Raw genomic sequence first — 72089 nt, 5'->3', positions numbered from 1 at the left:
AACAACAATAATATGACAACATACAATGCAAAGTATAAAATACACGTGCTCACAAAAGTGCATCATATTCTTCTAATAACATTAAGTAAAATTAAGAATCTTCTTCACGATGAAACAAAATATAAGAAAATCTTAAAGCTCATGTGTATTAAAAGTCTTTCAAGTTGAATTACTCACATCATTCACCTTTCCCCCATCCATTTTAATATGTTAACCATTCATAAAAATAAAATGCAGGGATAAATGCGTGAGAGTGATGGATTGTAGGAAGAATTAATGATAAAAACTTTGTATTACACAATAATTATGTTGAGATAACGATGACATATATAGTAATGTGTATATCTTCTACCATTAACCCATAACTTGAAATTCAAAATCACTCATTTCACGTACTTATGATAAGCAGCATGTTCAAGCATTACACCATGTGCTCCTTCTTTGAGTGCCGAATTCACATAGAGGAATTAATCAAATAAGGAAGCAATAGGGGTATTCTGAACCCTGTCATAGACTATCACCAAATTTTAATTCAGAGAAACATAGACCATTTTATCCTTTCTTTAACTATTCAACACAATCTATACCTCCATTTATTACAAATCTCAAGTCAGACATTAAAGAAAAATTAGTTTGATTAAAAGAGAATAAAATTTTCTTGATAGACTAAGAGTAAACTAAACCAAATTTGGTTTAGAAGAATTGAAATGGTGAAAGACTAGTAACAACATAAACACTCAAAAGAACTGAAAATCAATCAAGTCACCAATTTTGTTATTTTCTTAGTTTTGACTCTCATTTAATGTTTCTATAAGTTTACTCCATATACCGATTTTTTTACCCTTTCAAAATAAATGAGAAATGAAGTGTCATATTCAATTTATATTTGACAAAATTATATATTCATTTTGTATTTTCTTGGTCAGTGGTCCTGAACACAAACTGCAAACAATACATGAGAAAAACCCAAACTTGCCAGACACATGAAAGGATATATTGTAAATGTTTATAAAAAAAAATTAAAAATTATTCTGTAATTTCCTCAAAATGGAAATTCATCATATATGTCATATTATAGACTTTATAATACTCATTCCGACATCATATAAATAAAACAAACAACAAAAAGAGTTATAAATCGGTAATCAACACTTTAAAAAAAAGCAGTAATCAATGATGCAAGTGACAAAATCAATAATCAAATGTAGAATTAGTCAATTAAGACTATTACCTCTCGGACAAGCCACACTACCTAGGGAGTGCTTTCAATGTATCCAAGATCTGCACAATAAAATTCAACAATTCAGTCACTTTTAACCAGCAAAGTTCACATTGCAATTTCAAATCTCATAGCCAAAGAGACCATGGATATCAAACAAGAGACTATCAATTTCAGTTTCAAGGTTTCCTATCAAATAATATGAAACACATACGCTTAGATTCATTATACAATTGTAATAATAAATAGTCTGAAAGCAGATCTTTATAATCCAATGAAAAATATTCCTTCAAAACTACATACCAGTTGTGGCATTGAGTATCATAAGTTATAAAAAATTCTTTAAATACAAAAAATGAGACATAATGTATATTTGAATACTTATTAATCAACTCCTGAACCAAATTTAGAACAAGGTAAATGCACAATAACTTATAGAAACATCTTATATTAGATATGACCAGTGAACCTCTTGCTTTTGCTTTCTTCACCTCAAATTTCCTAAAATATCTAGGTATAACCGTTGACCAATTATTGGATCATCTTCATACTAATAGAACAGTATAATTCTACTTTTGGTCAACAACATAACCTTTATACTAATAAAGTTCACGTTTATTAACGAGAAGCATACAAACAATTTCAAATGAAAAATAAACATAATTGTGACCTCTTACTATTTTTACCCACAAAGAGAATTGTACTAATACACGTTGATATGGAAGATAGGAGACCCTATTAACTCTCTTTAACCCTAATTATTTGTCTTAATAAGTGATTAAAAAAAACAAAAAAGGTTATGATTAAGTGAAAATATTGCACAAATCTTATAAGCCACGTTATATACTTTTGATAGGTTGTATCACAAGTTGGAATTTTCACATTTGAATTTCAAAGGAATAATACTCTAAACTCAATACTTTATGATAAGATTCACAACATTATGAGTAATTATTTGTAATATTAGTAATGAGACTTTGCAAAGCTTCAAGTAAAATAAAGGCAGATACTAGATCTTAGACTAAAAAATATGGATGAAAAAAAGGAAAGATTGAAGATCAAAATTTCGAAAGGAAAGGGGAGAACTTACTTTCCCAGAGATGTCTCTTGCTGGGCCTTTAATTTTGATAAGGAATGGTCGTTTTTTAGTCTTAATCCAGGAACTGGCATTGCTCCGAGCGAGATCTGAAGCCCAGCTGGGAATATCGGTAGAAAAGAGCTCAGGCAAGTCAGCAAGCCTACAAACAAAACAAAAGGCGCTCAGGTTCGCAGTGAGCAAGTTCTTTACCACAAAAAGTCAGAGAAGAAACTCCACCACAACCGCAACTATAATGATCAAACAGGCAACGAAAGATGACTTGGAACTAAAAAAATTTAAAAAACCTAAGAAGAATAAAAATGACTCTCACTACAAATTAGTTGTGAAAGAGGCACCTACTCTCTCTATACTTCTGTCCTTTGCTATCTTGTTCTTCCCATCTTTCTTTTCCCTTTGTGCATCTTTAAGGAATGATTTTTAGTTGGATTTTCTTTAGAGAAAAATGCAGGGTTGGAAGGGGAAATGAGTTTGACCTAATTAGGGAAATAGAAGGAATAGTTTTGATTTTAGGTTTGGGTTTCAGAGAGAGGGAATGGGCGTGGGAGCATACACAGACTATTCACGAGAGAAGAGAGATGAAGAGTTAGAGAAGAGGGACAAATGTCAAACCCTAACTCAGTGATGAATATAGACGGTAATGATAAAGTGGTAATATGGTACTTTTTTGTTTTTATTTTTTTTATTATTTAACTTAGTCTAAATAATATGGCGGCAATTTTGGAGCTAAAATATTGGCCAATAATTGGAACTAGAAAATAAATCTTGCAACTAATCCCGTTGTAATATTTGCAACCATTAAAACTTTGAAACCATATTCTTGTCTCAAATATATTTCACAAATGTAATCATTACCTTTGCAACCATATACAATGCTTTAAAACTAAATTGGTTGTAATATTGCAACCAATTTTAATCCGGTTTCAAATTTTGGTTGGTAATTACTGTTTTTCTTGTAGTGTCATACTTGAAAATCAAATAAAAAGTTAGTAGGAGAGATTTTCAAACGTGGTAGTGATGATATGCAGTTGAGGATCATGGTATGAAATAGTTGGTTGGAGTAACTTCGGTATAAATTTCAAAAAGTGCATCAGAGAGACCTATACATAATAACAACATAAAATCAGACTCAAACTCTGAAATTTACAATGTTAGTTGAACTTGTTTTTACGTTAATCCTATTGTTGCAAGAATTCTCCTTTGTTATTATTTTCATTTTTTTTGTAAGTTCTATTATAACTTCTTTAGTTCATTTACAATTCTCAGATTATTTCTAATCAATTCAAATTCTTTTGGTGATTGTTATTTCAATTAATTTTTTCCCCGTAGAATTAATTGCGAATTTGAAGCTTTTATGTCCTTTCAGCTTTAACATAATTGATTTGGTCTAAGAAGTCAGATTTAACAACTTTTGGGATTTTCTCGCAAAATCTCTAGCATGTTCGCATTACAATAAACAAAAATGTGAAATAATATTTTTGGCATACTCAGTGGGACCACAATGATAGTGTCTAATAAATTTTTGAAACAAACTATTGCTGCTAGTATTGGAGGGCATCTGAATAAAAGGTTCATAAATGGGAAATGCTTGAAGAATTTAATCTTAAAATATGATCTTTCCATATCGGTCTTCACCATCCAGATGAAACGTCTTTATCTTTTACCCACACGGTGCAAGGTCAACCTACAAGTTAACTTATGAATGCTAGTGTAAATCGAAAAACTTGGGAAAGTTATGATTTCCCTTACAGATCTTTTCTCCTCATTTGTTAAAGCATGTGGCGCAACCCATGTCTCTTTGTTGGGAGGGTTCAAATTCTACTTGGTTTTAAAAAGAAAGCCTTTTAGATAGGGCTATTATGATAGCTCATACTTGCTCCCAACTAAAACCATTTGTCCTTGAAGCTTTTGATACTGTCTACCTTGCCTGGTAGGAGGGAAGGTCTCCGAAGCCTAGAACATTGACTCTTTAAACTCCAATAGAAGAAATCTTCCCCCTTTCTCCTCATGGGCTTTCATAATTGATGAACAACTTCCCCATTCAAGACAAGATCTAAGCCAGAGCATAGTTTATTTAACACCAGTAGCTCTAGTTAGGCGTTCTGCGAGAACTAGCATAAGCATAGGTGAAACTCTTCCAAAATGGCTATAATGGGAGAAACCTCATGTCATACGTTAAAAATTGGACATGAACTCCTATAAGATCTTCATCGCCTTTTCGGACTCCGTTATTAACATGTTTCCAAGGGTTAGGCAGATGCATTTCCAAGTTGTTAAAGAAGGGGATTTCGACCAACAGATCTACTAGTTGAGAAGCCACCAAGCTGGAACCTTGATTGTATGCCTTAAGGTTCTGTTCTTCTCAACCACTACTTTCTTGCCCTTGCTGGTTTCTTTTTTGGTTTGTTTTTCTGGAGCTATAACCTCAGTATCACTAGAGGGGGCTAAAGCAAGGTCTGCAGAGGTTGAGGGTTTCAAGAATTTTTGCGCTTCAAGACTTCCATACAACAAAAGAAAAGATAGGGAGAGAAATAATACTTCCAAATTAATCAGAAAATCGGAAGGTCATAATGCAGGAAAAAATGTAGAGGTTGCAAAAAAGAAACTTGTTGGATTAGAGTCGATTTATATAGGAATTTTTTAGAATGAAGGTGAAAGGTCGCCATCATTAAAGCAAACGGCGACGACGCTCCTAAAAAATCACCAACACTTTTCCGCCTGCTTCCATTTAGGGTAAAACACCTAAGACACGCATCAATTGATTTGTGGAGTTAGCTAAATGGCAACTAATAATAATTACAAAATTGACTACACGTCTACTTAGGGATGCCATCACTATTATGTTGTGCAACACGACGTATCACCAACATTTAACGAGCTCAAGCCCGAACCGAGCTTTGGCTTGCTCAACGAGCTCGAGCCAAGCTTCGAGCTTGTTTCGAGCCCAAAATTCTATTTGGACTTGCATTAAGAAAATTATCTAACCATTAATTGTTTGTGAGTAAATTGTTAATTATATTTGTGAAGTTTGCTCGCAAATAACTCTTTAATTGTGTACATAAACAAACTCATAAGCAAAGTTTGTGAATAAATAAACAAGATACTTACAAATAGTTCGTCTATTACTTATTTATTATATTTGTGAACGAGCTCATCTAATGAAATAATATTAAGTTTAGATATTTGTGAACTAACACAAAACTATATAGTTTTCTACAAAACTAAAATTTGTTCATAAATATTCTAATCAAGCCTGCTCGAGAGCTTTCGAACCGAGCTTTGACCTGCTCAATCTCGGCTCGTTTACGAACCGAGCCAGTAAATCGTACTCATGAGCGGTTCATTTGCAAATCGAGCCGAGTCGAGCCGAATTTTTATCGAGCCGACCACCAAACTGCTCATGAACGGCTCAGCTCATTTACAGTCGTACCTGAGATCCCTCATTGTGTGTGGATTCTCACACTTCGGAATAACAACAGTTACAGTTCAATATATACATGAAAGTATAATTGGAAAAAAAAGATATTGACCAATGGGATTCGTTGTTCTTTGAGAATCCTACACAATTGTATTTGGAAAAAGAATATTCTGAGACCCTTCCAGTCATAATTCAAGCATTGCCACGTGGAAACTACATCCTCTTCACATAAAATAAAAAAGAATAAAACAAAATACCACAAGAAAAATACTGTCAGTTGTTCACTTGTCTTGCATTTGCAACAATCTCTCAGAGTTCCGTAAGTATGACACTAATGTCGATTTTCACCCATAACATATCGTTAAACCTACAAAAACCACCGCCTCCGTTGTTCAATCGCCGGCCACCGAAGCTCATTAGTTCTTTTAATGCTCCTTCCAGGAACCGTGTTTTCCTATCTCCTCGCCACACAGCATATATTACGCCTTCTCAGCTCTTTAGAACACCACTTCTCAGGTAATGTTTACTCGACTTTTCTTCGGTGATTTTGTTCTGAGAGAAGTTGGGAGGTAGTTCCATTTCGCTGCTTGAACATTAGACGGCTTTAATTATAGAGGCATCGCGGAAATTAATAGTTATTTGATTTGAATTAGGGCGAATATGTGTGAAATGAGGCATTAATCTGCAATTTATAAGCAGGATCAGAAGCTATCAGCGTGGAGATGCTGAAAGTTATGAAGAAGCAGATGGTAATTTGGATAGACAAAGCAGGCCTGCCAAAGACATTTTTAGGAATCAGCGGGACAATAGCACTGCTTCGGGAAATTTGTTTCTAATAATATTAGCGATTGCAGTGGGCGTAGCTGCCGTTTATACGATATCTTTTGGTCTAAAACAGAATAGTCTTGGCTCATTATTTGGCGTTCAATGTCTAACTGAAAATGCACAATCCTCAGTGGGATTCAGTTTCAAATTTTTTGGATACAGAATCATACTTCCTGATTACGCACCTGGGTCTGTTGCTTCTCTCTTCTCTCTTTTGCAGTCTTATAAAACTAAATATTGTTAATGAAATACAAAGAGTTCATGCAAGCTAATATAATGTTATGTTCACTAGTTGATTCAGTAGACAAAAGCTAGATGGCCTTGTTTCTACGTGAGTTTTCATGTTATGTTCATATGCCACATTGCAGGTGGATTTATTTTTGGTTGCTTATGGCTGCTGCTTGTGGACTGTTCATCAGTGAAGAGGCTTTGAATGTTTGGGTCTGTCCTTTTCACTGGTACTTCAGTTTTGCTAACCCATGAATTTGTTTGCCATATTATTTTATTCCAGATTTCTGGTGTTGGTTTTTTTGTCCCTTTTTTTCATTTTTTTATTTAGTCCTTTTAATGAATTTCTTGTGTATGATTTAGGTAGGCATAACTTTATCACGAATGCTGTCTCTGGATGGGACGTGGCAATCTTTTGCTGGATCTTTCTCCAAAAATGCTCCATACATCATATCCACAATTCTATGGGTATACTGGTTAGTGGCAACTCCACATTGTTCTTTAGTACTTCCCCATCTTTTTTCCATGATCTGCAGTTTTTGTATTTGGTATTATTGTCTACATTTCTACATGCAAATAAACATTTCAAAAGCTTATGAAGCTTCCACCATGAAGGTCATTACTTATGAGACTCTATTGGAGTACTCTGAGCCTGAGCTAATACAAGGTTAAAATACTATAATGATTCTTAGCAATCAACTTGATTGGAGATTTCAAGATTTGATATGCAAGCTGATCATATATAGAAAACCATATCTATAGCTGTTGATATAAGTTTTTTACTTTCTCCATTTTTCTTTGGCACTACTGCACTGAATTTTGAATACTCATGGTAATGATTTCCTTGTGAATCTTATGACATACAATGAATTTCAGGGGAGTTTGTATCAGTGATATGATACCATTCTACCTGGGCAAGCTTTTCAGGGAAAGTGGGGCATCTGATGACATTTGTTCAAAGGTATTCTATGATAAATTACCATAGTTGTCAAAGGCGCGCCTGAGGCAACGGTCAGGGGTTAGCGCCTCTTTGTGTGTGAGGCGGGCGATGTCAGCCAGACGCGCGCCTTGAGTGGGGCGCGCCTAGGCGCAATTGTAGGGTTGTTAAGGATTTTTTCGGCTTCTAATCACAGCCGTAGGAAATCTTTATGATGAAGGGCTCAGATTAAATATTAGAAAAAGAAAAAAAAAAAAGGAAAGGAAAGGAAAGAGATGAGCTGCGATTCTAAAGGACAGAAAATGCAAAACACGTATCAGCTTCTCCTCCATTCTGTGAGCTGCGATTCTTCTAATCAGCCATCTCTGATAGTTAATTAGAATTTATCTCATGCAGTTTATGATTAAGAATGTTGTTATTTGACCATTGTGTCATTTTTTAGAAATGTTATTTTATATGTTATTTTGTTTTGGTGCCCCATGTGTCGCTCAGGCGCGTGCCTGAGCCTTGCGCCTAGGCTCCAGGATCCTCTTGCGCCTTTCACAACTATGTAAATTACTTCTAGATGGGGTTTCTTGGTTAAAGCATGTGTAATGCGTGCTAAGCTTAGTGAACTGATTTACATTTACAACTAGTCTTTCCTTCTGTTGATTCATAATATTATTTGTTTATAAATTAATCTTGATGATGAATATAGTTAGGTATTGGTGAAGAGAAGGTGTTAAGCATTACAAGGGTTGTGCAAAACTATGGCAATCTTGCAGGTGTTGGTAAGTATAAGAGCAGAGTCGCATTTTTTAATGCTGAATTATGTTCGTTCATGTAAAATTATGGAACTAATTTTTGAATATCGCCTATTTTGACAAATGTTGATTTCGAACTTTTGATATGATGGCCTTTAAATGGTATTTAAGTTGGTTGTCAGATTATTATTGTGGGGAAGGTCATAATAACTCAAATTTTTGCTAGTCATGTTTTTCAAGATATAATTAATGCTGAAATTCTTAAGATGCTGTTGAATTCTAGAGTATGGATTACTTCAATAATGGTGATGTGATGTCCCAACATACAGTTTTCAAACTTTAATTGTAGCAAAGGTGTGTGCCCTCACATTATATGCTTCATGTAATTAACCTCATGATATATTAATTGGTTGTTTCTTTCCTAAATTAAAGCAAGCTGTTAAATCTAGAGCTCTTCTATGGAATTTTTTTCTTCTCCCCTTTTTTAACATCGCCACATCTTTTTGATAATTTACTATCAAGTATCAAGACATGCATTGGTTGATCCTTATTGCTTATAAGCACTGTTGTTAGAATCTTACGATTCACTATTCCAATCGTACTATTCGATTCAATTCTATTTCAAGCCGAATCTATAGGGTGAATCTAAATTATAACATAATCTTACGATTTACGATTCGAATCATACGATTCGATTCAGCTCTATTTCGAGTCGGATCTTCATCATTGTTCATCAAAAACTTCAACAACTAAATTTTTCTATCAATTTATTTCGTATGTGTCATGGAACCGTTTTAACCAATATCTCAAGCTGATAGTTAAAGGTCCACTTCATATTAATATCTGACACACCCCTACACGCCAATGCCCAATGGTCTAGAGGTGTGCACAACACAGGCCCATATTACCATGTCCTGCAATTAAATCAACAAATGAGGATGTCAGGAATCGAACCCTGGACCACTTGGTCAAACTGGCTCTGATACCATGTCATGGAACCGTGTTAACCAACAGCTAAAGCTGATAGTTAAAGCTCCACTTCATATTAATATCTGACAGCATGCAATGTTAGGTCAGTTTTTTGAATTTGATTTCCTTATACTTTTGCACATTGTGATCTACAGTGGAAAGACTTTCTCTTGGAGTAAGAAATCCTACTGCTTTCGTGGCAGGGACACTGGTCAGTATTCATCATTGTCTGGGAAATTAGTTTTTCTTTTCTTATTCTCTGTGTCACTAACAATATTCTGTATAAGTGAGTAGCTTGCTGGTTTTAGCTCAGTTTAGAGGTTTTGTTTGTTTGTTTTATCTATGGTGGTTTCTGTTCTTTTCATATGGTTGAGCTTATTTTGTTGGCATTTGGTGGACCTATGAACAGACATACTGGTAGACAAGCATTGAAAGTGACCAATGAATTTCAATTTTTTTCCTAGCAGACAGTGAACAGTGTCTTCTATGATGTTTATTGATTCCCAAATGGCATTGGTTTAGTTGCTACACGTATCAGGGTTATAAGTTTTAAAAGTTAAATCCTCGGCACCTGGACCACTCACTAAAAGAAAAAAAATGGAATAGAAGAAAATGAAATGTACAAATGAATGAATATTGTATGAATCATGATGATTGAAGTGCAAAATAATTATCTATTCTGTGTTGGGAATGGTTACTGTTGATTAATTTATCTTATGCACATTTGTGCTTTGTTGCTTAAAGAATTGAATTTGTTGCCATTGTGATATGTTATCTGAACAGGGTATATCCCCCGAGTATTTCTTCGCTGGAGTTTGCTGTGGTGGCTTGATCACCCTTCCGCTACAGGTCTTCCTAGTTCGATTGCAATGCTATTTTTCTCTTTTCTTCGTTCATGAAAAATCATATCTGCATCTGCATGCTCCTCTTATTATATGGTCTTTCATTGCCTAAATTTGCATCTAAAAGGATTTCCAAACAATACCAATTACTCTCTTTGAAACTTTTTGGTTTTCTTCCAGTCATGCACGCAGAAGATATATCATATGTATTACATTTATCCAATGATACTAGTGGCAATGAAATTGGTACCATGCTTTTTCCGGTACTATTTACTGTAAAAATGACTGTAGAACTAGACGAAAACAATACAAAACAACAGAATCAATATGTTCAGTTCATTGTGATCATTCACGAACAGACTCAAGTTCATAGTGTCTTGTTATCCACCTGGGGTTACATATAAACACTTGCATTTATGAATAAGAAACTAAAGCTTAAATAATTAGAATAACAATCGTAATAGTAAATATGCACCATAGAAATGTTTACATGGACCCCGATGACCAAGTAAATTTGGTTATTTAGTGTTAGATCTAAAGCTGATTAAAATCCTAGGGTAGAGATTCAAAGCATTCTAAGACTTAGATTTAATCAGCCTAGATCTAACGATGAATGACCAAATTCAATTTGATCATTAGGGTCCATGTTGAACATTTCTGTAGAAGCTTTTCATAATTAGCGAAGATGACTAAAACAATAGAAATACTGAAATAGCTAAACTACAAAAAGATATCTAACTACGAGTGACAATTGTGAATAAAAAGCTGCTGGACGGCAACTTTTGGCTACATTCAAATTATACATCCAGTGAAAATTTGTTGTTTTTGCAGTTGAGGCTATAATTGCAAATTCTCAGAAGTTCAGACTAAAATATGTAATTTTCCAAATAGATTTGACTGTAAACTGACTTGTAATTTTTTTGAATATGTTTAACCACAGCTGGGAATTGGATTTCTATTGAGGGAACGTCCTGTGGTCGCCCTTGCCACTGTCGCTACTGTAGTGGTAAAGAAAATATTATTGAATTAGGTTACCATTTTCTTCAAGTACCAGTATCTAATTTGTAAAGTTTTACAGGGAATTTGGACGGTGTTTCCTTACGCTTTGGCTGCCTTTACAGCATTATTCCTATACGTGCGACGACGCCATTCTACCTAGTTTCACCTTTTTAGTTGAAGTAAAATTTTGAAAGAAACTCTCAATATACATGTGCAGCAGCAAAACCAGTTATATGCATTTACTGGATGGTTTTGCAGTGGCATGAAAACCATTCACAGGTTTTTATTTATTATTTATTACTATAATTTCTTCTTGCTTTCTTTTTGTATAGTTGATATAAAAATACTCAAAATATTATTTTCTTTCTTGAAAAATAGCCGAATAGATACAGTAAAGGTATGTGTATAAATACTTTTTCTACTCTCTAAGATAGCTTTATGCTAAATATATTGAAGCCATAGGAAGTGATTTACACGTCACGGGCTGCAAGATACGCAAGCTGAATGTCGTAGGCTTCTTTCAGCTCTGCCAACACCTCTGCTATATTAGGCCTCAATGCGGCATCTCTATCTACTGATCGCACAGCAACTGTGGCTGTCTTTCTCATGCTTTCTGCATCGAAGGTTCCCTTTATGCTGTCATCAACTATCTCGTATGCACCTGCCTGCAAGTAGGGCTTGGCCTGCAACAACAATTCATATGAACAAAAATCATTCAAATGAACAAAATATTGATAAGCAACGTTGCAGAAGGTGTAAAAGAAAGAACTTTGAATTACCCATAAAACCAAATTGAAAGAGTCTGGAGTTCCTAAGTGGCGCAATGGTTCTCGCCCGCAAATGAGCTCCAGAACAACAACACCGAAACTATAGACATCACTTTTCTCAGTAAGCTGTTGAGTAGAATAGTACCTGAAGATGACATAAATTTTTTGATGAGTTGTGATTTATTCATCAAGAATTAGTAAAAGTTTACATGACAATGAAGACTCACTCAGGGTCAAGATAGCCTGCAGTGCCTTTCACAACTGTAGTTACATGACTTGCATCTGCCTGCATTACCTGCTTAGAAAGGCCAAAGTCGCAAACCTTGGCGTTCATGTCCTTGTCTAGCATGATATTGCTGCATTTCACGTCACGATGTATTATTCGTGGTTCACTCCCATTGTGCAAATAGTCCAATCCTTCAACGAAAACGGGATGGGAACTTTATTATACTTAGATCTCTTAGTAATAATTAATGGCTTCTTATGATAGGAACTTATGAAGCTACAGGTTAAGAACAAGTGTTCCATCCACAAGCATGAACTACAATTATGCAGACACCTTTTTTAGAAAAATTTGAACTGATAGCATCTAAAGTTTGCACCTTTTGATACTGGAAGTCAGAATTTTCTTTCAATTCTGAAATATTTCGTTCTTTACTGTGATGAAAATAATATATACACATACCTTTAGCAGCATCAACAGCGATTTTCAGCCTACGAATCCAACTTAAAGAAACTTTCTGTCTCTTTGAACCTACAAGAATATAAAATGGGAAATAAATTCCAGGCACAGAAAAGTAATGCTTCAAAAATATTTAGTGATATACAGAAAAGGTAGTAGATTTCTATTGATTGATGACAGACCATAAAGATGATCAGCCAATGATCCACCGGGTAAATACTCATACACTAGTATTTGCTTCTTTGATTCAGAACAGAATCCTTCCAGGCCGACCAGATTCTGGTGACGAATTCGTGACAACAGATACACCTAATGATTCAAAGGAAGGAATATTTATCAGGCAATATTTTAAGAACATAGGTCTAATTGAATGAAAGAAGGGTTCAAATGATAAACCTCATTAACAAAAGATTCAGCCCCAAGTTGAGTCTTATCGAACCGCACTTTGACAGCCACTTGTTTGCCATCAGAAAGCTTTCCAAGATGAACAGATCCGAAACTACCACGACCGATAACCTCCTTAAAGTTGTTTGTAGCTGCTTTGATTTCTTTATAGGTAAATATTCTTGCTGCATTCCAGTTTCGCATCTCCGATACAGTCTCTGAGAAATATAATACGTGTGTAAATAAGTAAGAGAAGTAAAGAACTTCCATGGGCTTACGATGCAACTTCTCTTACTTTCTGACAACAGGATTTCAGCAGTTTGTTTCTTTAAGTAGAAGAATACTGAAAGAGAAATGATAAGAAGAGCAAGTATGGTTCCTGCAGCTGCACCAAGTATAATTGCAATATGATTGGATTGTTTAGGCTTTTGCCTGGTAAACATCGTAACTTGCGGAGTCTCAATCGAAGGGTTAGATGAATCATCGTTGCACGACAATGTGGAGAATGAAAGACATGGATTCCCAGATGTCCTGTCGTAAGATTATTCATCAGGATTCTGAAAATAGAAAACTAATTCACAAAACTATCATTTCCATATGTACCTGACTTCTAAACTTTCCCTATTCAAAGACCCTGGCAGGGTGCCTTCCAGCTTATTGTTTTCAAGGTTCCTGAAGAGCGGAAGGAAAAAAATCTCGTCGAGTTTAATTAAGACGGTATTATAACACAATTAAAAGCATAGCAGCTGAATGCAGTTCTGATATTTATAAGCTTACTTACAGAAGATGTAGCTCCTCTAACTCTCCTATTCCATCAGGAACTGTTCCTTCTAAGCTATTATTTTGCAGGTCCCTTTGTGTTGAAATTCAAATGAAACGCTGTCAATGAAAGCCGAAAAGGCGTACAGAAAGAATGCAACAGATATTTCAACTTACAAACTCTGCAAGCTAACTAAGTTGTCCAATTCAACTCCGAAAGACGTTAACCGATTGAAACTCAGGTTCCTGAAAAAACAGATTTACAACAAATGACTTGCTTTTTCAAGCAACAGAACTTGGAATTCTTTTAGTACTTCAGTTATGCATTACAGCTTCTCAAGATGTTGCAGACTTCCTAAGTTCTGTATCTCTCCAGCGAGCGACGTGTTATGCAAATCCCTGAAACCACATGGAGTCAAACGGGGCAAGAAATAGAGTCTAAATGAGGGAAAGAAAAGAGTAGCAGATAAGAATTTACAGCATTTTGAGGTCTAACAAATCGCCGAATGTTGGACTAATTGACCTCAAATTAACATCCGAAAGCTCCCTAACGAAACATAAAAACTTATTAGTAGATATAAATAGCTAAAGAATAGACCAAAGATGTAACATCAACATACAATGATGTGACTAAGTTTCCTTCACATCCAATATGATCCCACGGAAACGGAGAACACGGATCATCTTCCCATTCCAGATCTAACCCAGTAGAATGTTGAATAACCTCAAGCGCAGATACTGCACGAAAAGCGACAACAACTCTAAGCGGATCAAAGCAGTTTTATCAAACAAAATGAAGAACAAAAAGAGGAAGTATCACCTGTAGTTGATGAAGCTTCCAAAGGAATTTCAACAATCTGATACACTTCAATAGCATTAATTTGTGGATAGAAACTCTGAGTTTTGAGAGTAATGTTCAAGGTTTTGATGTCGTTTCGAATCAAGTGAAGAACACTAGCTTGTGACATTGTTACAGTATAATTAGATTGAACAAGATTTCCATTGATTAAAACATCAAAAGAAGGAGAGACAGGAAGAATCCCAGCAAAGTAAAGGAGAATGAAGTAGTCTGATTGGGTAGGAAGAGCAAGGTTGTAAGTTAAGACATCTTTTCTTGCTAAAACTCTGGCTGTCTGAAGAACATCAAGAGGAGGATTCTCAATAAGAGTAGATAAGTTGAAGTTATTATGTAGCATACTGAATCCAGTTGACACATGAAATGGTGTATAATTTTGATCTGCATCCCATATTCTATCAAATGGATCCGAAGGATACCTGTTTCAAAATTGTTGTGATTACGGACAAATTTTGCGACGGAATCCCATAAAAAAATGAAATTGAGCTAGAATTCCGACAAAAAAATAAGAGCAAAATTAACTTCCCAATTATGTGAGTCTACATGTGTTCGAAATCCAGTTTACTAATATAGCTCAGTCACTCTTTCTCCATTTTTAATGAGGAATTCAATTCATTTTTGCCCCATAGCTATCATTTAAGATAGCTCCTTGTTCAACCTTCCATCGTGGCCTGACCCTCTTGGGACCGGGTCGTTACAATAGTAATGGTATGGTCTAATACCATGTAGCCGCGGGTCCAAGGAACATGACTTGGATAAAAACGACAATATCTAAATGGTATTATTGGACTAGGTTGTTACAATATCTAAGTCAACTCTCTATGTACGATGCGATGGTTGGGGACAAACCAAGAGGAAGCTGGTCTTGAAAGGGTGGCGCTGGGATGGAAAATTTAAGCAAGGAAAGATGTTAGAGGGTGGCGATGAGGACAACAATAAACTGAATAACCCGTCAGAAATATAGAGAAAGAGAATAGAATGACGGGAAAGAGAATAGAATGACGGGGCTATATTAGCAAAGTAGGTTTCAACACATGTAGACGCACATAATTGGCAATGACAAGTTAGTAAGCTAAATCCAAAAACTAAAATTGTGTGTCAGTATAATCATGTCGTGTCTAATTTGTCCGGCTCTAGTTACAAAGTGGCTCAATATCAATTTCATCCTTTTTCTTTTTAAGGAATTTCGACGAAAATTACAACGGACAAAATTATTACCGACAGATTTTCAGAATCCCATAAAAAAAGTAAAATTGAGCTAGTATTGTCACAAAACAAACATTGAAAACATGTTCTTACCTCAATGAACCATTGGTATAACCACTATTGATCCTGTAAGCTTTTCTCAAAGACTTAACAGGAAAATCTCCAATCTCATCCTGATAAGCTCCCCGAGGAATCGGACGAACTTCCAGCGACGAAATAACAGGATATCCTCCATCAGGAATAGCATGTAAACACAAAGAAAGTGTATCTTTATTAACAGGCCATACAAATTCTTCAATCCATGGATCATTACTACTCAGATTTACAGTAGCAACAATGGCTGTTCCAATAGAAACAGAGAAAACAGGCGGTTTTCGGAGATTATCATAATTCTTGTACACAAATTGAGCTCTAAGGAGAGTTAAAGACGACGAATTGCTCAATGGAAGCTTATAGCAGTTTCTACTTTGTTTATCTGGGAAAAACCTGATAGGAATTGCAGAAATGGTGCTTGTGTTGCCTGTTTTGATGTATTCATTATCTGAAACCCATGAAATGGTGGATGAATCTGTGTAATCTGATGCTCCGCCGCAAGATAAGCTCAAGAAACCTGTAATTTTAGAGAAACTTGTTTGCATCAAAAAGAGAAAAGGGGGAAAAGATAAGAAAGTCCTTGGCATCTATGTTGCACGGAAACTGAAATGGAAATGGAAACAGAAACTGAAATGGAAATGGAAACAGAAACTGAAACGGAAAAGTACATGAAATGTGGAAACGCCGATGAAGAAGAGTTTTCGTGCAATATAGCTTGGGATTAAGGCTTACCATTTTGGTTGTTGCAGAAACCTTGAATCCATAGTGTAGAGAAGATGAAATATGCAAAGCATAAGCATTTGAGGGCCATGGAGAAAGACCAAATGGAGTTCAACTATTCATCACTCAAAAGAGGCTTATGCATACAGAGAAAATAAGTTTTTTTGCCTAAGAGAGAAATATAAATACAGAGTAGCTTCCTAGTTTTAAATGGTTAAAAAAAAATTATTTTATAAATTTTAAAAGTATTTTAGCATCGTTGCCAAAATTCGAGTAGGGAGGATTAAAAAAGTAGCAACATTTTTTGAAATTTTCAAGCACTCATCATCAATCCAATACATCCTAAACTTGAGAATTGCGAATACAATTGATATCTCAAGAACACTCAATTAAGCACTTTCTGTTGGAATTATTAATTATATCATTTAAATATTATATTACGTCTCGTAGATACTCTCATTCTTAAACTCTTCACCTTCTCTCATTTTTAAATTCCTTTGTCAAACAGAAAACTTCCGATTGACTTCTGCTAGGTTGCTTTCTCGCTTTCAAAGCCCTAAGGTTTGGTCTGTTTATGGATTCCTTTCCTGATATTAAGGCGTTCTCTCTGTAAAACAAATCAATCCAAAAGTAGTAGAATAAGGTTTCTACATTCCTTTTTTGCAGAGTCCTAAAACGACAAGTAATTTAGATCGGGGGAAGTAATTTATCTGATTACTCGATTTGAGGTTCGTTAAATACCTTTTTAGGTGGATAATCTTTTAATTAAAGTTTTTGTGCACATTAAAACTTGAACTCGATATCTCTAGTTTAAATGGCCTGAATTTTTTGTAAACTTTAATTGATGGGTTTAATATATTTATATATTTTTTTTTGGTGAACAAAAGTTTAGGTAAGGGTAGGTCTATCCACTCCCAAGGTCAGGGCAAACCACAGACTTCGATGAGGGTTTACAGTGGAATTTACAGATCACCTACCAATGAGGGCTAAATTTTAACGGAGGGTTTAATATATTTATATTTAAATGATTAAGAGTTTACCATATTTATATATAATAAATAAATTTGATTGGAGGTAAATAGTCAAAATCTTGATAATTAAGAGATATCATAATACCTTGTTAAAAACATAAAGTATTTCATATATGAACCAATTTAATACTTTGATTTGATGACATGTATATGAAAATGGGTAGAAAAGAAGAGTGATTATTAAGGTTAATGATTATTAATAAAATGCTTTGTAAAGTGATGGTTGTTCAATATAATGATGCCCCTATAGGCAGGCTATAGTGCTGTTTCTCCTAATGATACGACTGGTCGTTTAATTTGACGCAAGAAAGGGTAAGATCAAAGCTACAATACTTGTTTTCTAGTTGGAATAGATACAATTATAACATCTTTCATGTAATTTTGACTTTGCTTTTAACTTCATACCTATACTATATCATGTTTCTTTCTCCCCAAGCAAAGGCAACTTTTTTTTCCCTTCAATTCTTGAATATCAACACCATTGTAGTGTATTATTACCTTTTTATCAGTATTTAAGGAAAAGTTCGTTTGGATCGTTTAGACTCCATTCAGACGTTCAAAACCGAGAATTCATTCTGATTAGTCTCTTTAGGTATTTTTGGACTGCTTGGGTGTCGCTTAGGTAGCGCCTAGATTGCTTGGACAACATCGGGCGATGATTAAAACAAAAAACGTATTATTGTTCGTTTTTAGTTTATTTTGCTTTATTATAATTCAATTTTGAACATTATCGCATGGTTGTTGGTGAATTGTGTTTATTATTTTTGGATAATTTTGTTTGATTGTATTCTTTCTTGTTTTCATGATAGTTTAAGATGAAATGATTACAACAGATATAATCTGAAGAGAAGAACTAGTTCTCGAGTTACCTCTTGTAACGCAAAATCCGTTGAGATTAATTGCAGTGGAAGAACGAACCAAAATTGCATGTTATTAGTCATGAATCAACTACACCGAGACACTCCGAGAGGAGATCCAATGATCCATGCACTAAGAGCAATGGACAGAAGGGAGAGAATAGAAATGCCGAGACCATAACTTTTGGGAGAGGAAAGAGAGAGCCACTTTCTTTCCTTTTGCATATTCTCACATTATGAGATTAGTATGTGGTGATTAGAGTTATAACTATCTATTTATAGATGGTAATTATGCTTTAACCCTAATTATCCATATAATCCTGATCCAGCTCGTATCCATCGCGAGCGGACTATTTGGCTTAAGCCAATATTTCCAACATCTCCCACTCGAACGTGACGAGATATATTCCTCACTCGTTCTCTCATTCTTATTCATGCTCACAAATAGTTTGTGCAACCGACAAACAAACGATAGCTCTAGTATTATACAATCGTTTGAGATATATAGCGCCTCTATAGACATGTATCAAACCCAATGATATACACTCATTATAGGTATATAGTCATTTTGGTTGAAAACATAGACTATAACAAGTTGTATGCTTTATTCTAGATTCCATATCATATATCCACTGGAATTCCTTGGATCTCTACAATTTTCTATTACTACAATTATGCACACATGCATAATTACCCGAGTGATGAATCATAGAATCTTGAAGATGTGAACATAAGGAAATATTTTTCTATCACTATATTCCTTCCATTGTAATCCAACTCAATTGTTTGATCGATATCCTACAAGCAGAATTATATCATGGCCTTTCAAAATATCCTTCCAAGCGAGTTGGATTACGATGGAAGGAATCTAGTCTGATCGGTATCCTACGAGCGGAATTATATTATGGCCTTTCAAAATATCCTTCCAAGGTAGTCATATTAGATCACTCTTTCAGAAAAAGTTAAAGGTTGTAAGGATAAATATGCAAAACTATAGTTTTATAATGCAAGTCCCACACCAGGAAAAATTGAGATCATAACTTTTCCATCTCATGGTCGCTAAGCACACCAGGTATGTAGTCATGTGCTATGGTGTTCTATCGTTTTCTTTTGAAAGAAGTGCATGTCTCATTAATAACATATGAAAACATCGGTTTAGATGTGTCTAAACGCCAACCTAGTCCACTACATTTTAAAGACTACTTCCGACTATAAAGAAGAAGGCTTTAAGTTACTTTTAACTTTGTCATTTTGATTACATGTAATCGTTATATACGAACGATATGTAGCATGTATATTTATCATCTTACTCTTTAACGAATCACTTTTATAGTTCATGTAAAAAATCTCGATTTGTTCAAGAATAGACTCATCCTTCCTTGTATCATTACTTGACAAATTAAGGGTAAACACTCGTGTGAGTGAGCTATTTCTTTATCTGACATACTCAATAGTATTACATCAACAATTAATGAATAATATTCCCACTCGTGTATTATACACATTCAAACTTTATTGAATGGGCATGCTCTCAAACTATATGAAAAACGAAGTATGTTTAGATACAACACAAAAATTGGGATCTATCATGTTTCGCATAAATAGCTCTTATGACATGTTTGGTAAGTGTATCTATTACCACGTCATGACTTGATACATATTTCATATTAACTTCTTTACGTACAATTAATCCATAATGGCCTTAAGAGACCCTAACCATCATTTTCATAATCTAATACAATATGATTGACCTAGGTTGGAATGATATCTACTCACTATCCCAATGGTGTGACAAATATCAGGTCTTGTACATAATGTAGCCTACTTCAGACTAACTATATATGGTACTACCATATGAAACATTTTTTATATGTTTAATCTCTTGTTTTGTTAAAGGACACTTCAATGCTAAAGGTCTCATCCTTAGCAATTGGGGTGTCTTATAGGTTTGTAATTCCGCATATATTGAATCGTTCAGGAATCTTGTTGATAAATGTCTCTTAAAACAAGGTCAATAATTTCTTTGAGCGATCTCTTGAAGTCGTAACTCTAAGAATATATATCGATTTTCCCATGCCTTTCGTTTCAAAACTTAGGTTAAGCCAAGCTTTGACTTGGTTTACGTATCCAATTGTCATTTCAAGCTATGAGGATACCATCAACATATAATGGAAAGATAAAAAAATTTACTTTTAGAGCACAATGGTTCGCTTCAATTGTGTTGAAGTCATTCAAGATCAACTCATTACGAAATCGAATATACTATTTCCTAGAAGCCTATTCAAGGGCATACATTGATTTACTCAATTTGCAAATCTTTTGTTCGCAGCCCTTTTAATGAAACCTACAGTTTGACCTATGTAGATTTCTTCATCCAATTACCCGTTTGAGAAAGATAGCCTTTACATTTATTTGGTAGAGTTGTAAGCCCAAATTTTCCATAATAGCTAGACTTAGACTCATTTTCGTAAGCCTCACAACATGTGAGAATGATCCCTCAAACTCTATCTCTTCTTATTGTGTATAGCCCTTAACGATCAGACGAGCATTGTATCATTCCATATACATATCAATCAAAGAAGTCCCTAAGATAAGATAAAATCCAGCTCCAATCCATTCTCTCATTTTTCATATTCTCACATTACGAGATTGGTGTGTGTGATGGATAGGGTTATAACTATCTATTTGTATATGGTAGTTGAACCTTAACCCTAATTGTTCATATTATTCTGATTCGACTTGTATCCATCATGGTCGGACTATTTGACCAAACTAATATTTTCAATATATGGCTTCAAGAACCTTGTTTTAAGTCGTTTAAGCTAGATCTCGAGTTCGAGTAGAGCGTACGTAGAAAGCTTCAATTGTGAGATGATTCATCTAAAGGGTGTCTGACAAAACCTCGAACCTCGAACCTTGTTTCATAATTATACTTATTATTTATGGACAATATTGTTTACCTTTTTTTAGTTGTGTCAATAATATTATTATTGAAATGTTATTGTCTGCACACTAATAAATACATACGTTATAAATATGCATTTTATTTTTATATTATTATGTTTTGATAGTATGATACATGTTTTAATTGAATTTATATAATAATTTGTTTATCAATAAATAAATAAATGTAAAATACATGTGGGATTAATTCCCAACTAATTTCTGATTAATCCTGAAAGGCCTTGTCCGTTCGAGTAGCACCTTTCGTTTTTTATAATGTTGCTTTTTATATTTTGAATTACCTATACCCCGTTTCAGTATCCTAATATCTACATAATCCTAATCTCATTCTCATCTCACATAATTCACGAGTATTAAATACCTGCGAACTTGTACCGTTGAAATCTGCACATTTGACTTGTGGAAAATAAAGCTTTTTCTTGAATAATCTTATCTCTATTTTTATGTTTTGTGTCTTTAGTTTGTGCTTCCCTCAGTACAAATTAAACCTTATATATTATGCTATTTTTAATTGAACTTTATATATTATACTAAGTTCAAACTAAACCTATATTTATGTGTCCTTCTCCCAAAGGAAAGGGAATTCTTGAATATCAATATATCAATATGAGATATAGCCTCATTTGAGGGGTTAATTAGAATAGAACATGAATGTCACACAATTTAAATTTCTGACATTAAAATTAGGGATGAGGTTACATCGAGAAGCAATTTACCTCTAACATCTAAAATTGTACAATTTTATCCCTAATATTACCAGCCAAGAGCAATTTTACTCATAATGTTGACAAATTTGATCAATTTCACGCATCATTATAAAACACAGATATTTTGTTCCTTATTCTACACCAATTGCATATTCGTTGTTTTTAAAAAATGATTTCATGTTTTTTTTTGTGATTTAATAATAGAATTAGAAATTAAATTTTTTAAAATTTGACGAACTATTTGAATTTTTTTTCCAACTCGTACAAAATGCAGTATATTTTTTAATTTTTATTTTATTTTTTCACATCTAATTATATATTTGTGATTTATTACTAATTAGTGATAAAAATGACGCACATATGAAGTGCAGAAGAGAAAATTCATGACCGATAAGATAATTTAATAAATTATTTCTCAAATTGATCCAATTCATCAAGAGTAAAATTACTTTTAGCTACCAACGCTAAGGGTAAAATTGCATCATCTTATACGTTAGGGGTAAAATTGCTTCAGACTATAAACGTTAAAGACATTCTTACATCTTATCCCTGTTATCTAATTTTACATGTGATTTCTCCAACAATGATTTTATTCAGATTCTGATAATAAGCGTTATGAAAAAAGACACATGAATGACAAGTAAGCCATATTTTTATACATAAATTAAAAAAAAAATTGTCATCAAACTCAACCCATTTGGGAGTTGTGTAAAGAGTAGGAAATTTTTGAATCTTACATCCAAATTTGCTTACAGTTTCATACTAATAAAGTAGATATTATTGGTAGGGATGACAACGGATAGTGTACCCGCGGGTACCCGACACTATCCGACCCTAATGGGACTATCCGTACCCTGTATAAAAGGGTATGAGACGGGTATGAGATCAAAATCATTACCCGTTAGGGTAATGGGACGGGTATGAGAATAGCCCCTAGGGTACCCGGTATCCGTCATAAAAAAAATTTTATATTAATAAATATCATTGTTTTTTAGATGTAAGACGTGAAATTTAAACCCCAACCATTTATTTTTCAACAATTGAGTGATACCACTAAGCTACTTTATTCTTATTAATTAAGGTTCAATTTATTCAATTTTTAGATTGATGATTTATTAAATTTATAGTTTGTTAAATTTGTAATATTTTTTTTAGGGAAAAGTACGAAAATAAACCTTGTGGTTACACCTGTTTTCGATCAACACCATTGTGGTTTAAAACTTTACAAACTGGTACCTTGAGGTTCATTCCGTTAGCAAACATATGTCAAATTGACTAACGGTGTTAAAATTCAAAAGGAAAAAACTTAATTTGGTCCTTATATTTATTTATTTTATAAATTAACATTTCTTATTATCTAATTATCATAAAAAAAAACCCAAAATAAAAAATAAAATTCAATTATACCATCTTCTCCGTCTCTTTTTAATTTCTTATTTTTCTACTCTTTTCTCTCTCCTCTCTCTTCTCTTTTTCTCTCTCATCTATTTCAATTTCTCTCTAATATCAATTGAATTAGTGAGTAGACGTTAAAATCAACCCAATATTCAAAATGGGTTAAAAATTTATAATAAACAAATTAATTTGCAGACTTGAAGACATACTGTTTGATGATGAAGTGGCCAAAAAAGAAGGTTTGACATGGTGAATTCATAGGCCTACTGGCGATCTTCGGGTTTTCGCCTTGTTCATTGATGAATTTAGTGGGTACTTTATGTGTTCATGCAGCAATTTGTAAGCATCAGGGGCTTCCATTGATCTTTCCAGGCAATCGTGCTTCCTGGGAAGGGCACTGGTTTGCATTTGATGCGGATTTGATCGCGGAACAGCAGATATGTGCAGCAGTAGATCCTAATGCGAAGAATGAAGCATTCAATTGCAGTAATGGAGATGTTTTCGAAGTGGAAACATTTGTGGAAAGTGTTAGCAGATGAGTTTAAAATTGAGAATTATGGGTTTGGGGAAGATGACAAGAGATTAAGTTTAGATGAAATGATCAAGAAAATTATGCTTCAAACAATCACAGCAAATTAATCAATCCAGTATAATTATTTTAGTTTTGTACTTCACATGGAAGAGGTGAAAGTGGGAGTGGTGATTAATTTGTTTATTATTAATTTTCTTACCCATTTTTTAATATTGGATTGATTTTCATGTCTACTTTTTAATTCAATTGATGTTAGAAAGAAATTAAGAAAGATTAGAGAGAGAAAAGAGAAAAAGAGGAAAGGGAGAGAAGAGAGAAAGGAGAAGAAAAATAAGAAATTAAGGAGAGATAGAAAAGATGGTATAATTGAATTTTATTTTTTATTTTGGGGTTTTTTGTGATAATTAGATAATAAGAAATGTTAATTTATAAAATAAATAATATCAGGACCAAATTAATTCTTTTCTTTTTGACTTTTAACACCGTTAGTCAATTTGGCTTATGTTTGCTAACGGAATGAACCTCAAGGTACCAGTTTGTAAAGTTTTAAACCACAAGGGTACTGATCGAAAACAGGTGTAACCACAAGGTTTATTTTTATACTTTTCCCTTTTTTTTATTTATTGATTCTTAACGGGTAAGGGTACCCACGAATTAAATGGAAAGGGTATGAGATGTAAAAAGTATACCCGTTAGGGTAATGGAACGGGTACGGGTAATTAAAAAATAAAAGGGTAAGAGTTTGGGAATGATATTACCCGCGAGTACCCTACCCGTTGCCATCCCTAATTATTGGGCCTAAAACAAAAATTTTCATTCAGCTAAATTTAATTTAGGGTTAAACCTTGTGGTTATAAGTTTTTGTAGATTGGTACTTGTAGATATTTTTTTTTTTTGTTACAAATCAAATCCTATATCTTTGCCATTGATTGATAGCGACCTCAAAATGAAAATTTTCAAAAATTATTTGGAAATGACATGGACCCTAAAGAACCTGTAGTTTCCTTTGGCTGGTTATGAAAAGTAAGCTACGTACAAACCATGAGAGAAAGACATGACATCTTGACGCGGTAGGCCTCTGCAACACCTGCTACCTTTATGAGGAGTCCATTATCCACATTTTGAGGGACTACCCTTTGACGCGTTCAATTTGGCTTTAAATCCTTTCCCAGAATGATTTTTGAGTTTCTATCACCTCGAACGAAACTGAATGGTTCTATGCCAACATGAGTCCGAGAAATCGATTATCCTACAACGATTGACATCTTGTTTTTGCGGTTACTTATTGACACTTCTGGAAAAATAGGAACCTCGTTATGTTCCAGCAATCTAAAAGATCTATTGTGGAGATTGTGCAAAGCATTAAAGTGACTATTAATGACATCATTAATAGTAATCGGGTTTGATCCGGCTACCCATAAACCCATTAGAGAAGAGGTTTTAGTTGGGTGGAGTCTTTCAGCGTTCACTTGGATCAAGCTCAATACAAATGACGTTGTTAAAGGGAGCTTATTCTTAAATGTGGCTGGCGGTCTTATCTGCGACAACAAATGTGACTTTCTTTGCTAAGAATATAAGTGTCTTTTTAGTGGTTAAAGTGAAGTTATGGGGCATTATGGAAAACTTGAGACTTGCTTGATCGCTAAGTTACAAAAAAAAAATTTATAAGTTGATAGCAAAATGTGTGTGATCTTATTTCTCGGTATCTTATTCCCTCTAACAAGATCGCCTCTCTAAGTGGAGCTAGTGTGGAGCTTATATGGAATATTTCTCTTATTAATTAGCCAACTATGCGGGTTCTCTATCTTTTGAAATGCACAACCTCAAAGATCGGCCTACGAACTCAAGCAAGATTTGGAACAAAAGCTCCTGGATGTCACCTTACCCTAGATTTATATCGTGTAGCCTTGTGTTGTGTTGCACATTTACTTATAAAAACAAAAGTGTGCTTTTTTCCGTCAATCGGTCCAACGGATTGGTAGCAAGATTCTCTTTCCACCGAAGGGAATTAAGATTCTCGCTACCACTCCGTTTGTATTAGAACATTCTACAGACAAACTACTTTGAGCTTTTGTTTGGAAGTTTGGAGATTAATGGAAGTGAGAGTTAAATGAGGTAATGGAAAAGGAAGGGAAGTGATGAAAATAAAAGTTAAAAATTAACCTTATTTGAGAGTTTATAGGATGTAAATGAGGTTAAATGTTTAATTTTGGGAGTTTAAATATGGAAGGGAAGGAATGTTAAATTTAGACAACAAATTTTAAAAAACTTTAGGTAAGGTTAGAGAGAGTAAATATTTAACCCGTTATCCTCTATTTACTCGAAAAAAAAAAAAAAAAAAACTTCCAAACAATCCATTAACCTCCTCCACAGTGTCTCTGGAAAATGTTGGAGTCATCATATGGCTGACTGAGAGAGTGAATTAAAAACATCAAAAAACCGAAAATAGTTCCAAATCCAGCATAAATAGAGAAATTGTGTCATTATAGATCAGCAGTTTTGAATCGCGATATGGAGGACGATGTACATTCCGTCTTTTATCTCGCAAATACCGATCATCCTGGTATGTCATTAGTCAGAGATTTCCTTACTGGTATTAATTGTATCTCTTGGAAGCGATTCCCTTTGCTTGCTTCGGAGGCAAAAGGAAGGCTAGGGTTTATCAATGGTCATGTCGAGATTCCAATTAAGAATTCTCCTGAGTATAAACGCTGGTACAAGGTTGATAATATAGTGTTTTCATGGCTATCAAACTCTATCTTGAAAGAAATTGTAGAGAATTTCATCTGTCGGTGAATGTAATGGCATTTGATCTATCAATTGAAAATGGAAATAGCTGCAACAATGTCTATTATGCTGTATTAGACCCCTATCTTTGTGTGCTTGTGTAGCATCGAATGGATGTAGTTGTGGTGTATTGGCTAAGATTGCAGAATTTGAAAATCAGGACAAAGTTATCGAGTTTTTTTATGGGCTTGAATGAGGAACATGGTAGCATTTGGAGCCAAATTTTGTTATTGGATTCTTTACGGAATCAAGAAGATTAATCCATGGTTCTTCGGGTGGAGAAGCTTAAGGAAGTACAAGTTTCTGTCCTTGATCATCGGGAGAATACATCTTGTTATCCTAGATGATAGCTTCAAAGAAACCCTCCTCGTGATTGTCACTGGAATTGTACTTTCATATTTGTTCTAATTGCAGAAAGAGAGTATCACCGTCCTTGATTTTCTTCCGGTTTCTCTTTATCTACCTGCCTCCACAATTCGGTCTCTCGCTATGTTAAGTTATTTTGCTAATAGCTCAAAGCAAGAATTTTGTCGATATGGCATCTTCCTCTTCCATTGTCCATTCAGGAAAATATGATGTATTCATCAGTTTTAGAGGTCCTGACACCCGTCATAATTTTCTTAGCCATCTTCATGCAGCTTTACGCCGACATGGAATTATAACATTCGTAGATGATAGCCTTGACAGAGGAAACGAGATTACGTCATCAATTGAAAGAGCAATTGAGAACTCGAATATATCTGTCATCATATTTTCAAAAGATTATGCATCTTCAGAATGGTGTTTGGATGAGCTAGTGAAGATCCTAGACTGCAAGGAAAAACACAAGCAGAAGGTATTGCCTGTTTTCCATCACATAGATCCATCACAAGTAGCAGAACAATCTGGAAGTTTCAGAGAGGCATTTGCTGAGCATGAACAAGCATTCAAGGAAAATATGTATAAGGTGCAGAAATGGAGGAATGCCCTGAAAGAAGCAGCCAACTTATCGGGGTTGGTTATTGAAAACATGAGGTATGTGAGATTACTTCCATGAATTAAAACCTACCAACTTAGACATTGTTGACAGCTTAGTAGTTTTTTTTTTTTTCATTTCTGTCCAGCTCTGAGCATGCTTTGGTTGAGGAAATTGTTAAAGACGTTTTAAAAAAATTAAGCCATTTGTTTTCATATGATTTTGAGGACTTAGTCGGAATGAAACCACGAATCGAACAAATAGAATCACTATTATGCATTGGGATGGATGATGTTCGGTTGATCGGAATATGGGGAATGGGGGGAATTGGCAAAACAACTGTTGCCAGATTTGTATTCAACAAGTTCTCTGCTCAATTTGATGGTAGCTGCTTTATTGAAAACATCAAAGATGAATTTGCAAGGCATGGTCTATCTCAAGTACAAGGTAAGCTCCTTTCTAAAATACTGGATGAAGGAAGTACCAATCTAAACCCGATTTTTATGATGAACCAACTTCGCTACAAGAAGGTTCTTATTGTTCTTGATGATGTAGATGATTATGAACAAATAGAATTTTTAGTCAGAAAGGATGATTGGTTTAGCCAAGGCAGTAGAATTATCATTACAGGCAGAGATAAACAAGTGTTTCAAGATAAAGTTCATGGAATATATGAAGTTGATGCTCTCAACTACCATGAAGCTCTTCAGCTTTTTAGTTTCTTTGCCTTCAAAGAAAACTATCCCCAAACAGATCTTGCACAACTATCAACTACAATTGTGACATATGCCAAGGGCAATCCATTAGCACTTAAAATTTTGGGTTTGCTTTTGTATAACAAAAGAAAACAAGAGTGGGAAAGTGCCTTGAAGAAACTCGAGAGAACTCCTAACATGAAGATACAGAATGTGCTGAAAGTAAGCTTCGATGGACTCGATTTTGAGGAGCAGCAAATATTTCTGCACATTGCGTGTTTCTTCAAAGGGGAGAGGATATCTGATGTAGAAAAGCTGTTAGATGCTTGTGGTTTTTGCACCCTAATCGCCCTAAGAGTACTCAATGATAAGTCATTGATAATCATGTCAAACAAGAAAGTGGAGATGCATGATTTGTTACAGGAAATGGGTCGGGAAATCGTTCGTCAAGAATGTATGAAAGAGCCAGGAAAGCGTAGTAGATTGTGGAATCATGACGATATTCGCCATGTATTGCTCAAAAACACGGTAAACACCATTCTCTGATCGCCCTTTTCATTTCTTTTCCTGTTAATTGTACTAACTTATGATCTTGAGCAGGGAACTGACACAGTTGAAAGTGTGTCACTGGACTTGTCGAAAACAAGTAGATTGCCGATAACTCCTACTGCATTTTCTAAGATGAATCAGATCAAGTTGCTCAAAGTTCATAATCCTGGCTCCAATTTCTTCTTAACTGAAATCCTTGATACTGTATTAGTCCTTGACGAATCGGAGGTTGTGAACTCTTATCGAGACTCTGTCACATCTCTTCCTGATAAAGTAGAATTCCCTCAAGGCCTTGATTATCTTCCTGATGAACTGGTATCACTCCACTGGAATTTTTACCCTTTGAAATCCTTGCCATCTAATTTTAATGCTGAGAACCTTGTTGAGCTTAACTTGTCGGACAGCTTTGTGGAACAACTTTGGGCTGGAGTTCAGGTTATTAATACTTTTTTTCAATGCTTCTGTTTAATGTTTTTTTCTCTACTCAAGATTTCTTCATTTAGTTTTCATCATATTTTCTATGTTTTTTTACTTGAACAGAATCTTGCGAATTTGAAAGTGCTCAAACTTCGTCGTTGTAGGCACTTGGTTGAAGTGCCAAACTTATCAATGGCTCCAAATCTTGTGATATTAGACTGTGGAGGATGCATAAATTTGGTTGAGGTATCTCCAGAAAATATTGGAAATCTCAACAACCTCACCGATTTGTATTTGGACGATTGCAAGAGAATTACAAATGTCCCAATCACCAGAGATCTGAAATTTCTCAGCGTTGTTCACCTTTTCAATTGCTTGAATCTCAGACAGGTTCCTCATTTTCCTGATAGCTTGGAATATTTACTTTTAGATAATACTGCAATAGAAGAAATACCTTCGTCGATAAAGTCACTCTCCAATCTCAAGTTACTAAGTATATGTCGTTGCACAAGACTTAGAAAAATCCCAGATGACATTTTACAATTAGCTTCTCTCCAGGACCTAGCCATTACTGGACATTACATCAATGCATCGAAATTTTTGCACCATCTCTTTTGCTTGTCTTCGTTGTGCAAATTAACTTTAACTGAAAACAATTTCAAGACGATACCAGCAAGTATCAACAGACTTTCGAAGCTTGAAGAACTCAACTTGTGCTTCAGCGAAAGGCTCCAATCTTTACCACCACTTCCACCATCCTTGCAAACTCTCAAAGCAGATTTCTGCACTTCTCTGCAGAGTATTTCAAATGCAATGAGAAGTATTGCTGTCTTAGATGATTCTGGAAGCTTCCCATATCAGGATAAGGAGGAATTCACTTTCATTAATTGCCTAAAACTGGATGAAAATGCACATACAGAAGTTTCCATGCTTGCACAGTCAAGAATACTGCATCTATCGCGCAAAGCACTTGGAAACCATGAGGTTCTAATCTTCTTGTCTTAATTACTTGCTCTTCTCCCTTCTAATTATACTGATTTGTGCATGGAATGATTCAGGGATTCGATAAAGAGAAGGAATTTACTCTTATTTTTCCTGGAAATGAAGTCGTAGAATGGATCAGTCATCAAACTACAGGATCTTCTATCACCATTCAGCTGTCTCCGAATTGGTGTAACGCTAAATTCTTGGGTTTTGCTTTATGTGCTGTAGTAGCTGAAGAAGGAAATGGTAATAAGAACACTCCTGATTTAAGGTGGATAAGATGGGAATGCCAATTCAAAACCAACAACGGCAATAGCAATCCGGTTACTACACAGTTTGAATGCTGGCAGTGTAGCTTCATAGAATGTGAACATATACTGTTGTGCTACAGTAGTTGTTTTGATAGAGAAGTATTAATGGGTACGAATGGAGATAGTTTCTGTTACAGCCAGGCTTTATTCCAAGTCTACCTTGACGATTTCCATGCTAGACCTTCCCCTCGTTTCAAGGTAAGTAATTGCGGAGTCCAGCTGCTGTATGTTGATGATGAGAAGTACTTCCATCCTGCAGCCATGAATGAGCCTTCTTCTTCCTTCAACTGTGAAGAAGACAACGGTGATTGTACCTTTGGTTTTGATCATCAGAACTACAATGGTGAAGAAGAGGAAGAAGAAGAAGACAGCAATCATATTGATTATCAGAACTGCAATGATCCAAACTGTGAGGAAGAGAATGGTTATGAGAAGTACAATGAGAGAGTAATAGTTAGGACATTAAGTAACAGCGGGGAAGAGGAAACCCAGTACCCTATAAGAGTGAACTTTATCAGATTTATTTGCAAGTGCTTTCTTGGTTGATTTACATTCCTTAGTACTGAACATTAAGCCGTTAAAGCCGTCTTATTGAAGGATCAGTAAGTTACAATCATGTAAATTTTTTACTTGTTTTATACATATTTCAGAAAATGCTCATAATATTCCTGAATGTAATCACACATCAACAGTTTCAGGCTGCTGCAAATGCAAATGTAGAAATGAGGTGCATGGACAGCGACGCAGCAGCCTTGTTCAATTTCAAATCTTCTCTCCTAATAAACGACGAGTGCTGCCTAACTGAACAAGATTGCTGCAAATGGGAAAAGGGTCAGTTAGCAACTACTCCCCGGTTCATGTTTTCATGCTCGATTTCCGCCTTAAATACATCAATGAAGTAAGCTCTTCCTTGCTTTGATTACCATTCTTGAGTCACCTGGATTTCAGTAATAATAGTTTCATAATATACCTGATCTTTTTGGTTCATTATCCCACTCAACGTTTCTCGGCCTATTAGTGTCAGGAAATAGTATGGGTGCTACATTCCTTACCAGCTTGAAAACCTTATGAGAGGAACAAGACCCATCTCAAGATGGTATCAGAGCAGACATTTACCCTTTATATTTTCAAGGTTCTCGAAATTGTTCACTGCATCTAAGCTTTCTCTTAACCTCATTGGGAATACATTTTTTTCTTTTCAATAAACTAAACTTTTCCCTTTCTCCTTCATCCTCTACCTTTTCTCTGCATTTTGCGAAGGTCTGTTCCGTTCTTAAGAATTTTTTTTTTTTCAAATCTTCCCGCGTATCTCTTCAATGACAGATTGGATTTGTTGACTTCGACATCAATGATCTCTCCTCAGACTCGTCTCCCTTGCCGTCTGACATGGCAAAGTCTCCTCTTCCTCCACCGGAGTTACAGTTGCCGTCGATTTCGTCTCCGCTAGATCGGTCTTCCTTAAAGGAGAATCGCCACATGCGTGTTGTCGAAAAGACATCTCAAGTACCAGATCCACCTCTTTCCGGTAATTTTTTATCTCCACATAATAATAACGCTCATCCTACTCTTAAAAATCCGTGTACGAATCAGTTCATGAATAGGATTACGGCTAGATTTGGGGTTTTTTAATAGTGGAATGAGCATTATTCTTATGTGGAGATGAAAAATTACCGGAAAGAGGTGGATCTAGTACCTGGGATGTCTGTCCGACAACATGCCTGTGACGATTCTCCTTTAAGGCAGGCCGATCTGGCAGAGACGAAATTGCCAGCAACTGTAACTTCGGGGAAAGAGAAGGAGACATTGCCATGTCGGACGGCAAGGGAGACGAGTCCGAGGAGAGATCGTGGATTTCGAAGTCGACAAACCCGAGGTAGTTGGGATCTGCCATTGAAGAGATACGCGGGAAGATTTGAAAAGAAAATCTTAAGAATGGAGCAGGCCTTCAAAAAATGCAGAGAAAAGTTAGGAAATGAAGGAGAATGGGAAAAGTTTAGTTTATTGAAAAGAAAAAAAATGTATTCCCAATGCTTTTCCCTCATTGGGAAAAGAGAAAGCTTAAATGCAAGTGAACAATTTTGAAAACCTTGAATATATAAATGGTAAATGTAGGAACAAAATTAAAAATAAGGAGAAGTTTGGGTTATTTGCCGTTGGAAAAAGCTGATTTTTCAGCAGCTAATCAAACAAGAGTAACCAAATACTTCTTTATTTTATTAATAGGTATTTACCCACATTTATACTATTACGTGAGAATGAACAATTATCAAATAATCCTATATTATTTACAAGAATGCACTTAATTCTAATATACTCTATATATGCTCCAAAAGCTTGAAGTTAGCTTGAATTTGAATATGAAAGCGGACAACACCAGAAGTTCATCTGTCTTCAGTTTTTCAGGTTGCAATAGCTGTACTTGTCTAAGTGTCTTACAAGTCTTCATCTTTCCAAGGCCTAGTAACTGCTGATTGGGTTCCCTCTTTTCAACTGTAAAATTTGGTTACAAAGTTCTGAACCTGACTACTCAGCCAAAGGAATCTACCATTTGACAGGTATGCAGCTTCAAAGTTAACAGTGCCTCGCAAAGGTGTGTTCTGATGATCAACAGAAACGACATTGAAGAAGATGACTTTACTCAGATTTGCAGTGGGATTCTGGGGATTTTTTTGAGATTACTAAGTCTTGGGCAGTTCTTGATCAACATGACACACACAAGTTAGGCATACGTGGTAAATGGCACTCAAAGCTGGAAAATGCTTCCAAGACAAGAAGAGAAATTGTATGTTGTTAAACAATATAAGAATAGGCAATTCTTAACCGTTCAAATTCGGATTAGATTAGCCCTCATTTAAATGATAAGCAGATATATTCTAGGATTTGAATCATTGTGAATTCGTACAATGTATATACAAATGTACAACTCGTGAAAGATGTTTGTATAACTTTGCTTTATGATATTTCAAATTTATAACATAGTCAATTTTGGAATTATGATTATTATGACCTCATACGTACGTCCATTAACAAGAGAGAAATATAAGTACCGAGTAGCTTCCTAGTTTTAAATGGTTCATAATTTATTTCTTTTTTATTTTACCATCCGTTTATCATATTCGAGTCGGGGATGATCTTCATATGCAGGGTTTTATAATAGGATGTGCAATAAACCAGAATGTACATTACTCCAAAATTAAGTCCAAAATTAAGAGGACCAAACAAAATTCGTAAGTTGTATTTAGCCTATTTTGTAGAAGGAGGATAAGAGGTTTGTTAATTTTCCAGTTTAAAAATCGATGAGGTAAGTAATTTTTTTATCGAATAATACTTGTGGTTTAGATAATTTGTCAAGTTAGACTTTATATATAGGGTAATTTGCAAAGTATATCTTTTTTAATTGTTCCAAATCGCTCGCTTTTAAAGTAAAGAGTGCTTGAATTTATAAATTGTACAAAATATATAAATTTGTTTGCAAACTTTTAAACCACGAGATTGTTTTGTAAATTGACCAATTATAAAGTTTTTTTTTTTTAACTCATAGTCCAAATTTATATTTTGCACATCATCCATGTCATGGAACCGATTGAACTAAAATTGAGATTATGATTTTTCTGATTCAAAGTTTGTTATTTGACTAAGTTAGTTTTAACGAGTCTTTATTTGTTAGTGAGATAATTAGTGGAGATTTTATTGTTTGCTTTAAAATCTCATTTATTGTTGCATTAGGCCATCTCCAACCCATTACGATATCTCCATTTTCATTTTCTATTTTCTAAACATCAAATCTTATTTTTTCTCCAACCCACTACACCATTTATTACACTAAAATAATATTCTCCACTTTATTCCATTTTACATAACACTTTTATTAATATTTTATTATTATTTTTATATATATTATTATTATCATCAATAATCTACAATAAAAAAAATTAATTAAAAAATAAGAAAAAATGTTATTTAATTTTAAATAATTAATAATATATTTAACTATAAAATATAAAAAGAAAAAATATTTAAAAAATATTTATTTATGAAATATAATTTAAATTAAATTAATAAATATATATAATTAAATTAAAATAATAAATATATATATTAAAGTATTGATTTCCACCAAAATAAATCAAAATCAAAATCAACCAAAATTAGTTGATTTTTCATTTCTATGCCATTTTGGCATAGAAATTTGGTGGTGGTTGGAGAAGTCAACCACCACCATTTTGGCATTTCCTACCCTCATTTTGGTGAGGGTTGGAGATGCTCTTATAAGCCTATAAAAATGTATAAATTTGTATCTTTCATTTTGTGCAGAACATTGACAAATTGAATAAAATTGTTAGAACCATTTTCTTATTAATTTCTTCTATATTTTTCTCAAAAAAAATCCCAACACATCAAAAAAAAAAAATGTTTAGGATTGACCGGCTCATATGGGCAAAGGTTCTTAGCAAAGAGGATTAGCAATTGTTTTTGTCATTAATTTGGAGACATTTATCTCAAAATTTGATCTAAAAGTGACAATAAAGATTGAGAATGTATTTATTTCTACAAGTATGTGTTCATGTTAAAAGAGAAAGTATGATAAGTTGCTTTAGAAAGGTTTATTTTGATTAAACTTAGCCATCAAGAAACTCTTTTCGTTTTCATCTAGGTTTTAGGGTTGTCTTTTGGCTTTTTAACTAGAAGATAAGCTTATTCTTTACTTTGTTTTGCTTTTTTTTATTGAATACATTTTGGGTATTGCTATATACCGCCTTCAAATTCCGGTTCACCGCACCCTTTTGACCATATTGCCCTTTTCATTTTTTTTTCCAAAACCTTAAAAACTCTCTCTACTTTTCTCTCCCGAGCACAAATCCCGGATTTTACAAAAATGGATCAAAGCATTCCCGAAGATAATGAGTTCGAACACGAGGTAATATTACGATTATTAAAAACGTTATTTATGTATTTACGAGTTTTTTTTTTTGGTTTTTGCCTGGGCGGGTGGCGCATACCACCCGTTCCCTAGGCCGAACGGATGAACTACCCGTTCGGACTAAGGAACGGGTGGTATGCGCCACCCGCCCCACCCATGGAACGGGTGGTATGCGCCACCCGCTCCACCCATGGAACGGGTGGTACGCACTGCCCGTTCCACCTACGGAACGGGCAGTATGCGCTGCCCGTTTCCACCTATGGTAAAACGGGCAGCCTGCCCGTTCAGGTAAAATTGGGCAGAAATTGCCCCGAACTATTTTTGCACGGGAGAAATAGCCCCGAAGTATTTTTTATTTTAATGTCAATTTTTTGTATATTCAGGTACCGATAGAAGATTGGAACCCCGATAACATTGATTATAGTTCGCGTTTCATAACGGATACCGTTTTCCCCTCAAGTCAGGATGCTATTGATTGGGCAAAAAAGATAGCTATTCAGAATGGGTTTGAGATTGTAATATCTTCGCACAAACATGGGAGAAAACAGAAGCTGTTGCGATGTTCACGGGGTGGACGATATAGAGGTGTTGTGAAAATTGATGAAGATCCTGCAATTAGGAAAAGTAAAACTAAAGCGTGCCGCTGTAAATTTCAGATTAAAGCCTATCAACATGCAGACCTTTCTGGATGGGGGTACAGGCTAAGGCTGGGTTAACTGGAATGCATAACTATACAATGCGTATGTATCCAGAGGGAAGTCGGCAAATGAGCGGACTCAGTATCGCATCTAAACAAATTGTGCGTGATATGACTTCAGCTCAAGCAAAGCCTTATGCTATTTTAGCAGCAGTTAAAGAAAAACACCCAGAGGACAACTCAGTAATTAAACACATATATAATTACAGGGACAAAATGAGGAGGGACGGGTTTGAAGGTGGAGACCTGGCTAGTCAATTCTACCATATTGCTGTGGAGAACAAATATGTCAATTACACACAGGCTGATTCAGGTGTGATAATGCATGTGTTCATGGCACATCCAGAGTCAGTTGATATGTTCAGGACTTACCACTGGTACATCGGCATTGATTCAACGTACAAAACAAACAAGTACAAAATGCCGTTTGTTGAGATTGTGGGGATGACGCCATGCAATAATAACTTCAAGATAGCGTATGCTATTGTTAAAGACAAGACCGAAGGGAGCTATCGTTGGATTTTGCAAAGGCTGAAGATTTTGATTGGGGATGATCTTAACCCGACCGTTGTTGTTAGTGACAGGGAGCTTGGGTTATTAAAGCCGATCCAAGAAGTTTTTCCACAAGCAGCGCACTTGCTATGCACTTGGCATATAAATAAGGATGTGGAAGATCGGGTGTATAGAATTTTGGGAGATAAAGGCCTTGCCTCTAAATTCAAGAATGGCAGATGGAGAACAATATTACAATCATTAACCATTGAGGAGTACGAGACCAATCTTAGGATGATGAAGGATAAGATGAGTAGGTACAAAAATATTATCTCGTATGTTGAGGAGACGTGGTTGGTGCATAAGGAGAAGTTTGTTGTTGCTTGGACAAAGGAGTTCCTACATTTTGGCAACACAACTAGTTGTCGAGTGAAGAGCGAACATGCTAGTCTAAAGCAATGGCTCAATACGGCAACTGGCTCCCTTGACACGGTATGGCAGAAGGTTCACAAGCAGATTGAATCACAAGCAACCAATATAAGGTATTTGCAATTTCTTCTACTGCAATTTAGGAATTTGCATTTATGGTTGTATCATTTCACTAACTAATAATAATTTTGTCTTCGTATCAGGTACATGCTTGAGCAGTCCCGGCTTCGTCAAGCAGTCACTTTCGCCGGACGCCCATTAGACCAACTTGTATTCAAAGTCTCTCACTACTGTCTGCAGTTGCTGAATGAAGAGTTAGAGCGCATGAGAGGGTTGAGCCATGAAGTGTACGTGCGTTGCAGTTGTGTATTGAGAACATCGCATCAGATACCATGTGCATGCGAGCTGAAACGAGCTTGTGATCTGGACCAAATGATCAGTACTGAGAGTGTTCACGTGTTTTGGAGAACACTTTTAATCAATCATGGTCACACTGATGAAAATGACGGGCGTAATGATCTGAACGAGGATCAGCGATATTTTCAGTCCTTAGTGGACCAGGTCTCTAAAGGCGACCCATCCTTAATGCGTAATATTTCAATGTTTATCCATGATCAACTACACCCTGATCAAGCTCAGTACACCGAACCCGATGTCAAAATTCACGTGCGAGGGCGACCTAAGGTGAGCAAATCCACAAAACGTATGCCGAGTTCTTGGGAATACAATGAAACTCGTCGTGGACGGGCTCGTTCTACTAGTTCATCTAGGAGTCGTGGTAGAAGTGGCAGAATTAGCTCGTCATCCTCGGTACATAATGGTGCCTCATCAGGTAATGTTTATCTGATAAACCTAACTTTTTTTTATAAATGTTTTGCAATATAGAGTTCATTTACACTAATATACATGAATGCAGATGGAAAAACGTATTATGGTTCTGACTTCGTACATTCCGATAAAATAGTTGGCATAATTAAACCATATGTCGAATCATACTACGACGTTGTAGGTGATGGAAATTGTGGTTTTCGTACGGTAGCAACTTACATTTTTGGTAGCGAAGAAGCGTGGCAGACAGTTAGGCATCACATTCGAAATGAAGTAATTGCTAACCGTTGTCTGTATCAAAGAGTGTTTGTTGATACTGTTAATGCAGCTATTCGTAGGGTAAGTTGGGACGGTGCAGGTTGTACGCCGGATTATTGGATGCTCGTTTGGGATGACTTGTGGCCGGTTGCTACAATGTACAATGCTGCTGTCATGTTATTTGGCTTCTCGGGTGGGGACACATTAGCGTTGTGTGGTACTATCTTACCATTGTATGCCGCATCCACACTGCTACAAGACCAGCACGTGAGATTTGTATAGCTCATTTAAGGAATCACTGCCATCACTACATACGTTTAAATTTATCGCCTAACTTTCCGGTGCCCCCTATAATACACTGGTGGTTTCTGCACCGAGGTCAAAGCGTTGTAGGATGGGAGCGCTTCTATCAGGATAGGGTGGCACAGTGGACCAGATTGGCCAAACTTAGGGGATATTAGTATTTGATATTGTATGGTTCTGTAATGTTACAGGTGAATTGTGATGAATTCTGTGTGGTTCTGATTAATTCTGTGTGGTTCTGTAATGTTACAGGTCAATTGTGATGAATTCTGTGTGGTTTTGTAATGTTACAGGTGAATTCTGTGTGGTTTTGTATGGTTCTGTAATGTTACAGGTGAATTGTGATGAATTCTGTGTGGTTCTGTATGGTTCTGTAATGTTGTATATGAATTCTGATGAATTCTGTGTTGTTCTGTAATGTTACAGGTGAATTATGATGAATTCTGTGTGGTTCTGTAATGTTACAGGTGAATTCTGTGTGGTTTTGTATGGTTCTGTAATGTTACAGGTGAATTGTGATGAATTCTGTGTGGTTCTGTATGGTTCTGTAATATTACATATGAATTCTGATTAATTCTGTGTTGTTCTGTAATGTTACAGGTGAATTGTGATGAATTCTGTATGGTTCTGTATGGTTATGTAATGTTGCATGTGAATTCTGATTAATTCTGTGTGGTTCTGTAATATTACAGGTCAATTGTGATGAATTCTGTGTGGTTCTGTAATGTTACAGGTGAATTCTGTGTGGTTTTGTAATGTTACAGGTGAATTGTGATGAATTCTGTGTGGTTCTGTATGGTTCTGTAATGTTGCATGTGAATTGTGATGAATTCTGTGTGGTTCTGTAATGTTACAGGTGAATTGTGATGAATTCTGTGTGGTTCTGTATGGCTCTGTAATGTTGCATGTGAATTCTGAAGAATTTTGTATGGTTCTGTAATCCAAGGAATATATTCGAACAGGATATATTCCAACGGCTATATTCCAACGGCTATATTCAAACGGATATATTCCAACGGCTATATTTTCCATCTATAAAATTAAACAATTTTTCTATTTCAGTTATCCACATTTACTCTTTAAATTCATTTCAACGAAAACTCTCAACTATCAATGGCTTCATCTGATTTTACCAATGTGTTCCCTAATTTTCCTCCCGAGAAAAGCATAGTGTCAACTTTGAGTAAGTCTGATTGCACGGCAAAGATGCTTAATTACCAATACTATGCAATCCGTGTATATGGAGAGACATTTGTGAGTCCAGCAATGTTCCATCATGAAACTCCATTTATGTTTTGCTTCAAGCTTCCGTCTGCTGGTGAGTTTCCAATATACTCACTACACATGCTATGCTTCTTATGTTATATGCATTACATGCCTTTTGAATTCGCTCTAGAGGAATGGTTGAACAGTTTGAATGAAGGAAATATTCCTAGTCATATTCAAACATTTCTGAAGTGGTTTATGCCTATTGATGACTGGAAAGCTATGTTCGCCAGACTATTGCGTGATAATCAGAGGGGAATTATCCCTAGAAAAAATTTCAACTCCATCATCTTTTTAAGATGGACAGAGTCTGAAATTTCTCATGAGGTTCATCGAACTTATCCTTACTCGATCATGCAAATTTGGGATCGCTATAAATTAGAGGTTCGAGTACTACAGAGTATCAGCGCTTCAAAGAACGATTACCTTCCAGGACGAGCTTGGCCAAGAAATAGAGGAAATGCTCCATGGAACATTTTTCCTGTGGAATATGAGACGAATATTGCAGAGGAGAAAGAGATATACCTTGCAATACAGTCAGGTGTACCAGTGACATCTTCACCAAACATTGACGAGTACGAAGAAGATAGTGACTAATGTATTTTTTTTCCGTTTATGTCGTTGTAATGTATTTTTTTTCAGAGCAGTCACCATGGCACCATCTACGGGGATGCGCAATATCTCCCACACATCATGCATCAAAATGGTCATCTCGCCAAACGGCATGTGAAATGATGACGTGTCTGGCTGCCACCGCTCTACAAATGTCGTGATCAGAGCAGCATCTATGCGACTGTGCATAATACCAGGTAAATGGAACATGCCAGATGACTCGATACGCGACTGAATCGTCCTGGAAGAACCACTGTACCATGATCTCAGCTTCGAGCAATACCCTGATCTGGTATGACACCTAAGGACGCCCCTATCCTGACAGGCCCAGATAGCACATGCAACATGTCCCAGAAAGCTCGGGATCACAGCACCATCAAATGGACCCCCGGGTACGGGGTCCTTCACAACCCAGTCATCCTCTGTAGCACTCCTCGATCGCTTGCTGCTACCTGAAATTACAGTAAAAGGTTTACATTAAATTATTGGTATATTTTCCAATAATCACGATTAAAACAAATAAAAATAAGCAGATTTTTAAATTTCTCTTACCAGAAGACGATCCTGCGGTAGAAAAAAATCGTTCGTCTCGACCCTTTGTCACGACGCCACGATGTATGGGGATAGTATCAGAACTAGGACGAGGCATAGAGTCATCTCCATCCATCTCTATATCAGCCGCCTCATCCTGTCCCTCATGATTTCGTTAATTATTTGAACGTAAAAACTTACCGTAATACCCATGTATCCTTTGCCCATGCCTACTTTTGGTGCCATGTCGTTTTAGGTCGGTTTTTTGAAAACGGAAAGAAAGTAGAGAGGATTTGGAATTTTCAAATTTCTTGTTTGAAATAATGAGAAGGGCAATATGGTCAACATGGGGCGGTATATAGTCACTCACTACATTTTTTGATTGATATACTATTATAGATTTTGTAGTTTCTTTTTTATTTGTAGTTTTTTGTTTTTTCTATGCTGATTATTGCTTGTTTCCATGTATGAGTGTTATCATGTTTTGTTTGATGGAAAAATAGAAGAGTTTTGTCTATCACCACATAAATCTAACTAATTGAAAGATGATGAAATCATTTCTGGAGAAAAATACTATTAAGTCGATTTTAAGTGAAGTATGTTTCTTGTCATTGTACAAAAAAAAAAAACAGTTTCAAACACTATCTACCATTGCTATATCATGATCTATGATATTAAAGATGCAGATTCAAGTTTATCTGATGTACTTCTTAATTGTAATTTTTTTAATTACTTTTGCGAGCCTTGGAGCAACGGTAAAACGTTGTTGTCGTGTGACCGAATGCAGTGGCGAATCTAGGATTTGAGGGAGCGGGGGGCAAAATTCTACGTAAAAAATTTTTAGACAAAAAATGTAAAATTATTCAATTTTTTATGATAAAAAATGCAAAATTGTTCAATTTTTTGTGACGAAAAATTCGAAATCGTTCAATTGTCATGCATTATTTTCATAATTTTTTTTTGATAAAAAACGTAAATTATAATGTTTCCGACTCGTAATCATCCATTTTCGAGATTCTCGGGTACGCATCAAATATCCCTAACGTTTTGGGTCAGGTGCAATTTTACCCCTAACATCTAAAATGGTGCAATTTTACCCCTAATGTTTGTAGCCAATAGCAATTTTATCCCTAACGTTAATAAATTGGATCAATTTCAGACACTATTATAAAATACAGTCATTTTTTTCTTTATTTTGCACCAATTGCATATCAATTTTGTAATTTTGCACCAATTTTACCTCTAATGTTGATAAATTGGATCAATTTCAGACACTATTATTTATGACCGAGAAGACAGTTTGATGAATTATTTCTCAAATTGACCCAATTTATCAACGTTATGGGTAAAATTGCTCTTGGCTTCCAACATTAGGGATAAAATTGTACCATTTTAGACGTTAGGGATAAAATTGCTCCTCATCCAAAATATTTGGGGTATTTTTACACTTTAACCCTTAATTTTGGATTTAAAAAAAAAAATTTAATTGGGAAGGGGGGGGGGGGGGGGGGCCTGACCGAATGTCACAGGTTCGAGTCTTAGGAGCGGCCTCTTGCCAAACAAAATTGGCAAGAAAAGACTTGCCCCCAGTACACCCTTGTGGTGGGACCCCTCCCCAGACTCTTGCTTAGCGGGGACGCGTAGTGCATCGGGCCGCTTTTTTATATGTTAAAATGTGCCATTTTTCTTATGATAATCACTCCAATTTGGGTGCGTTCAATGTGTCGTATAATATTTTCTAGTAATTTTTTTTATTAATTAATTTTTTTTTAACAAATTTCGAAATAATATTTATGTAATTAAATAATTATTATTATTAATTAATAAGGGGAAGAAAAGAATAGTGATTATTAATAAGGGGTGGTGAGCATAATGATGGTTTTTGAATGTAATGATACTGCTGTTTCTTCTAATGATACCATCGGTGGTTTAATATGGAAGCTACAATACAACTATAATCTTTCATTAAACTTTAACTTTAGTAAATATTAGAACTAAACAGTAGTTAGATTTGTTTTTGTTATGCATTTACTTGATTGCTTGAGCATGTATAAAACTGCATATCTGATTTTAATTTTTTTAGTTGAATGTATGCAATTTGCGGAGCCAGCTATGGGTTTAAATTAAGCAGACCTGGCTTTCATATATCTCTAGTATTTTTACACAGGAGAAAGAGATGTAAGAGGAAGAAGAAAAAGTTACGAGGAAGAAGAGGACGAGAAAAGCAGAAACACAAACACAAGGAGAAAAAGAATAACCGTGCGTATTGGGTTAGGGGCAATTTTGATATTTATTTTTCATGATTGGTTTGAAGAACAGCTTAAGTTAATTCTTAACATTGTAGGGACCAAACAGTTGACAACAACAAATGTTAAGTACAAAAACTAAACAATATATTATATTACATAAACATGCCTAATAAATTATTTATTCCTTTAACATTTGTTGAATATGAAAATCCTTTTCACTAACATATTGTGATTATTGTCCACTATCATCCTTCAACAGCACAATAGGATGAGGTTTGGTTAACAGAAGTTCTTTTTGCAAACTCATATTAATATAACCCAGTTCACAAGCATCTCAAACCTGAAAATAGGACTGTAATCAAGTCGAGTCAAGCCAAGCTTTGACATGCTCAATCTCAGCTATAAAATTAACGAGCTCGAGCCTGAGCCAACTTTTGGCTTGCTCAATCTCAGCTCAGCTCATTAGAAAATAAACGAGCTCGAGCCGAACTTCGACCTTGTTTCGAACCCAAAATCCTCTTTGAATTTGGTTCATTAAGAAAATTATCTAACCATGAAATGTTTGTGAATAAATCGTTAATTATATTTATGAAGTTTGCTCACAAATATCTATTTAATTGTGTACATAAACAACCTCACAAACAAGTTCGTGAATAAATAAACAAGATGCTTACAAATAGTTCGTCTATTACTCATTTATTATGTTTGTGAACGAACTCATCTAATAGCAAATGAAATAATATTAAGTTTTAGATATTTGTGAACTAACACAAAACTAAACTTTATTCACAAATGTTCTAATCGAACCTGCTCGCGAGCTTTCGAGCCGAGCTTTGGTCTGCTCAAGCTCGGCTCGTTTACGAACCGAGCCAGTAAATTGTGCTCACGAGCGGCTTGTTTACAAATCGAGTCGAGTCAAGCCGACCGACCCGGCTCATTTACAGCCCTACCTGAAGAGCCACAAATAACAGGATCTAACATTTCCCCAAATACGTCTTGTTTTCCTAACAGATTCTTTTACTGCTCTAACTCTGCATTATAGTTTCCAAAAAGTCTTGAAGGCTTCCCAAGTTCGACAAGTTCTAAAGATGCGATAGACCTGACCAATGAAACAGGAGAGCATACCACTTCAATTTAAAACGATTCATGTAAAGGAAAAAGTTGTACAATAGACGAGGATCATAATAGAATTTCCGAATGTGTTAGGCAAATCACAGGATGAGAAATGGACTGTATTTATAAATACACACACCAAAACAGTATTGCAGATCAATCACCAATTATTGGAACGCTTGACCTCAAGCTCTCTAATGAAAAACTGGGCAAGAAAGTATAATGACTTGGTCCAATATGTTCCACTGTAATTGGAAGAGGTAACCTGTAGTGTTTTCAAAATGCAGAAAACTCCAAGAACTCTTCTCAGCATATCGACATTACAGAGGAATTTTGCAAGGACCAATGGATATCAGAAGCGAGCAGCTCTGAATCGCAATATGGATGACAATTGACGATGTAGATTCCACATTTTATCATGCGAATTCCAATCATCCTGGCATGTCATTAGTCAGGGATTCTCTTACTGGAAAGAATTATATCTCTTGGAAGTGATTCGCTGTGCTTGCTTCAGAGGAAAAAGGAAAGCTAGGGTATATCGATGGTGATGTCGAGACCCCAATTAAGAATTCTCCTGAGTATAAACACTGGTACAAGGTTGATAATATAGTTTTTCATGGCTACCAAACTCTACATTGAAAAAAGTTGTAGAGAATTTCATCTATAGGTGAATGTAATGGCTTTTCATCTATCAATTGAAAGGGAATAGCGGCAACAATGTTTATTATGCTGTAATTTTTTCAAGCTGAGGAATGAGCTTGCCAGCATTAGACGCCTACATTTCCTCTGTGTGCTTGTGTAGCATCAAATAGATGTTATCGAGTTTTTCATGGCTTGAATGAGGAACGTGATAGCATTAGGAGCCATTTTTTTATTCTTTACAAGAAGATTACTCCATGGTTGTTCGGGTGTTGAAGCTGAAGGAAGTACAAGTTTTTTGTCCTTGATCATGGAGAGAATACATCTATAGCAATGAATCAGCTTCAACCAGGCAAACGTGCAAATCTTATTGGATATGGGAATAAGAGAAAGGAGAATGGCAAGAAAGGTAATAAAAGGGGATAGAGTTTGTGATATCAAGCAAACCTGTTCTCTAATGTCTTTTTTCTAATCGCCATTACATAAATTTGGGAACAACAAGTTTGGCATTCCATTCCAACAAATTTAAAATGTGTAACCAAACAGTGATAGTGTTATATTATATATTCCTAAAAGTTGCCATCTTTATTTGCATTGTTAATCCAAGAACAACGGTAATGGTGAAGAAAAAAAATCCATCCTTTTACAATACAACATTTGTCATTATTGGATGGCAAATATCCATGAGATAAAAACAATTTCTAATCCTAGAAACTTACTGCAACATCAAAGAAGAATTGCGATTACACAGCTTCTAATATTAGAACCTTAGTTTAGCATCAAATTGCAGAGTTTCACTGCCCATTATCTTGATAAAATAATTTAGAACAAAGACAAAATTACTGAAATTGAGAGCTGATTGTAATACCTTATCTAATTTTCTCCTTCCCTGAACTCCGCCTTGCAGCCTCCTTTACCTTCTCAATGTAGCCTTGGATAGGAGGAGTCAAAGCGGCCATGAATTTATTCACGGGAACAGGGGTCAAATCCGGAACCAAAGCCGCCTGCTTTAAGTGTTCTGGCAAAGCTTCAATAGCCTCCTTCTTCAACCTCAAAAGAGTGGACTCAGCCGCCTGAGCAGCCCTGTGTTTCCTCATCAAAACCCTACTATATTCCTTGGCCAACCTCTTTCCGTCTTCCTCTGTGAGCTCATACTTGGGAATTTTATCAGCATCGACCAATCCAAGGGCAATGAGATCGAATCCAGGAGTCCCCAATATCATAGGCTCATCAGGAATACCCATGGCTTGCCTGCCTCCTTTTTTAAGGATCTCTTTCTCCCGCTGCCTTTCCTTGCTTTCGAGCCCCAATTTCTGGCGCTGAGCTTCGCGAGCTCGTTCATTTGGTTTGAGGAAACGGACAGGGGTAGGAGCATTGAGGCATTGTTCGTGTAAGGCGTTGTTGGTGGAATCTTGACGCGATTTAGATGAAGAATCTGGTTTCTTAGTGGTGAGTTTGTTGCGTATTTTGGTCTTCCCATCTTTAATTTTCGCCTTGCCTTTTGCTGTCCCGCTCACCCAACATCGCTGGAGGAATTGGTGACTTAATGACTGCAGATTTGCATGATTTGTTCTTCTGATTCCAAGCATTTCCTTGATGTTGCGTCTGTTCTCAAGTTTTGTTCGTTTGGTTGGAAAAATGGCAAGGAAATTTGGCAGTGTGTGGATTACGGCGAGGGATTGAAAAAATTAGGGTTTTAGAAATAAGAACTTTGATAATTATAAGGATAAAGTAGATTTATGAACTATAATCCTTCAACTATATATATCCCTATTAACACAACATTTGTATTCTTTAAAAAAAATAATAATAATTTGTATGGTTGTTATATTAAAATTGGAATAGGGTGTAAATTTTCACCATCAGATATTGCAAAATTATCTTTTAACATATCAAAAATATACAACTTTACATTTACCTAACAAAACATTTAAATAAACTGATGTACTGTTATTCAATTCATTACTTCACTGTCCTATTGGACCTTCTGCTTTCATACAAATCTGTGCTTCCTTCGAAGATCCGTTGGAGAAACAACATCAAATCAAACCAGGGGCAGAACCAACGGGGGTTAGGGGCTCGAGTCCCGACAGGCCGCTGAAGAATTGAGGAAAAAAAAAATAGTTTTGGTGTCCGGTAATATTTTGGAAAGAATTATATTGACTCTATGTAGTATTATTTTAATGTTTAAAGGTAGATGGGATGGTTAAAGATGCTTACTTCTATTTAAAAGGTCAAATGTTCAACTCCATTCAACCTCATTTTTTTTTAAAAAAAGTTTTTATTTATTTTAATTTTATTTTTCAATAATTATGAAAACATGTTACCATTATTAATTAATTTAAATTGACTCTTTATTTTTATTTTAATAACATTTTTGAATTCATTTTTAATATGTCTTTACCATTAAAAAAAATAAACATGTTTAATTTTCTATTAGTTCAATGCTAGTTTCTAAAAAAATGATAACATTTTTACAGTTTTAATGCGTTGGGGGCTAAAAAAATTTTGCCCAGCCCTAACGGACTAGACTTTGAAAATTTACCGTCAACCGCACAGTTAATTTCAATTTTTTTTTTTGACGTTTTGAATTTCTATTACTAATATGTTTGAGACTCAGATCATCCGGGGTCCTGGTTCCGCCACTGAATCAACACTTTAACTTAGTTTAAAAACTAACTTGCGAAAGAATTAGACTTGCATATTTATTTTGTTACTAACACGGTTATAAACATTCTACCAAAAAGTTAATATTAAACCTATCAAATATAAACTCCTCAAAAAAAAAAACCTATCAAATATAATTGATCTTATTTAAAAGATTTACTATGTTACTAAAACATATATAAATAATTTGTCAAAACACACAAAATTGCTTTAATTTATCGATAAATTTTGTTTGAAAAGGTCTAACTATTAAATTAGTTCATTTAAATTTCGGTTAGATATGAATAAATTTAATTTTACACGGTAATTTTAAAGGTAGAATTATATCATTTCATTTGTTAGTGATAAATTCAATTAAAATTCAAATGAATTAAATTTGTTAATATTTAATGGAATTCTAAGTTGAATAATTCTCATACTTGACCTTTTTCATACATATGACAATGAAAAAATTAAAGAATTAAAAGTAGGAAAAAGTACAAAAATGAACTTGTGGTTATACTTGTTTTTTATTGCCGTCTTGTGGTTTAAAAATTTACAAAATGATACATTGATGTTCATTCCGTTAGCAAACACATACCAAATTGACTAATGGTGTTAAAAATCAAATAGAAAAGAGTTAATTTGATCCTTACATTTATTTATTTTATAAATTAACCTTTCTTATTATCTAATTATCACAAACAAACCCTAAAATTAAAAATAAAAATCAAATACACATTCTTTTCCATCTTTCTCTAATTTCTTATTTTTTTTCTTCTTTCTCTCTCTTTTTTTTCTCTCTGTACAAATAAAAAATTAAATACAATAACCACCATTTAGGAGTGGCATTGCTACAACAACAGCTGCTTCGAGAATCCTAGGATGTCTGTACAATACAGATTCCAATTCGACACTGCTGATGTTTTCACCACCTGATATTATGACATCTTTGGATCTATCCTTGATTTCCAAGTACCCATCGGGATGAACTACACCAACATCTCCGGTAGCAAACCACCCGTTCTTGAAAGCTTTAAGAGTAGCTTTTTTTATCCTTGAAATACCCTTTCATTAAGCTGCTTCCTTTCAAAACGATTTCCCCCATTGATTTCCCGTCTCTAGGAACGCTAACCATTGTGTCTAGATTCTTGACATCTACATCTACAAGTGTGAGAATGCTAATCCCTTGTCTAGCTTTGATTTTAGCTTGATCATCGCCGGGAAGTTTGTTCCACTTTCTCTGCCACTCGCAAACCAGTGCGGATCCGGTGGCCTCGGTTAGCCCATAAGCATGTGTCACATGGAATCCCAATGGCTCTATTTTTTCAAGAAGTGAAGCCGGAGGCAATGCGCCTCTAGTCAGGACTTGTTCCGGGGAAGTTATTCGGGGGCCTCGAGAATGATGTTGAAAACAATAGGAGCACAACACATGTGGGTTACTTTGTGGAGATGGATGTTTCTATACATGTTAGAGGCAGTGGTGTTTGCGGAGGCAGATATTAGTTCCGCCGCGTGCGGCAATTCCCCATGTGAAAGTCCAGCCGTTGCAGTGAAACATAGGGAGGGACCAAAGATAAACGGGTTCACTTCCCATTTCCCAGCCGAGAATTAGGCTGAGAGTACTTAGATAAGCTCCTATATGACTGTAAACAACTCCTTTAGGGTCTGAAGTTGTTCCTGATGTATAATTCAAGGCAATTGGATCCCATTCATCTTGAATTGGCTCGCCGGAATAATTGGGATTACCTCTATGAACGAGGTGTTCATACTCCACCTCGCCTAAGCGGACGCCGGTAGGGGAATCGATGTCATCAATTACAATGACTAAATGGTGGTTATTGTTTTTGATTTTGAATTTTTAAAGAAACAGAAATTAACAAAAAAAAAAAAAAAGAATAAAAAAAAAAATTAGATAGAGATAGTGGAAAATGTGTATTTGATTTTAATTTTTAATTTTGGGATTTGTTTGTGATAATTAGATAATAAGAGATGTTAATTTATAAAATAACTAATTATAAGGACCAAATTAACTCTTTTCTCTTTGACTTTTAACACCGTTAATCAATTTGATATGTGTTTGCTAACGTAATGAACCTCTCTGTACCATTTTATAAATTTTTAAACCACAGGACTGCGATCGAAAATAGGTGTAACCACAAGATTTATTTTTGTACTTTTCCCTTAAAAGTATTTAGAATCCTATTTATTATGGAAATATTTTTTCTATGTTTTTTAAATTACTATTTTTTTTTTTAGCTTTTCTCTTTAACCCATTGTTGTTTTTTCTAACCAAACAAAACGTAATCAAACAATACATTTTGAAATTAAAAATCTTATAGCGATCAAAGGTTAAAAGATTTCATATTAGTAAAAAAAGGTTGAATGATTTTTATGTCAAAATATTGTAGCTATTGATTTAATTTGCCCCTCAAATGTTTAACTAATTAGACTTTATAAATTATTTTATCCCATGTTATGAGTGTGAAATTTAACATTATTGAGATGTAGAGATGTAACATGTATTATACACGTGGGTACTCGGTACTAATGGGATTATATATATTATATATAAAAAGATATAAGATAAAAAAAAATTTTATCCGTGACGGATATGAGTATACTCCTGGATACCCGTTATATATTTAGAGGGTAATAGGTAGTGGTAACCTGTTACCCGCTACCTATCCCGACGCCTTTATGTAAAACAACAAAAAAATAATAGTTTTAAATGTAGAAAGTGGGATTCAAAATCACTAACTTTTAAAAAAAAAAAAATCACAACCTATTGTTAAATTTGTAGATGAATAATTTATGGATTATTTATTAAGTTTATAATATTTTTTGTTTTATGTATTGATACTTCACGGATAAAAATACTCACAATTTAAATGGAACGTAAATGAGATTCATGAAGTATACTTAACGGATAAGAGTACACTACCTATTTCCATCCCTGTTGATATATATATATATATATATATATATATATATATATATATATATATATATATATATATATATATATATATATATATTGGGCTTAATAGGCACCCAACCCCCTAAACTTGTAACTTTTTTTTCACCTGGCCCCCTCAACTTAGGGGATAACCTCTCAACCCCATCAACTCTCCATAAACATCACATACAACCCCTTACACCCTTATGTTCGGTCAAAATATTGATTTGTGTAGAAAACGCGCTTGACTGTTGACCACACCAATGTCACGTGTCATTTTTTATTAAATTTTTCCATTGAGACCCCTGCTCGGCGAGCAAGCCCAATTGTGCTCGACGAGCAACTACCAGAGATAGATTTCGATCAGAATTCTTATGTCAGAATGGAAAATTTTAATTAAAAAATGACACGTGACATTAGTGTGGTCAACAGTAAAGCGCGTTTTCTACACGAGTCAATATTTTGACCGAACATAAGGGTGTAAGGGGCTGTATGTGATTTTTTGGAGAGTTGAAGAGGTTGAGAGGTTGTTCCCTAAGTTGAGGGGCTAGGCGAAAAAAAATTACAAATTTAGGGAGCCAGATGCCTATTAAGCCTATATATTGTGCTAGTCATATCATCTCCCTTTCTTACAAGGGGTGTGTTAGCTCAAATAAATTCCGATATTGTAGCATAATTTAAAAAAAATTAAAACTTTTTTTTTAAAATTTGAAAATCCATTTACTAAAGTACTTTTTATCATCTAGAGGCTTCAATATATTCTTATTATTTGTACATATTTTCTCTACCATTTTCTATTAATATTATTTTTCAATTTCCATTATCGGTCTCTTCATGTATGAAGAACACGACAGACACAGTCACATTCTTTGGTAAGTGGCACTCAGAAGCTGGAAAAATGCTACCAAACCCGTAAGTTGCCAGTAAAAGAAAAGTTTGTCATAAACCGCATTGGCTTTAAAGCAACATACTCATTTAAATGGAAAAAAAATCACCAGAGCACATCAAGAAACCAAAAATTTCTAGGAAATCCCATACTGATCGCAACACAATCGAACAATTTAACATTCACCAAAACAGCCAAACACCAAAGGTGCAACTTTAAACTACTAGTCTCAAATATAAGCAATTCCTCAAATTGACACTGAATAACGCTAGTCTAAAAGAGAGATCAAAACCCTCAGCTTTTTCTATAAAACCAAGGCCTTGACACTATCCAATACACTGACAAAATTTTCAACAAAACTGCGAGCTACTTAGCTACTCACTACAACTTCAATACGTAACTGGAGCCAGTAGCTCAAGTTGGGAACCAAGCTTCTCTTCTGCAACCTTTTCAGCTTTCACCCTAAGTTTTTTCAATTGCTTCTTCCTCTCGTATACTATTTCAGACTTCTCCTTTCTCTTCTTCTCCAGCTCCTGAGTAAGATGGTATATTAGAAACAGATAAATAAGGCTAGCTAGTAATAAGTTGTCATTTTATTTATCGAAATCCATAACAATCAATTTTACCCCTTTCTCTTCAATCGCATGGCCTAGTTATTGATCCAAGGAGATCAATACACAATGTAAAACTCAAACCACCATCCATTATTCTTATTGTGCAACAGACTAACAGAGAATTACATCAATCAAACCAATAATCGAGCATACTAAAAAAGTATGCTGCCTGATAAATAATGTTATAAAATCTGGGGGAAACAAAAAAACATAGCTTCATATGATGGCTTGATAAATCCTCAGATAAACAACAACGAGAAGAAAAAAAAAGCATCCAATGACTAATTAAGGAAAAAGTGAACCTTATTCAGCCAGTGAACAAAATAGAGTAGCGGGCAACAGTCTAGTCTTTTAGAGAGGACTTTCTTAACTTAAGCTAGCTCAAGTCCTGATGCTTATAAAATGTATATATGCTCTAGTTCCAAATGAAGGAATACGAAACCATAATAACCAATCTAATGTGATCAACATCCATATCAAGACAACAATGACAAGAAAGAAGGAAACATAATCGAGCAACTAACGCAAAAGGGTTATGAACTTTGCCTACTGCAAATGGCATACTATCATAATTTCGATAGAGGTTGCAATACATCAAACAAGATAACAATACAGCAATCAGCATAGTAATAGTTTAATACTCACCCTGATGGTCTCGTAGTGATTCCATCCAACCTCAGATGATAGTCTTCCTAGCAAACAGTACTTGTGACCACTTCGAAGTCTCAATACCCTAATTCATTACCATATACAGACATAATCAATGTCACAATATCATAAAAATTAAAAAGTAAAAAGTAAAAAAAAATCAACTAAATATATAAAAGAAAACTCACTTAAGAGCATCGGGGATAACCATCCTCTTCATCTTGTCATATGGTGGTGGGACACCGTCGTATGCCTTCAATCGTGCAAGTGCAGCTTCCCCACGCTTTGTCTTGTGTGGGATCATTCTGCCATTAGCAAATCAACCATTAGCTCAGATTCTTCAAAGCTTATAACCACAAATGTAAGCAAATTCGAGGACACAATAAACAAATGAACATAATTACCAATAAAAAATTACCTACCCACAGTATAATCTCATATTACAATCACACATTGCCTTAATGTCAAACTCACTAAAGCTACAAATTTGATTCAAACTTCATCATCAATTTCCCCAAACGAAATCAAACAAACAAATAATAGCGATTAATAGATCTAATTTCTTCCATACATTGCTCAACTATCCGCCAAATGTTCCAATAAACAGACCTTTAACAAATGAAGATACAGAAGCAAAAATAATAATAAAAAATAAAAAAACAAATTAAGCATCAAATAGGGAAGAAAATCACACACCCACGCACAGTACGCCAAAAGATCTTAGCAGGAGCGCGGAAGTGAATAGGACCATGAGAGGGTTTAGTGTTCATTCGCTTACGAAGAAATCTTAAGTACTTCATCTTCTGCCTCACAAGACCGCCAGACATGCATATCTCCTCGCACCGAACAACCACCACTTTCTGGCCGTTGAGAAGCTCCTTAGCCACGATGGAGGCCAGCCGCCCTAACATATGGTGGCGCGCGTCCACCACCACCTTCTTCGCGCAGATTCCTGATCCGGACACCATTTTTGCACAAAGCCTCTGTCTCCCTAGCGTGCCTCAGATAGATATGGTGGGCAACTGGGCATATAACGAGAAGGTTGCTAGGGTTTCTTTTTCTTAGTATCCAGTAGACCAGTCTATGGGTCGGGTTCAGACCGGATCTATCGGGTTTTTAGGTAAAAATGTTCAATCCAAATCCAGTCTGGTCTGTTATTAATTTAAGCGAGTCCGGACCGAATTTGGTTCGGGTTAAAAAATCAAATCTCAAACCCAACACATATAAGTCCATCTAAAAATATAGGGTAAATAATTATAAAGTCCTTATGTTTTTTCTTAATATACTAGTAGGTCCATTATATTATTATAAGATCTTTAAGTTTTATTTTAATCAACTCTTTAGTCCTTCCATCTATTTTTGTAGATGAAAGTTCAAATTGCCCCTAATTATTTACATAAGAAAACTTATCTTTTTAATGCCAAAATTTGATCTAAATAGTTTTAATAAAGTTTATGAAGTATATATAAATCAAAATTTACGTAATTATATATACTAATTATTAAAAATGTATTTTATTCTTTTAAATTTTTATTTTTTAATATAATATATTTAAACTAACATTAAATATTCATAATTTTTTTAAAACAATCCTATTTTTTTCTTCATTTGTAAAATTTATTAGAGATAAATAAAGATTACTTTTTTAAAAAATTATATAGTTTTGCTTGTATTTTGATAATTTTTGAAATATTTTTCATTCATTTTTTTAGTCAATAAATTTTAGGCTACTAAATTAAAGTTCTATAATTATATAAAATTCAATAAATTGATTACTTAATATTGTAGAGATTATGTAGGAAAAAAAGAGAAAAAAATATAAAATAAAAAAATAGATGTTTTATTATTAAAACATAGAGTAAAGGGTAATTTTGGTATTTTGAAATTTATTTGGTATAATTTGACCATTGACTTAAACATAAGGACTAAAAGTCGATAAACATAAAAACTGAGGGACTATATAATTATTTCTAAAAACAGAGCGAGTGACTAGTGTATTAAGTAAAAACTCAGGGACCTTATAATTATTTACCCAAAAATATATATATGATTTTTAATTATAAAAAAATAAAATTATACTTAAATATAAATATTTAGTATATAGATATATATAATTAATATATTAATAGATGGGTCGGACTAGGCCGATTCATGCTACTTTTATTAATCCCAAGCCCGTTTGAAAAATAGACGGGTTTTAACGGATTTAAGTCTAGGATCAATTTTCATTGTCTAATTTTGGTCTAAAAAATACGGATCTGGGCGAGGCAGGCGGATGCCCAGACCAGTATCCAGTGAATAGGGTACGGTAACGGTCTGAAAAATTAACCATTGAAAATGTGCCACTTCGGAAAACAAATTCGTTCCATCCATTGGGCCTTTCTTTCTGAATATAAAATTTTGGCTTAATGTATATTTACACCCTTTAACTTGGTAAGTTTTGCTTAATGGCACGCTGAATTTTTAAAATAACCTATCACACGCCTATAGTTGACTTTAAAAACCTATTGCACACCTATAGTTGGCTTTAAAAATCTATTACACACCTATAGTTGGCTCATTCGGACCTCTTACACACAAAATCGTTGATCTTTCGTCTTTAACGAACGAGATGGTATGCGTGTTATAGAAAAAAATAACCTATGGCCAAAACCCATTTATCAATGACCTAATGCACAAATAACCCACTGAACTTGTCCAAATATTGCAACTGTCTCCCCGAACTTTCAATTGTAACAACTTACCCCTCAAACTTGTCTAATTGTAAAACATAACCCCCTAAAACTTGTCCAATTATAAAACATAATCTCAAATTGCTGACATGGACTGCAATTGAAAAAACACGTGAAATACAAAAGCTGCAACACTCGTGGAGTGTGATAATCAGATCTTTGGCGTGATACGAATCCAGGAAAACGTTTTTACGGTTGCTTCAAGTACGGGGTAAAAAAATTCTCAATTTGGGGTTATGTTTTACAAATGGACAAGTTTAAGGGGTAAGTTGTTACAATTAAAAGTTAGAGGGGGCAGTTGCAACATTTGGACAAGTTCAGGGAATTATTTATGTATTAGGCCTTTATCAATTATGAGGAAATTATTTTAAAATTGTTGCGAAATATATAACCTGTCGATCCAATCCAAGGTCCAACTACGAGCTTTTTAACTGCAACAACTTAAATATATGCTATTGGAGCTAGAATTACCATGGCTGCTGGCACTAGACTTGCCCTCCAATGGATCCTCGTTAAGGGATTTAGATTGTACTCATTCCAATAAACGAAGGATTATGTGGTGTTTGATAAAACTGAAAATTAAGTGCTACAAAAAATAAATACTAAATTTTAAGTGTTGAATATTACAAGTGCTAAAAATATTAAATAGTGTAAGGTGTTGTTTGATAAAACTAAAAATTAAGTCCTGAAAAAATAAGTACTGAATTTTAAGTGACAAACATTATAAGTGATGTAACTGTTTGATAAATAGTAAAAATAAGTGCTGAATATAAAAATATTAGTAATAATATTTAACTTAAAATGTTAAGTTAAATATTTTGACTTATCAAAATAAGTGATTTTTAATTTAATTCACTAATTTAAGTGATAGAGAAATAATCATTATCAAACACACTTAAATTAAATAAGTACCATGTGGTTTGGCCGATTTGCGATGTGGTGCCTATGGTATTTTTTTTTTGCAAACACAACACTGTGGTTGCAAAATTTTACATGTTTTTTTTACTTTGTCAAATTTGGCCGATAATGACTTTAAAATGAAAATTTTCAAGAATTAACCTTGTTTGGTATCATATTTACTATGGAACCATATTCTTAATTTTTCAAAATCATCATTTTTGGAGTTTTCTCTCCCTAAATATTATCTTTCTCTCTTATAAAAAAACAACGCCTAAATGACCTTAAACCTAAAAAGTTGAAGAATTAAAGTTGCTTAAAATATCATTTAGCTCTTGAAATTTTTTTATTTCGAAGTCGTTATCGGGCAAATTTGGAAAAGTAAAAAAAAACATGTAAAATTTTGCAACCATAGGGTTGCGTGTGCAAAAAAAATACCACAGGTACCACATCGTAAATCGGCCAAACCACAAGGTAGTTATTTATAATTAACCCTTAATATTTTAATTTAAGTGATAAAACGTGTTATCAAACAAGACCAACTGTTTGACAAATACTAAAACTAAATACTAAAATGTTTTTAAAAAATAGTTTTAACTTAAAATTCAGTTAAATATTTTGACTTATAATAATTTAAGCGACTTAAGATTCTTACTATTCAAGTTGACTTTAATTGATATCGTGTGTTATTTTATAATCGCATTTTTATATGATGCTTGTAAATAAAATTTGTTTTTATCCAATTTTCTGAATGATAATTAGAAGCATAAAAATTCAACATCACTTTTTATTATTGAAATGTTGGGAATGGGAGAGGATTGTCAAACATCCCAGTTATACTGGCACCCCTGAAAACCACCCCGAGCCATAGTATTATTAAATAAGAATAAAAATAAGAGTACATCATAGTCCAAAAAATTAAAAAAATCTATACAAATCACGCCCAATGGCATTATCTCTAATAAGCAAACGCAAAAATCGGGTGTCCCATCCCACCATTCTAAAATAGAAGCAGTCCTTCCATAAGAAGCAAGCGAATCGGCGACCTGATTGCCTTCCCTGAAAATGTGCATACAAACAACTGTCATTGAATCCATATTCGATAAGCAATTAATCCAATCAGCTCTAAGTGTCCAAGGCACGGTAAGAACGCGAGTCCGGAAGAGATGAAAAACAAAAGACGAGTCACTTTCCAACCAAACTTTATTCCAACCCCGCTCAATTGTTGCTGAAATTGCAAAAATAACAGCGTGCAGCTCCGCCATGTGCACCAAAGAGCAGTCGAGAGGGTAGGCAAATGCGACCACTGAACGACCGACGTGTCCTCTAAAAATACCACCGCAACTAGATTGACCAGAGACAACCGAAGCATCGGTGTTAACTTTCATCCATTCCACAGGTGGCGGCCTCAGCGAATCGGAAGAACATGAGGCACGGTCCATAAGTGAGGTAATAGGCCAGGGGAGTCTAAAATCCGGTTTTCCACCGTCGAGTTCCAAGTATAGCCAAGCTGAAACTGATCGGCGTTTCTGGTCCCGGCCCATAAAAGGCGAAGAGAGACATGGATATTTGGATTGATGTTATTGAAAATGCAGTTGTTCCTGATATGCCATATTACCCAAGCCGCAGTTACCACCGCGCTAAGCCACAAGGTCGTCAATTGTTTGCTGAATTTTTGACATAAGGCATGTTCCCATAACACAGCAAAAGTTGAATCAAGAATCAAGCGTCTACCAAACAAAGATGAAAGTCTGAGCCAGATCTCCCTAGAAAAGGGACATTGGACCAAGAGATGATCAAGAGATTCAACATCCGAGCAGCAGAGGCAACTTCGGGATACCAGCGGAATACCTCGAGGTCGGAGAGAATCATGAGTCGGAAGAAAACCAGCGAAGGCTCTCCAGCAAACCATTGATCGAGAAGGTGGGATAAAAGGTTTCCAGATGAGTGAGGAGATAGGGTGACGAGGAAGCGGGCGCCGCATCCAATAATAAAAGAGTTTGACAGTAAAAATGTCATTAGTTGCACGTCGCCAATAAATTTCATCCGAATCAGAACCATTCGACTTAATGTTAAAAATACGCTGAGAAATATTAGCTGATACCTCAATGAGACCATGCCACATGCCATTGATAAAAAAAAGTCAGAAATGCGAGCCGTTAGCTTACGCTGAACCATCAACGACATACCAAGTTGATGAGCAATAGGAGGAAGGATCCATTCGTACGTCCAGAATGGTAAGTCCGAAGACGTTCCTATTGTCCAAAAGGAGTGTTCCTTCAGCTTGAGAAAAGCAGCTCGGATGGAGGACCAAACCGAAGACATGTAAACCGCAATACGAGGAATTCCAGAAGGACCAATGAACCGAGTCCGGAGCAATCGAAAACAAAGAGAATCACCCGCAATCAGGCCCCAGGCTAACTTCCCAGTAAGAGCAACATTTAGAGTAGGAAGATTGTCACGTCCGTGACTAAATTTCTAGAATTTATATTTTTATATTAGTATATATTATAATTAGTGGGTGTGTGAAGTTAATTTGGTACTATAGGAAAAATTTAGAGTTAATTTGAGGGTTTTATTTGTAAATTAAAAGTTAGGATAATTTTTAAAAGATTATAAAAAGATGGAGGATCGAACTGATAGTTGCCAATATATATCTCAATTCTTCTACAGAATACGAGATGATCATCTTCAGTTTTCTTTTCTTTTCTTTTTCATTCCTTTTTAAATTCATCAATTTTCTCTGAACCGTTTCTCCACCGTTTCTTTGATTTACGGAGATTCGACCGTCCGAATCACTTGAAATTTAAAATATAGTCTCCTTATGTATAGATCTAAGTCCTAGCCGAAGAGTTTTTGAGTTTCGGCAGTGTTTGGAGGCAAATGGCTTAGACAGAGTTTAGAGGCGAATTGAACGGGTTTGTGGTCTTGAATTAGTAGCCAAGGTAAGTAACTATCACCTATATTTTGAGTTTTATGTATATATATATATATATATATATATATATATATATATATATATATATATAATCAAAGAAGTTTCAGGAATTGATATTTTAGGCTTATGCAGGAATTTAAAATTGGGGTTTTTCCTGATTTTGCTTTTTATTGTGAAATTACGGTTCAAATGAAGCTATTGATTATGCTTCTATGTGAATTTCAGATTTTACTTGATTATGTTGATTTAAGGCTTAATTTGGTTGATTTACATATATACATATATGTTTTTGGTTTCAATATATATCTATATTGAACAAAATAAATTTGACGATTTTTTACAAATTGTTTTTGGATTGAGAAATTTGTGCGGTTATTGTTGTTATTATTTTGGGTTGAAGTCCAAATATGATTTTTATGATACAAAAGGACTAATTGAAGCCAAATGATTTTTGGTTATCAAATAGTTTGGAATTTGATTGTGAAAGGATATTTGAGCACGTTATGATTTTATGATTTATATCTATCGAGAGTTATCCGGATCGGTGGTTCCATATTTGAAGACCATGTTCAGTGAGGGACATAGCCTATGTACACAGTTTGAAGACCTATTGGGTATGGCAAAGAAGTGTTGGGTAAGACCATATGGGATAGGCAATGTTAAGAGACGTCTCGATTATATATGTGGTTATGGATTGATACTTAAGGGGAGAAACTCGAGGATGGATACAATGTTTTAAGTTCATTTGGATTATGTTTTCCGTTATGATTGATTTTGATATAAGGTTTTACGTTTGATTAAATCCGAGTTGGTTTGATAAACACTTATTTGATTACAATATTTTATCAGGTTTTGGTTAAATCCTATATATATATATATATACAGCTATGTTAAGTAAAGTTGGTTTTCATAGCTGATAGTTTCTCACTGAGATTTTTATCTCACGTTTTTAAATGTTTTAATGTTTTTAGGTGAGAAAGTACATGATATAGAGAAGGTTACCGACCGTTTAGGCGGGGTTTGGAAGTTGGCTGCTTATTGTGAGAATTATGGTTAGAACTTTGGTAGTTCAATTGTAATATAATGGCGTTGGATATTTTAGAGACTCTTAATTATTGATTATGATCTTTCTATTTCACGCCCGATGCCGATTGAGGTTATTTAGGGTCGGGTGTGACAGTTTGGTATCAGAGCTCTAGGTTAAATTCTTCGGACCTAAGGTTGATAGTAATTGAGGCATGTCGATATTGGATAATACCAAAGAAATAATTGATAGTAAATGAGGAATATGAATATTTGGTGATAGCTAAGAAATAGTCGATAGTAATTGAGGAATATGGATATATGGTGAAAGCTAAGAAATACTTTGACATTTTTCGAGGATTGAGAAAATGAGGGGTAGAAATGAGATTTGATGGTTAGTAAAATATTGGGTGTATGAAAAATTGCAAATTATTGATATTTGGTGATATGGGTTACATACTTGATATATGTGAGAGTTTAATAGTTAGTTTACAACCATATAGATGAGATATGAGTAACTTATACCTTTGAGCTAAAGATAATAGAGAATTGTCTATATAGTGCTGCGGGAGAATCGGATTCGTATCCGAATCTTATGATGTATTTTTCGACCAGATAGAGGCCGAATCTGTCATAGAGTCCTAAATGAAAGTTCTTTATTTTTATCATGCGTTTCCAGGGGTTTCTGAATCGCCTTAATCGGACTCCGTATGAAAAAGTTATGCTGAAAACGGCATATGTTGGTCATTTTAGCTTTAAACCAGAATTTGGTTTTTGTTTGATTTTTCTCCTTAGTATGACTTGGAATTGATATTTGAGAGTTTAATAGTGGCTGAAAACTATACGTATCTCAGATGTGAAGTAAGGTTAAGAGACTTTGAAATGATATTATGAGTTTTGAAGATAATATATATGTGATTAAGAAAGCGAAAATGTAGAGATGTCAATTAATTGTTTTGGAGGTTGATTAATTGGAGATTATGATAGGAGTTTAATAAGTTATGAAATCTTAATTGGAATAAATGATATCCGAATTCAAATTGCAGATCTATTGTTGAACTTTATCGGGTTGAGGTTTAGAATTATTGGGAGTTATATAAATGATGCTTAGAGAGATACCAATGTCAGTGATCAATGAGAAGTAAAGTGGGAGAATATATCTGATGTTTGAGGAAATAATTCATATATGAATTTTGAGGACACAATTTTGCTGATTTTAAGCACAATTGGAGGTAGGAAATTAAGAGCTATTGTGTTTGAGGATATTGCTTGGAGATTGCAAAAACTTTCATATTGCGATTTAAGTAAATCGTATTTGTTATCCATATAGTGTGATGAGAAAGTTAAATTTATTTGGAGTTATTAATGGGATGTAGGATGATGGGTATAAGAATGAGCTATATTGATTCTTTTTATTGTAAGGATTTGATTATAGAGGTTTTACGAAAATAAATAAGTCAAGACGATATGCATAGAGGAAATATGTTATCAATATAAGGTTTATATTTGATTGATGATGATGACTTGGAGTTCATATTCATCATGATTGGAGTGACAAATTATAGATATAAGTATTATTATTATGTGGAAGTAATATTATATACTGATGCAAATCATTGATTCGAATTATTTGAAGTTTAAGAAAAATATAATATCATACATATTAGCGGTTCCAAAGTGATATTTTTGAAGTCTATAGAACTTGGAGATAGGTGAAATATATTTGATATATATGCAATTGATGGAATCAATTGTGATTTAAATCTATTAAAGTGGGAGGTTTGGTTTAATGATAGGAAGATATGAAGATAAAGTATATCATATGATATTTGAAGTTATATTGTGGATTATGGTGATATTGATAAATGATAGAGTTAATGGAAGGAAACATTAGAATTTGTGGTCTTATGATGATTATGAGGAATCTTGATAATGTGAAATAAGTTTGTGATCTTGGAGATTATTTGAGGAAGAGAATTTAGATTAGAGAACGTGAATTTCGAGGACGAAATTTCTTAAGGTGGGGAGAATTGTCACGTCCGTGACTAAATTTCTAGAATTTATATTTTTATATTAGTATATATTATAATTAGTGGGTGTGTGAAGTTAATTTGGTACTATAGGAAAAATTTGGAGTTAATTTGAGGGTTTTATTTGTAAATTAAAAGTTAGGATAATTTTTAAAAGATTATAAAAAGATGGAGGATCGAACTGATAGTTGCCAATATATATCTCAATTCTTCTACAGAATACGAGATGATCATCTTCAGTTTTCTTTTCTTTTTCATTCCTTTTTAAATTCATCAATTTTATCTGAACCGTTTCTCCACCGTTTCTTTGATTTACGGAGATTCGACCGTCCGAATCACTTGAAATTTAAAATATAGTCTCCTTATGTATAGATCTAAGTCCTAGCCGAAGAGTTTTTGAGTTTCGGCAGTGTTTGGAGGCAAATGGCTTAGACAGAGTTTAGAGGCGAATTGAACGGGTTTGTGGTCTTGAATTAGTAGCCAAGGTAAGTAACTATCACCTATATTTTGAGTTTTATGTATACAGATATATATATATATAATCAAAGAAGTTTCAGGAATTAATATTTTAGGCTTATGCAGGAATTTAAAATTGGGGTTTTTCCTGATTTTGCTTTTTATTGTGAAATTACGGTTCAAATGAAGCTATTGATTATGCTTCTATGTGAATTTCAGATTTTACTTGATTATGTTGATTTAAGGCTTAATTTGGTTGATTTACATATATACATATATGTTTTTGGTTTCAATATATATCTATATTGAACAAAATAAATTTGACGATTTTTTACAAATTGTTTTTGGATTGAGAAATTTGTGCGGTTATTGTTGTTATTATTTTGGGTTGAAGTCCAAATATGATTTTTATGATACAAAAGGACTAATTGAAGCCAAATGATTTTTGGTTATCAAATAGTTTGGAATTTGATTGTGAAATGATATTTGAGCACGTTATGATTTTATGATTTATATCCATCGAGAGTTATCTGGATCGGTGGTTCCATATTTGAAGACCATGTTCAGTGAGGGACATGGCCTGTGTACACAGTTTGAAGACCTATTGGGTATGGCAAAGAAGTGTTGGGTAAGACCATGGGATAGGCAATGTTAAGAGACGTCTCGATTATATATGTGGTTATGGATTGATACTTAAGGGGAGAAACTCGAAGATGGATACAATGTTTTAAGTTCATTTGGATTATGTTTTCCGTTATGATTGATTTTGATATAAGGTTTTACGTTTGATTAAATCCGAGTTGGTTTGATAAACACTTATTTGATTACAATATTTTTATCAGGTTTTGGTTAAATCCTATATATATATATATATATATATATATATATATATATATATATATATATATATATATATATATACAGCTATGTTAAGTAAAGTTGGTTTTCATAGCTGATAGTTTCTTACTGAGATTTTTATCTCACGTTTTTAAATGTTTTAATGTTTTTAGGTGAGAAAGTACATGATATAGAGAAGGTTACCGACCGTTTAGGCGGGGTTTGGAAGTTGGCTGCTTATTGTGAGAATTATGGTTAGAACTTTGGTAGTTCAATTGTAATATAATGGCGTTGGATATTTTAGAGACTCTTAATTATTGATTATGATCTTTCTATTTCACGCCCGATGCCGATTGAGGTTATTTAGGGTCGGGTGTGACAAAGATGTTTTAAGCCCAAACCTCCTTCACACAAGAGGCGTAAACACAGGGGCGGAACCAAGGGGCGGTTAGGGGGGCTCGAGCCCCGGCAGGCAGTCGAAGAATTGAGAAAAAAAAATTAGTAATGGTGTCGGGTAATATTTTGGAGAGAATTATATTGACTCTATGTAGTATTGTTTCAATGTTTAAAGGTAGATGAGATGGTTAAAGATGCTTACTTCAATTTGAGAGGTCCTATGTTCAGCTCCCTTCAACCTCATTTTCTTTTAAAAAGTTTTTATTTATTTTTTATTTTATTTTTCAATAATTATAAAAACATGTTACCATTATTAATTAGTTTAAATGGACACTTTATTTTTATTTTGATAACACTTTTGAATTCATTTTTAATATGTATTTACCATTAAAAAAAAGTAGACATATTTAATATTCATTTTTCTTATGTTTTTACCATTAAAAAAAAGTAAACATGTTTAATTTTCTGTTAGTTCAATGCTAGTTTCTAAAAAAAATTATAATATTTTTACAGTTTTAATGCGTTGGAGGCTAAAAAAATTTTGCCCAGCCCTGACGGGCTAGATTTTGAAAATTTACTGTCAACCGCACAGTTAATTTTGATTTTTTTGGACGTTTTGAAATTTTTTTTACTGATATGTTTGAGCCCCGGATCATCCGGAGTCCTGGTTCCGCCACTGCGTAAACATATCCGCTAGGGTGGCGCCACTAATTTTTTGGTGCAGGTGGAGCCGGTCTAGATAAAGTTCCTCATGTTTCTTCATAATTTCTGGGTTAAAGTAGCAGGCCATTTATAAATAATAAAGGAGTGAATCATAGAGCTAGTGAATACTGAATTTACCAAGATGAGTCATCCCGCCATTGATAACGCACTCCCTTTCCATCTTGAGAATACCTTGATGATTTTATCAATAATGGGCCCGAGATAAGCTGCTCGAGGGGCTCCGTAGAAAAGAGGTACTCTGAGGTAAACGAAAGGGAGAGAGCCCGTCCTGATCCCAACAATGTCCGTCAACCTGATTCGATGCCTAGCGGGATCCGAGTCCCCAAAATAAGCCACAGATTTACTCCAATTAACCATTTGTCCCGACACAAGCCCATAACTTGTGAAGATTTCATTAATCACTCGAACATTCGCCAATGATGATTGACAAAAAAAACAAAACGTCATCAGCATATAAAAGATGTGTTGGCATGTTGCACTTACTAGAATATGCCATCGGCTTTGGAACCCCATTGTCAACATATGAAGAAATCAACCGACTCAGATAATCTTCTGCCAATCCAAAGAGAATGGGTGAGAGAGGGTCGCCCTGACGAACACCCCTAGAGCACTGGAAATACCCAGTGATGCCATTACTGGTGATAATTGAAATTCGGGCGGACGATAGGATGTTAAGAATTTAATCTCTGAATCTAAGGGAAAACCCGAATGCCTCTAAAACTTCCAATAAAAAAACTCCAATCAAGTGTATCGAATGCTTTACGAATGTCAATCTTCAGACTCATATTCCCCCCAAAGGATCTTTTTTTAAGGAATTAATGCCTTCTAAAGCAATAGCAATGCACTGATGAATCTGGCGCCCTTGGATGAATCCAAATTGATTAGGGGTAATAATTCTAGCAGCAATTAAGGCAAGTCTGTCGGCAAGAATTTTAGAGATAATTTTGAAACTGAAGTTACTCATGACGATAGGCCTGTATTGTTCAATGAGGGAGGCATCATCCACCTTTTGTATAAGAACCATGAGATTTGAATTCAGGCCAGAAGAGATTAAGCCATGCATAAAGAACCACTTTACCATTCTACAGACATCAGAACCAACAGTCGACCAACATGTTTGAAAAAATTGACCAGAGAACCCGTCAGGCCTAGGGGAGCTGCTGGGGTCCATTGCAAATACCGTCTGTCTAATCAAAGAATTCGAAGGACATTGTAAAAGAGACTCATTTTCATCATCAGAAACTAGCTAAGGAATCATGTTCTTAATAGAGCCTAAGTTTCGGGGCTGCTGTTCAGTATTGGCAAAAAGAGTAGAGTAGAAGTCGGTGATATGATTTGAAAGTAATGTCGGATCAGTGCAAGGTGAACCATCAATGATTAATGAGCTGATACCATTGACCGCCTTGTTCGCTGAAGCTACTCGATGGAAGAAGTTGCTATTTCTGTCTCCCTTCGCCAGCCATTTGACATGGCTTTTTTCTTTCAGATATGTCTCTTTGTGGGATAAAAAATGGTCAAACAGTGAATGTGCTTCGAGTTCTTGTTCATGAAGAGCTTCCGACCATCCAGTTGATTCAATTTCCTATTGAATTTGAGCCAGCTTCTCCTGCGCCTTAGCAATGTTCAGATTAAAATCATCGAAGATTTCCTTATTCCAGCGACGAAGAACATGTCTCAGACCCTGAAGCTTATATGACATCAAAGGCATAGGGGCGAGAGGAGGGCAAGGAAGATCCCAGTGGTCCCTCACCATGTTAATGAACGGAGTGATTTACCCACATTTTTTGAAACCTAAATCTAGGCGGCTTGCGAGCTCTGGAGGAGCAAGTGAACAATAGGGGATGATGGTCTGAATGATGGCGAGGCAAACTAGAGCAAGAGAAATCCCAAAGCTCAATGAAGGAAGTGGAGACAATTGCCCTATCAAGCCGGGAACTAACCCACGCGCTCCTTTGCCTACCGTTACACCAAGTGTAAAAGCAACCAGAAGTAGGAACATCCATCTAGTCTCCATTGTCAATGTATTCTCTAAAATCCTGACAAAGTCGTGATGCAGGGGCTCTGCCGGTTTTTTCATGCGCGCCAAGCACGTCATTAAAGTCCCCAATATTTAACCAAATTCCATCATTCTCCACTTTTAGCTCAGATAGACGATTGAATAAATCCCTCTCGCGATTAGCCCAGATGCTACCATAAATAAAGCAGAGATGATGAGAGTTACCCTAGAGCAAGACCGAAAGCAAAACAAATTGATCATGCTTAACAGTGGCCAAAATAGAAGCAGTTAAATTGCTTGATTTTAGGATTGAAAGAGTGGGTTTCTCCCTCAAGCCAGGATTGAAAAAGTGGGTTTCTCCCTCAAGTTGCAAGCAACCAAGGTCATTCCCAAGCCAAGCCAATAACTAGGATGAATTGAGTCAAAATCAACCATATGCTCTGCTAAACAGAGAAAGTCAGGCCTATGTTGTTTGCAGATAGTAACCAGATACCTCTGAGTGTTAGGGTTGAGGATTCCCCTGCAATTCTAGAAAATTACATTCATTTGAACCGTAAAGGTGGTTTACTTACCCTTTTAGTTCGAGTTGCAATAGAGTCCTTGTCTAATGAAGAGGGTCTAACGCCTTTTTTTGTGAAAGTTAACCGTATGTCATTCTTCCTCTTCTTTATCCATCTGATCCGCCCATGAAGCCGAGAACTTATCGGATGAGGGAAGAAGATTCGCATTCCCCGGTGACGCTGGTCTCTCCAAACCATCACTCAACACCTCTCTATCCATAGGGCTCCCAGAAAAAAAGCAAGTCCAGGGGTTCAACTTCCAAGTGGTTCTTCAACAACTCCACCTCAGGGCCTTACTTGATGGTTTATTCAGAGCAGTAAGGATTTTGCCAGTTACTTCAGTCACAGGAATGGTGTTCCTAGTTTCTTCAATCGACCTTTGAAGAATCTGATATTAACGTTATGGTGAAGTCGAACGCTTTCTGGAATTGTTTTTGTCAATGGGCTTCTTATTCTTCCTACATTCATAAGCCATATGACTGATGCTAGAATAGACCTTGCAGAAGCTCGGAAGCTTTTCGTATATAATATCAATCCAAATCTGTTTTCCCTTCCGTTCAATTCCTAACTGAGTCGGCAACTCACCTGCCATGTCAACATCCAGAAGCATCCTTGCAAAATGACCAAGGTCACCATCAATTATGGCTTTATCAAATCTAATTAGAGCCCCAATTCCCCTTGTAATTTCTGATAGAATTTGCACATCCCAGTACTCCCAAGGTAAAGCATAAAGATGGACCCATACCTGAGCATTTGTGGATTTCTTCGTAAAAGGATCGAAGTCTGGAATCCACGGCTGAAGTCAAAAAATTCAAGGTTTCATATTCAGGACACCCCTGCCAATTGCCCTATCCTTAGCCTCTTTGGACGGAAGAATCACCTGGAAAAAATCTCCTTCCAATTACAATAAGCTTCCAAGCTTCAGTAAATCCCCAAATCGTATTAAGGTTTCGTTTCAAATTTGCCACTTTCCAAGGGGAATCTCCATTGGACAAGATGAGCCGACCGATTAGAGAGTGGGAACACATTGTTAACCTTCTGTCATAGGCCACTTGTGAGATCTGAACTGTCTTTAAACCTCCCAAATTCGAAATTGCAGCGGTGGATGGCGGAATCGCCGGAGAGCGATTGTTCAAAACAAAGGCAAAAGTAGGTTTAGGGGCAATCAGAGGTCCACCGGAAGCATCCGCAATAGCAGCATACCTGAGGCTTGGATTGAAAAGAACCCCGATGCCGATGAAGTCCTTCGGAATTGCCATAATCGACGGTGATAAACAGAAACTAGATCCTCAAGAGTAGAGGACAAATCGCCATCCAAGAGGAGGCCGTAGATCTAACCACCGTCGTTGGTCCTCGATCGCCGCCAGCAGATCCAACCGAGAAGACGGCAACAATCACGATTTCACTAACTAAGAGGAGGTCGAAGATCCAACCAGATCCTACCACCGACGTTGGACCACGATCACCACCAGAAATTTTCCTGAACCTTACATGTGGACAGACGATGAACAGCGGAGATGAACGATCAAAATTAAGCACATTAACTAATACTTTTAAAAAAAACCATTTGTGCAACATACTTTTTTTTCATTCAACATCACTTATTACTCTGATTTCTAAAAATATTGAAAAAAAAATTTGCAAGAAATTTCATATAATTTTTTTAAAATAATGTCAAGTTTTATTAACCTAAATCAGATGAAAGAATATTGCTAAAAAATGGTGGTGGACATCCCACTCACTCCGAATAGACACAGAATTGACCGCTTTTGCTAAAGCATAAGCAACCAAATTCGATGAACGCTTAATAAATTAGATAGAGCACAACTCTAAATCTCGTAATAAATGAATACAATCATAAATAATGTCAACTAAATATGAATGACATTCTAAACTCATTTGAATTGCCTTAACTATTACGAGACAATCCGACTGAATTTGAGTTTTCTCACTGGGGCGATTCATCTTAATACAACTTAAAGCTTCTTTGATAGTCATAGCCTCGGCTAGCTGAGGACTGAGATTTTCTTGAAAAACTCTCATCTTAGCTAGAATGCATTGTCTAGAGTGATTATTTGATGATGCTATAGATGGAAAAAGAACTTTTGATGCAAGAATTGAAAAGAAAAGAAGAAACTTGTCAAAGGACAAGACAAAACCAAACTTGTTAGATGACAAGACCCATATCCGTGGAACAACAGCGGAGATGAAAGAACTCCAAATTCTCCTTTTAATCAACATTGTTTAACTCATCTTTTTCTCTATTAGGCATTCCTCTGTTTTTTCTCTCATCTTCATGGTGCTTCTTCGAGATCTTCAGATAGTTCCACTTATCCTCAAGTTTTTATTGCAAATCAATGAGCAAAATTAATGTGGTATTGAAATCACATTCCATTTAAAATTGTTTGGTTATTTAACAATCAAAATAAGAATTAATATCGATATAACTTTACATTTTATCCAATAAATAAGATACAGAAAAAATATATGGTATCCAACAGTACAGTTATGAATGGGACGAGGTGGGAATGAGAATCTACAAAACTACTGTTACAATCACTAATAAAAGATAAATGGGAGAAATTTTTAGAAGATATTAGAAAATTATGTGTTGATAACTAGATTGAGGCACCCAATATGAAAGATACATTTCCAATTCGCGATCGCTTGAGACCTGAAGGACAATATATTACTAACTTTCGCATATACCATGCAAAAAATTTGTGGGGTTAATTATTTTAATTCTTATTCTATTTTACATTATTATTAGAAGCCATAATTTTATAATCTTAATATTCTTTTTTGTTACAGTATATTTTAATATATTTTTCAGGTACTTAGAGGGAAAAAATAAGAGGACATGTAATTTCTATACTTTATAAAGGGTACTTTTCACATGTGAAACAACAAGTCGTTGTAGTATAGTGGTAAGTATTCCCGCTTGTCACGCGGGTGACCCGGGTTCGATCCTCCGCAACGGTGTTTTGGTTGTCTTTGCCTTTTAAGATTTTTTCCCACATCCCCATAACATCATAAATGAAGCAATTTTATCTCTAATGTTGGTAAATTTGACAAAATCCAGACATCATAAAAAATTAATCCTTTTTCAAAACGCAATTCAAAACAATTTTGTTAAACCATTTCAAAAGTTGGCTAATCACAGTAATACTAACAAAACATCATTCCTCAGCTAAAATAAAAGACTATCAATGAATTAAAAGAAATAAATGGCCATAATGGTTTCCATTGGATGCCCCTTCATTATGGTGTGCTAACATTGAGAACCAAACCCCATGAAACCACCAAGTGTGGATCTTCAAACTAACTGAACATTTAGAACTGGATTCAGAGGCTGAAGCCAAACCTAGATGTCTTCATTGTTTTCTCCTACACGGACCGGTGAGGAGTTCTTCTGTAAATATTTGAAGTTGGTCAATCCCCTATGTAGGAACTAGAATTGAAAAACTGCATTGATGTGGGTCTTCAAACAACATTTAGAATTGGATTCAGAGGTTGAAGCCAAAACTAATGTGCTTTTTAGGTGCATCATGTAAAGCCAACCAACTCTATACAACATTGTTAGATGTCTTCCTTGTTTTTTCCTCTAGGGATAGGTGAGGAGTTCTTCTGTAAATATTTGAAGTTGGTCAATATCCTGTGTAGGAACCAAAACTAACAAACTGTGTTACTATAGACTTTGCCTTTAGTAGGACTTCTATATCGTCCATGAAAAGTCACGACCATAGTATCCATACTAGAAACATAATAAAAAAATAATAGAATAATCCAAGAGAAGCACACAAATACATGATTTCAATCAGCATCCACAATGAACAAATAAAGAGAAGCACACAAATTGATGATTTCAATCTGCATCCCCAATGTCAACCAATCTAACTTCACTTACACCAAGATTATGATCGCAACTTAAACACGAAACAAAATCTTAGGAATCGATATATATATATATATATATATATATATATATATATATATCTGTGTGTGTGTGTGTGTGGAAGAAGTAGGACTTAGGTTTATAAGTAAGCAACTTTACATTATTCTAGAGCTCGATGTATTTTATTTGTTAGATAGTAATGAATATATATTCAAGGATGATAAGTTCTATCTCTCCATGAATATGCGTGATTAGTGTCTAAATGAATTCAATTACTACAATTTCACTCTATTAATAACAACTCTATGAATTGAAGTTCATGATATATTTAGATCTTATGTACTTACTCAGAGTAAATCATGTATAAAATTCAAGATCATAACCACAAAATTAGCAAACATGTGTAATTAACCATGTACTACTATCCCTTCGATGGATATAAGTAATTCTTTATCATAATCAAAGGGAAAAGGAAGTGTATATGCTATAGTTGCTAAATTTTCTTTCAATAGTATCCAAAATTATTAAGATTTTAGGGGATATCTTTGTCAAGTTTTTAATAATATGTAATCTATATGATTATTTAAG

The 72089-nt window shown here is 34.9% G+C and overlaps 5 protein-coding genes and 1 pseudogene across 10 annotated transcripts; 2 read left to right on the top strand and 4 right to left on the bottom strand.

Moving 5' to 3' along the window:
* The first annotated feature begins 6004 nt into the window (after positions 1-6004).
* Positions 6005-11701, top strand: LOC136230289 (uncharacterized). The gene is made up of 10 exons (XM_066019320.1): positions 6005-6249; positions 6433-6747; positions 6927-6999; positions 7150-7262; positions 7663-7747; positions 8421-8493; positions 9591-9646; positions 10219-10284; positions 11218-11283; positions 11356-11701. The coding sequence occupies exons 1-10, from the start codon at positions 6059-6061 to the stop codon at positions 11434-11436; spliced, it is 1119 nt and encodes a 372-aa protein (XP_065875392.1). The 5' UTR covers positions 6005-6058; the 3' UTR covers positions 11437-11701.
* Positions 11702-11746: 45 nt separating this feature from the next.
* LOC136230288 (probable LRR receptor-like serine/threonine-protein kinase At5g48740) lies at positions 11747-16903 on the bottom strand. Its single transcript, XM_066019319.1, has 16 exons — positions 16756-16903; positions 16024-16540; positions 14689-15143; positions 14489-14606; positions 14347-14415; positions 14199-14267; positions 14046-14114; positions 13891-13962; positions 13713-13781; positions 13405-13640; positions 13122-13327; positions 12908-13034; positions 12729-12797; positions 12271-12460; positions 12056-12188; positions 11747-11959 (listed from the first exon to the last, which is right to left on the bottom strand). Exons 1-16 carry the CDS (start codon positions 16832-16834, stop codon positions 11747-11749), a joined length of 2691 nt encoding a protein of 896 aa, XP_065875391.1. The 5' UTR covers positions 16835-16903.
* Positions 16904-26597: 9694 nt separating this feature from the next.
* LOC136229608 (disease resistance protein RUN1-like) lies at positions 26598-33921 on the top strand. 6 transcript variants are annotated; one of them, XM_066018507.1, is made up of 7 exons: positions 26598-28030; positions 28120-29194; positions 29267-29650; positions 29756-30616; positions 30691-31529; positions 31626-31825; positions 33331-33921. In XM_066018507.1, exons 1-5 carry the CDS (start codon positions 27552-27554, stop codon positions 31471-31473), a joined length of 3582 nt encoding a protein of 1193 aa, XP_065874579.1. In that variant the 5' UTR covers positions 26598-27551; the 3' UTR covers positions 31474-31529; positions 31626-31825; positions 33331-33921. The 6 variants fall into 6 exon arrangements, with proteins under 6 accessions (XP_065874579.1, XP_065874577.1, XP_065874576.1 ...); XM_066018505.1 differs by having other exon boundaries at positions 31620-31758; XM_066018504.1 differs by having other exon boundaries at positions 31620-31758; positions 33323-33921.
* A 10206-nt stretch (positions 33922-44127) lies between these two features.
* Positions 44128-46999, bottom strand: LOC136230999 (uncharacterized). The gene is made up of 2 exons (XM_066020226.1): positions 46134-46999; positions 44128-44612 (listed from the first exon to the last, which is right to left on the bottom strand). Exon 1 carries the CDS (start codon positions 46852-46854, stop codon positions 46135-46137), a length of 720 nt encoding a protein of 239 aa, XP_065876298.1. The 5' UTR covers positions 46855-46999; the 3' UTR covers positions 44128-44612; position 46134.
* A 1731-nt stretch (positions 47000-48730) lies between these two features.
* On the bottom strand, positions 48731-50021 carry LOC136229732 (trans-cinnamate:CoA ligase, peroxisomal-like; annotated as a pseudogene).
* Positions 50022-51880: 1859 nt separating this feature from the next.
* Positions 51881-54042, bottom strand: LOC136231034 (large ribosomal subunit protein uL13w). Its single transcript, XM_066020262.1, has 4 exons — positions 53715-54042; positions 53207-53323; positions 53016-53103; positions 51881-52289 (listed from the first exon to the last, which is right to left on the bottom strand). Exons 1-4 carry the CDS (start codon positions 53984-53986, stop codon positions 52146-52148), a joined length of 621 nt encoding a protein of 206 aa, XP_065876334.1. The 5' UTR covers positions 53987-54042; the 3' UTR covers positions 51881-52145.
* Between the last annotated feature and the right edge of the window lie 18047 nt (positions 54043-72089).

The sequence above is a fragment of the Euphorbia lathyris genome, chromosome 5, assembly GCF_963576675.1.
Source record: "Euphorbia lathyris chromosome 5, ddEupLath1.1, whole genome shotgun sequence".
In the NCBI taxonomy this organism is placed as follows: domain Eukaryota; kingdom Viridiplantae; phylum Streptophyta; class Magnoliopsida; order Malpighiales; family Euphorbiaceae; genus Euphorbia; species Euphorbia lathyris.
This window is presented reverse-complemented; position numbering and strand designations above follow the sequence as displayed.

Excerpts from the sequence above, each read along its gene's own strand:
- LOC136230999 (XM_066020226.1), bottom strand. The coding sequence starts at position 46,854 with ATGCTTGGAATCAGAAGAACAAATCATGCAAATCTGCAGTCATTAAGT.
- LOC136230288 (XM_066019319.1), bottom strand. The coding sequence starts at position 16,834 with ATGGCCCTCAAATGCTTATGCTTTGCATATTTCATCTTCTCTACACTA. Across the intron at positions 13,782-13,890 it reads TTAGAGGAGCTACATCTTCT|GAACCTTGAAAACAATAAGC; the intron begins GTAAGTAAGCTT and ends TCCGCTCTTCAG. Across the intron at positions 12,798-12,907 it reads ATTGGCTGATCATCTTTATG|GTTCAAAGAGACAGAAAGTT; the intron begins GTCTGTCATCAA and ends ATATTCTTGTAG.
- LOC136230289 (XM_066019320.1), top strand. The coding sequence starts at position 6,059 with ATGACACTAATGTCGATTTTCACCCATAACATATCGTTAAACCTACAA. Across the intron at positions 7,263-7,662 it reads ACAATTCTATGGGTATACTG|GGGAGTTTGTATCAGTGATA; the intron begins GTTAGTGGCAAC and ends AATGAATTTCAG. Across the intron at positions 7,748-8,420 it reads CTGATGACATTTGTTCAAAG|TTAGGTATTGGTGAAGAGAA; the intron begins GTATTCTATGAT and ends TGATGAATATAG.
- LOC136231034 (XM_066020262.1), bottom strand. The coding sequence starts at position 53,986 with ATGGTGTCCGGATCAGGAATCTGCGCGAAGAAGGTGGTGGTGGACGCG. Across the intron at positions 53,324-53,714 it reads TTTTGGCGTACTGTGCGTGG|AATGATCCCACACAAGACAA; the intron begins GTGTGTGATTTT and ends TGCTAATGGCAG. Across the intron at positions 52,290-53,015 it reads ATCACTACGAGACCATCAGG|GAGCTGGAGAAGAAGAGAAA; the intron begins GTGAGTATTAAA and ends CATCTTACTCAG.
- LOC136229608 (XM_066018507.1), top strand. The coding sequence starts at position 27,552 with ATGGCATCTTCCTCTTCCATTGTCCATTCAGGAAAATATGATGTATTC. Across the intron at positions 28,031-28,119 it reads TTGGTTATTGAAAACATGAG|CTCTGAGCATGCTTTGGTTG; the intron begins GTATGTGAGATT and ends ATTTCTGTCCAG. Across the intron at positions 29,195-29,266 it reads ATGTATTGCTCAAAAACACG|GGAACTGACACAGTTGAAAG; the intron begins GTAAACACCATT and ends GATCTTGAGCAG.